Genomic DNA, 67,107 nt, shown 5'->3' with positions numbered 1-67,107 from the left:
CTTACTTACTGTTTTCAACAACCTAGTCCATAGATCATAATTCCTTACTAATCCCAATTTAACCATTACTTTCTATAACCTCCAGATGTCACAAATTGGTTTAACCGAATCCGTTCGCGGTGATACAAAACGTTTTGAAGTTTGGTTACAAGGACGTCAAGAAGTTCACACCCTCCAAGCACCCACAATCGAAATCAAAACAAATGGGTGGCGGAAATCAAACGAGTCCTTCTCAATCAACTGGAAGAATTAAAAGGTGAAAAATCAAACAGTACGGTTTAAATCACAGGGGTCTACGACAAACCACCTCCTGGGATACGCCCAATATAATAACAGCACAACGTACCATAAGTTGTGATGCCTCATCCGAATCCTCCAATCGCAATTCTAATTGTAGTAGTAGTGATGATAATTGCATAACAACGGTCCTGCCTATAAGTAGTAATATGTCGATGACTTCGGCCGCAAGCACTACAGATAAAGAGCACAATGAGGCCTGTGGCTGGAGTTCGGATTATTCGAATAGTGAAGATGAAATGTCAATGATTGAAGATAATAGCACACCGGTAAGTTAGTTTAAAAGCATTGTTTTTTAAGTAGAAAATTAAGAATTTTATTATTACAAAATTTTAAAAAGTTTCCCTACAAATTGGTATTGGTTGCTTTTAGTTTTTTTTGTCTAAATTTGTTTAGTTTATTATTTTTAATTATTTTTTTATTTTGTTTGTTTTTATTTTATTTATTATTACCATTTATTTTTAAATGTTTTAATTCATTTGTCTTATTTGTTCCATATTTTTTGGGTTTCTCTTTTATTTCCATGCACCAAATCAATAAAATTAAATAATAAAAAAACACTTCATACCAAAATAATTCAAACAAAATCCTTTATTGAATAAATCTATTAAAAAAATAATGCAAAACAAACCAACTGTCCTCTATTTTTAAATGTCGTAATTGTCTAAACAAAATCACCAAAAATAATTTAAAAAAAATTCAAAAAAAAAAAAACTTTAAAACGGTGTCGTGTGTGTGTATAATGACTACTGGGTATTTTGTGTGAAATGTCAAAAAAATTATTAGCGTTTCATAAACTTCCTAGCACCATGGTCTACCACCATTACTACTACTACAACTAGCAGTCATCATCATAATCATCAACATCACGACAGTGGTTCATATCCACGCAACAGCAAATCTAATTCCAAATTTTATGTTTCGGTTGAGCACTAAATTAATCCAAAAATAAAAAAAACCAAACAAATAATTAAAAAAAAAAAAACGAACAACTAAAACTCAAGTCTTGTTAAAATGAATTAAACCAAAACTCTCCAATCCCCCCAAGTGCAATAATTTATATTAAAATATAATTAAAATTTAAGAAGAAAAAAAATCAAACGAAAACTTAAAAAAATCAAGTACAATTTTCAACTGAAAACTTTGTAAGAAAAATGCTAAAATTATGCAAAAACACGGAAAAGTAGTTAAAATTATTGTTAAATTTCTTTTAGCAGTATTTATTGTTTAAACATATTTTAGAAAATGAAGCTGAAATTAGTCAAGTCCCGCAAAATAAATAATGCTCATATTTGTATATATTATTGTGTTTAGATTAAATTAAATGCTAAAATAAATAAGTTTAAGATTTAAAGAAAAAAATCGTTTAAAAACAAAACAAAACCAAAGTGAATACTTTTATTGCTTTCAATGATGATTAGTAGTAACATTTTTAGAGCTTTCTTCACACTGAGATAAAATGTTGAAAAGAAATGTCAGAAAAACTCGTATTTACCTTGAAATTATTCTAGTTTGGCATTGAAGCCAATGTTCGTTCACCCGAAACCAGTATTTTATCAGAAATTGTCGTCCTCGAAATAATGCCTATTAAGAAAACTTAAGAGAAAAAATACATGTTCAAAATGGCGTATAAAACCATTTCCTTTTGCAGAGAACACTATATTTTATATCTTTCAATAATTGACTGGAATATAGACTATACTATAGACCAAACTAATAATTATACTATAGACTAGATTATAGAATATACTACACACTATACTATGCTATGGACAATACTGTGGACTAAATCATAGACTAAACTATGGACTACACTTAAAGCTAGACTATCGACTAGACTTTAGACTAGACTATAGGCCATACTACAGATCTTACTATAGACCATACTATAGATAATACACTACGCTATAAACTAGAATATAGGTATACTATAGACTAGACTGCCGACTAGATTATAGACTAGACTGTAGACTATACTATAGACTAGACTATAGACTAGACTATAGACTAGACTATATACTAGAGTATAGACTAGACTATAGACTAGACTATAGACTAGACTATAGACTAGACTATAGACTAGACTATAGACTAGACTATAGACTAGACTATAGACTAGACTATAGACTAGACTATAGACTAGACTATAGACTAGACTATAGACTTGACTATAGACTAGACTATAGACTAGACTATGGACTAGACTATAGACTAGACTATGGACTAGACTATAGACTAGACTATAGACTAGACTATAGACTAGACTATAGACTAGACTATAGACTAGACTATGGACTAGACTATAGACTAGACTATAGACTAGACTATAGACTAGACTATAGACTAGACTATAGACTATACTATAGACTAGACTATAGATTAGACTATAGACTAAACTATAGACTAAACTATAGACTAAACTATAGACTAGACTATAGACTAGACTATAGACTAAACTATAGACTAGACTATAGACTAAACTAGACTACTATAGACTAGACTATAGACTATACTATAGACTAGACTATAGACTAGACTATAGACTATACTATAGACTAGACTATAGACTAGACTATAGACTATACTATAGACTAGACTATAGACTAGACTATAGACTAGACTATAGACTAGACTATAGACTAGACTATAGACTAGACTATAGACTAGACTATAGACTAGACTATAGACTAGACTATAGACTAGATTATATACTAGACTATAGACTAGACTATAGACTAGACTATAGACTAGACTATAGACTAGACTATAGACTAGACTATAGACTAGACTATAAACTAAGCTATAGACTAGGCTATAGACTAGACTATAGACTAGACTATGCACTATAATATAGACTAGACTAGGCTATAGACTAGAATATAGTCTAGACTAAAAACTAGACTATAAACTAGACTATAAACTATACTATAGACTAGACTATAGACTAGACTATAGACTAGACTATTGACTAGACAATAGACTGGACTATAGACTGGACTATAGACTAGACTATTGACTAGACTATTGACTAGACAATAGACTAGACTATTGACTAGACTATAGACTAGACTGTAGACTGGACTATAGACTAGACTACAAACTAGACTATAGACTAGACTGTAGACTGGACTATAGACTAGACTATAAACTAGACTATAGACTGGACTATAGACTAGACTATAGACTAGACTATAGACTAGACTATAGACTAGACTATAGACTAGACTATAGACTAGACTATAGACTAGACTATAGACTAGACTATAGACTAGACTATAGACTAGACTATAGACTAGACTATAGACTAGACTATAGACTAGACTATAGACTAGACTATGGACTAGACTATAGACTAGACTACAGACTAGACTATTGACTAGACTATAGAATAGACTATAGACTAGACTAAAGACTTGACTATAGAATAGACTATAGACTAGACTATAGACTTGACTATAGACTAGACTATAGACTAGACTACTAGACTAGACTATAGACTAGACTATAGACTAGACTATAGACTAGACTATAGACTAGAGTATAGACTAGACTATAGACTACACTATAGACTAGACTATAGACTAGACTATACACTAGACTATACACTAGACTATAGACTAGACTATAGACTAGACTATCGACTAGACTTTAGACTGGACTATCGACTGGACTTTAGACTAGACTTTAGACTAGACCATCGACTGGACTTTAGACTATACTATCGACTAGACTTTAGACTAGACTACAGATTAGAACATCGACTAGAAAAATTTAAGATTTTAACGTTATTTGGTAAACGAATTCTTAACAAAATTTTGTCTCAGTGTGAATTCATAGATTGTATGAAGAAACTTTACATTAGCCATAAATACTTCAGAAATGTAAAGGAATTTCTTGTTTTGCAAATTTATTAGCCACAAAATCTAAAGCACCTTTTTCTGTCATTTAAGTATTTCCCGATTAACTTTGTTGTACCCAGCATTTAGATAAAAACCAATCAAATTACTTAAATGTTTTGTCTTATTTGTTACCAAATTGCTGCTGTTTAACAAAATTTCATAAATTTTTTCCAAAATTCAACCGCTTGTTTACTTAATTACATTTATTATTAATTTTTATCAAATGGTTTAAAGAAAACTAAAAAAATCACAGCTTTTTTTCTCTATTAAAACTAAATATAAAATTTTCTATTTATTATCACAACTACTACTACTTCTTCTTCTACTTGTAATAATTCATCACTTAAATCATCAAAACTATTATCACCTTTGCATTTAATTAAACTTGCAAAAACAAATCAATTAAAAGACTTAATTAAGCTAATAAAAGAAAGTAATAATAATCATAACTTTAAACAAAAAGAAATTGTCATCGTAAATATTGTATATCTGTCGTATTTTGTGTTGAATTTATGGAATCTTCCAGTCAATTTAATCATTTATCTTCTACGTAAGTTTTAGTTTTTAGCCAAAAAAAAATAAATAAATTAGTTTAATGTTAAATGTTGACTGTTGTTTTAATAACAATAAATTTAGTTGTTTCTGTTTATTCTGACACTAATTAATAAATTAATTAATCCAGCAAACAACCAAACCAACTAAAAACAATTAATCAATCAATCTTTCTATCAATCACTAATCTTTTGCTCACTCTCACTTCCACTTTCTACCAAAATGTTTATATTTATTTGTTTCTTTAGAATTTAAAATAATAATAGCAATAATTAATGTTATATGTAAATTAAACAAAATAAAACAGTTATAAAGTTAAGTTTAACAAATCATAACAAAATTTAAGCCACAAATTAAAAATGAGATAAAACTAATGACACACAAAAATTTATTAAGGTGTATATTTTTTTATCGAGGCTAATCAGCGTTGTTAATGCGAAATATTTGAATAATTTTCTAAAATTTAGAAAATATTTTTAAAATTTTTTTCATTAGAATTTATGTCGAATTGTAGTAAAAATATTATTTTCCCAATTCCGTACTAGACCACTATAAAATAAAGTTAATATTTGTTTTTCGGGTGTTATCAGGACTGTTATGCTCTATCTTTTGCGGAAAATCTTGATTAGACTATAGACACTATACTAGACTGAAATACAGACTTTAGACTAAAGATTACATTATAAACTAGAATAAAGACTAGATAGATAGTAGTCCTACGCACCGTTTTATTTTTCAGTCCTCCAAAGAGTATAGTCCAGACTATCGACCAGACTATAGACTAGACTCTAAACTAGACTAGACTATAGAATATATTATAGACTCTGTAGACCAAAGACTTGTCTACAGAGAAGACCTTAGAAAATACTATAGACCAGATTATAGAATAGACTATAGACTAGACTTTAGACTAGACTAGACTATAGACTAGACTATAGACTAGACCAGACTATAGACTAGACTATATACTAGCTAGACTAGACTATAGACTAGACTATAGACTAGACTAGACTATAGACTAGACTATAGACTAGACTATAGACTAGACTATAGACTAGACTATAGCCTAGACTATAGACTAGACTATAGACTAGACTATAGACTAGACTATAGACTAGACTATAGACTAGACTATAGACTAGACTATAGACTAGACTATAGACTAGACTATAGACTAGACTATAGACTAGACTATAGACTAGACTATAGACTAGACTATAGACTAGACTATAGTCTAGACTATAGACTAGACTATAGACTAGACTATAGACTAGACTATAGACTATAGACTAGACTAGACTATAGACTAGACTAGACTATAGACTAGACTAGACTAGACTATAGACTAGACTATAGACTAGGCTATAGACTAGACTATAGACTAGACTATAGACTAGACTATAGACTGGACTATAGACTAGACTATAGACTAGACTATAGACTAGACTATAGACTAGACTATAGACTAGACTATAGACTAGACTATAGACTAGACTATAGACTATACTATAGTCTAGACTATAGTCTAGACTATAGACTAGACTATAGACTAGACTAGACTATAGACTAGACTAGACTATAGACTAGACTAGACTATAGACTAGACTAGACTATAGACTAGACTAGACTAGACTAGACTAGACTAGACTAGACTATAGACTAGACTATAGACTAGACTATAGACTAGGCTATAGACTAGACTATAGACTAGACTATAGACTAGACTATAGACTGGACTATAGACAAGACTATAGACTAGACTGTAGACTAGACTATAGACTAGACTATAGACTAGACTATAGACTAGACTATAGACTAGACTATAGACTAGACTATAGACTAGACTATAGACTAGACTATAGACTAGACTATAGACCAGACTATAGACTAGACTATAGACTAGACTATAGACTAGACTATAGACTAGACTATAGACTAGACTATAGACTAGACTATAGACTTGACTATACACTAGACTATAGACTAGACTATAGACTTGACTATAGACTAGACTATAGACTAGACTATAGACTATACACTAGACTATACACTAGACTATACACTAGACTATAGACTAGACTATAGACTGTAGACGAGACTATAGACTAGACTATAGACTGTAGACGAGACTATAGACTAGACTATAGACTGTAGACGAGACTATAGACTAGACTATAGACTGTAGACGAGACTATAGACTAGACTATAGACTAGACTATAGACTAGACTATAGACTAGACTATAGACTAGACTATAGACTAGACTATAGACTAGACTATAGACTAGACTATAGACTAGACTATAGACTAGACTATAGACTAGACTATAGACTAAATTATAGACTAGACTATAGACTAGACTATAGACTAGACTGTAGACTAGACTGTAGACTAGACTATAGACTAGACTATAGACTAGACTATAGACTAGACTATAGACTAGACTACAGACTAGACTATAGACTAGACTACAGACTAGACTACAGACTAGACTATAGACTAGACTACAGACTGGACTATAGACTAGACTATAGACTAGACTATAGACTAGACTATAAACTAGACTATAAACTAGACTATAAACTAGACTATAAACTAGACTATAGACTAAACTATAGACTAGACTATAGACTAAACTATAGACTAGACTAGATTATAGACTAGACTATAGACTGGACTAAAGACTACACTACATAACGGATTATAGACTATAATATACACTAGATTATAGACTATATTATAGGCTAGACTATGGATTAGACTATAGACTAGACTATAGAGTAGATTGTAGACTAGACTATAAATTAGACTATAGACTAGACTTTTGACTATATATAGAGATTTCTTAACCTAAAGTTAAAAATAAGTTCTGAGTCTTTGGGTTTATTGGCCCTTGTTATTAAACAAAATATACTCTTAACAAAATATCGATTAAAACTATGTACAAAAATTCAATATCCCTACTGCCTGGCAACATGGTTTTGTAAACACTTTAAAGAAAACTTTTTTCACCATAAAGCACTTTTACTAAAAATAACTTAACCTTCCACACCACCACCACCAGCTGATAAAACACAAAAAGATCACCAAAAACCCTAGTCCACCCTACCTACGTGTTATAAAGCATTAAAACATATATCAACCATTAATTTATTAGTTTCATTATTCTAAAGGCTTGTTTTTCAATTATTATATTGTTAATTTTGCTTGAGTTTTAAAAAAAGTTAAAATAATTATTATTATAATTTATTTATAAGTTAATAATCATAAAGTATTTAACAAAAAAAAACAGAATAAAAATATATTAACATTTATTATTAAGAAAAATGCATAAGCTTGCAAACTATAACTAATAGCTTGTTAATGATATATACATATATATGAACCCATAATGCTTAAAGCTTTTTACTAATAAACGCCATTATTCTTATTATTACTTTTCTCTCTACATTTTTATTAAAAAAAAAACATGTAAAAAAACATCATCATGCCTACTCTCACTTGTAACTACATACAAACTGCATACATACATATGAAACTATATATATAGGGTAGTAAATTTGTAGCCCTAGCCGATTATGTGGCTGTGGGACATTCAGAGGTCTCAATGCGAGAAGGAGACAATGTCGAATTGCTTAAGGTGGGCTGTGCGGGCTGGTGGTATGTGCGTATATTAGGTAAATTTTTACAATAAGAAACAAGACTTTGAATTAAAATATATATTTTATTTTCATTCGGTACAAATATTAATTGTTTATTTAATTTTTTTTCCATATAGATACCAGTTCAGAAGGTTGGACCCCTGCAGCATATTTGGAATCGATCAATCGAAAATCTTCTCGATCATCAAGCCGTAATCAAGAACGCTTAAATAAGTTAAATGATTAATTTTTTTTTACTCTAAATTATTATTTAAACCGTTATTTATAAACATATAGACATATTTAGTATGTGTATGTTAAGATTACCTACAAATAATTGAAATCTTTATAAATTAATTACCTAAAAGAATCTATTGAAATCTTGCAAATAAATTAAATGTTTAGATTTGTATATTGCACGCTTTAATGTTGATCCCTCCTATCTAAACTTTAATACTTTACATGGACACAAGAGGATCATACAATATTTATGAAATTAACACACACACACTCATGTTTGCCTTTCTTGAAAATCTATTAAAGAAGCTTAAAGTTTTTAATATAAATTTGAAAAAAAAAACCGAATTAAAATAATCGTATAAAAAACACACGACCATGGCCTTTAAAGTGAGGTTAGGGAAAAGTAATTATAATGTTGAAAAGAATGTTGTTAAAAACCAAAGATCGATTTAAGAAACCGCTATTATTTTCCTAGAGGATCAATAACTATGTTATAGACTAGACAATAGTCTGGACTATATTCTAGTTTATAGTCTCTTCTATAGTCTAATCTATAGTCTAGTCTATAGTCTAGTCTATTGCCTAGTCTATTGTCTGGACTATAGTCCAGACTATTGTCTAGATAATAGTCAGGACTATAGTCTAGACAATAGTCTGGACTATAGTCCAGACAATAGACTAGGCAATAGACTAGACTATAGACTAGACTATAGATTAGACTATAGATTAGACTATAAACTAGACTATAGACTAGACTATAGACTAGACTATAGACTAGACTATAGACTAGACTATCGACTAGACTATAGATTAGACTATCAACTAGACTATAGACTATACTATAGACTAGACAATAGACTAGACAATAGACTAGACTATTGACTAGACTATAGACTAGACTATAGACTAGACTATAGACTAGACTATAGACTAGACTATAGACTAGACTATAGACTAGACTATAGATTAGACTATAAACTAGACTATAGACTAGACTATAGACTAGACTATAGACTAGACTATAGACTAGACTATCGACTAGACTATAGATTAGACTATAAACTAGACTATAGACTATACTATAGACTAGACAATAGACTAGACTATAGACTATACTATAGACTATACTATAGACTATACTATAGACTAGACTATAGACTAGACTATAGACTAGACTATAGACTAGACTATAGACTAGACTATAGACTAGACTATAGACTAGACTATAGACTATACTATAGACTATACTATAGACTAGACTATAGACTAGACTATAGACTAGACTATAGACTAGACTATAGACTAGACTATAGACTAGACTATAGACTAGACTATAGACTAGACTATAGACTAGACTATAGACTAGACTATAGACTAGACTATAGACTAGACTATAGACTAGACTATAGACTAGACTATAGACTAGACTATAGACTAGACTATAGACTAGACTATAGACTAGACTATAGACTAGACTATAGACTAGACTATAGACTAGACTATAGACTAGACTATAGACTAGACTATAGACTAGACTATAGACTAGACTATAGACTAGACTATAGACTAGACTATAGACTAGACTATAGACTAGACTATAGACTAGACTATAGACTAGACTATAGACTAGACTATAGACTAGACTATAGACCAGACTATAGACTAGACTATAGACTAGAATATAGACTAGACTATAGACTAGACTATAGACTAGACTATAGACTAGACTATAGACTAGACTATAGATTAGACTATAGACAAGACTATTGACTAGACTATAGACTAGACTATAGACTAGACTATAGACTAAACTATAGACTAGACTATAGACTAAACTATAGACTAGACTATAGACTAGACTATAGACTAGACTGTAGACTAGACTATAGACTAGACTGTAGACTAGACTATAGACTAGACTATAGACTAGACTATAGACTAGACTATAGACTAGACTATAGACTAGACTATAGACTAGACTATAGACTAGACTATAGACTAGACTATAGACTAGACTATAGACTAGACTATAGACTAGACTGTAGACTAGACTATAGACTAGACTATAGACTAGACTATAGACTAGACTATAGACTAGACTGTGACTACTATACTAGACTATAGACTAGACTATAGACTAGACTAGACTAGACTAGACTAGACTATAGACTAGACTATAGACTAGACTATAGACTAGACTATAGACTAGACTATAGACTAGACTATAGACTAGACTATAGACTAGACTATAGACTAGACTATAGACTAGACTATAGACTAGACTATAGACTAGACTATAGACTAGACTATAGACTAGACTATAGACTAGACTACACTATAGACTAGACTAGACTATAGACTAGAATATAGACTAGATTATAGACTAGACTATAGACTAAACTATAGACTAGACTATAGTCTAGACTATAGACTAAAAAAAATCATAACTCATTTGTGATCACGCATGTTGTCCTTCAAAAATCGACCTTTTGTTCGAAAACCAAGAACGCAGATAGATAAATGAAAAGGAAGCTTTTTTGTGATCACTCATGTTGTCCCTCAAAATTTGACCTTTTCGATCGAAAGCTTCAAGAAAACTAAAGTCTCTTGAAACTTTGTTAAAACACATTAAAATCGAATTAAGATCTTTATTATGCGATCACCTATAGTTTGTTTCAAAAATCTTTCGACTTTTATTGATGGAAAACTTTGTTAAAACCAGTTTGAGGCGAAATTGTACAATCACTTATATTTTCTCCAAAAACTAGAGTTCACTTAACTTTTAACATCGTTAAAACATGTGTGAATTAATAAAGGATCTTATATTTTGCTCGGTCATAGGTTCCTTCTAAAATGGAGCCTTTTGGTCGAAAACCAAAGAATACTAAAAACAATTAAAACCTTATTAAAACACACTCAAATTGTAAAAGAAACATATTTTATAATCATCGATATTATCATTATAAAACTTTCATTTTCCTAATCTATTTAAAGGCCTCCCCCCTCTAATTAATCACTTCTAATCACTACAAATATTATATTCAAAAGATACTAATTTCTTACTCGAAATTTTTCTAATCGCTTAAAGAAAAGCCTAAAAATTAATAAAAAACGAAACAAATAAAAAAACTCTTAATCAAAATTAAAGCATTTCATAAATTAAATATTTAAGTTAATTGAACACACAAATTATGTAATTTATATATTGTCTAGTCTGTAAATTATATTCTAAACTAATTTATATATATTAAAAACAAATACAAGAAAAAAAAGAAATAAAAACAAAATTTCAATACGTAATAATTTGAATTAAAAGAATTCACAAAAATAAAACTAGTTTTCATAATAATAACCTAAAATAATTAAATTTTTATTATTGCGTATAAGAAATGGAAATATAAAATTTGTTATATTTTTTGTAGTTTGTAATAGTTGCAAATTTTGTTTAATTATTTTAATTTTTTTTATAATCACTAAACTGGCTGACAAATTAGCTTTCAAATATAAAGTACGTACTTAGTTTGGTTTTTTTCCCAAAATAAATTAATTATTATTTTCCATTGTGTAGGGCTTTTTTTCTTTAAATTTCCTTATAAGTTATTGTAGTTGTTATTGTATTTATAAGAACGTTTAATTAAAGCTTTTTTAAAAGGCTTTAATATCTTGAGTTTTTTGTAATTTTAAGAACTAATCATTTAAATCATTTACCTGTATTATGTAATTTATTATTAAACATATATTTTGCAATAATAATAATTTATATAGATGTATGTAGATGTATATGTATACAAATCATTTATTTATATTAATTTTAAAAAGGTATAAATGAAACAGCACAGCAGCAGCAATATCATCATTAAAGTATTTATGAAATCATCATTGAACATACAATAATAATTTAAAAGAAATAATTATAAATAAATAAATGAATTAATTGATTTAAATAATAAGTAATTAAAGTGGTTTAATTAAAAATAATAAGAATAAGTAAGTAGTTTATTATTTTATTGGCGAAAACCCTCGAAAAACTAAAATTGTTTGTTAACATGCATATAGGCTAGACTATATTCTGTAATATAGTCTATAGTCTGTACTATAAACTAGACTATAGTCTGTACTATAGAACAGAGTATATTTTGTAGTACAGACTAGACTATAGTCTGTACAATAGACTAGACTATAGTTTGTGCTATAGACTAGACTATAGTTTGTGCTACAGACTAGACTATAGTCCGGATTATAGACTACAGACTAGCCTATAGTTTGGACTATAAACTAGAGTATAATCTGTACTATAAAATAGTCTATAGTGTGGACTATAGACTAGAATATAGTTTGTATAGTCTGTACTATGGACTAGAATATAGCCTGGACTCTAGACTGGACTATAATCCTTACTATGGACTAGACTATAGTCTGTTCTATGAACTAGACTATATAGTCTGAAATATAGACTAGACAACAGTCTGGACTATAGACTAGACTAAAGTCTGGACTATAGACTAGACTAAAGTCTGGACTATAGACTAGACTATAGTTTGTACTTTAGACAAGACTATAGTCTGGACTATAGGTCTAGAGTCTATTCTGTACTATAAACTAGACTATAATCTGTACTATAGACTAGACTATAGTCCGCGCTAGAGACTAGTCTATAAACTATGCTATAAACTAGACTGTAAACTGTATTATAGTCTGGATTAGTCTAGTCTATAGCCTGGTTTATACTAGACTATAGTCCAGACTACAGTCTGTACTATAGACTGTGTAGACTATAGTCCAGACTACAGTCTGTACTATAGAGTAGACTATAGTCTAGTCTATAGTCTGGTCTACAGACTAGACTATAGCCTGGACTACAGACTAAAATATAGTCTAGACTACAGTCAAACTTTATACAGACTAGACTATAGTCTGGGCTATAGACTTTAGTCTGAACTATAGACTATAGTCTAGACCATAGACTAGACCATAGACTAGACTATAGACTAGACTATAGACTAGACTATAGACTAGACCATAGACTAGACTATAGATTACAGACTAGACTGTAGACTAGATTATGGACTAGATTTTAGACTAGACTTTAGGCTAGACTTTAGACTAGACTTTAGACTAGACTTTAGACAAGACTAGACTATAGACTATTGAAAATACTATAGACTAGACTGGGACTACAGTCTGTACAAAAGACTGTATATACTTTAGTCCAGACTACAGTCTGTACTATAGAGTAAACTATAGCCTAGTCTATAGTCTGGACTACAGACTAGACTATAGCCTGGACTACAGACTAAAATATAGTCTAGACTACAGTCAAACTTTATACAGACTAGACTATAGTCTGGGCTATAGACTTTAGTCTGGACTATAGACTATAGTCTGCACTATAGAATAGAATACAGTGTAGACTATAGCCTGGACTAAATACTAGACTATAGACTAGACTATCGACTAGACTATAGACTAGACTAAATACTAGACTATAGACTAGACTATAGACTAGACTATAGACTAGACTATAGACTAGACTATGGACTAGACTTTTGACTACACTAGACTATAGTCTGGACTATAGACTAGACTATAGTCTGGACTATAGACTAGACTATAGACTAGACTATAGACTAGACTATAGACTAGACTATAGACTAGACTATAGACTAGACTAGACTATAGACTAGACTATTGACTAGACTATAGACTAGACTATAGACTAGACTATAGACTAGACTATAGACTAGACTATAGACTAGACTATAGACTAGACTATAGACTAGACTATAGACTAGACTATAGACTAGACTATAGACTAGACTATAGACTAGACTATAGACTAGACTATAGACTAGACTATAGACTAGACTATAGACTAGACTATAGACTAGACTATAGACTAGACTATAGACTAGACTATAGACTAGACTATAGACTAGACTATAGACTAGACTATAGACTAGACTATAGACTAGACTATAGACTAGACTATAGACTAGACTATAGACTAGACTATAGACTAGACTATAGACTAGACTATAGACTAGACTATAGACTAGACTATAGACTAGACTATAGACTAGACTATAGACTAGACTATAGACTAGACTATAGACTAGACTATAGACTAGACTATAGACTAGACTATAGACTAGACTATAGACTAGACTATAGACTAGACTATAGACTAGACTATAGACTAGAGTATAGACTAGACTATAGACTAGACTATAGACTAGACTAGACTATAGACTAGACTATAGACTAGACTATAGACTAGACTATAGACTAGACTATAGACTAGACTATAGACTAGACTATAGACTAGACTATAGACTAGACTATAGACTAGACTATAGACTAGACTATAGACTAGACTATAGACTAGAATATAGACTAGACTATAGACTAGACTATAGACTAGACTGTATACTAGACTATAGACTAGACTATAGACTAGACTATAGACTAGACTATAGACTAGACTATAGACTAGACTATAGACTATACTATAGACTAGACTATAGACTAGACTATAGACTAGACTATAGACTAGACCATAGATTAGACTATGGACTAGACTTTTGACTACACTTTAGACAAGACTAGACTATAGATTATTGAAAATACTATAGAATAGACTGGGAGGAAGCTTTCTTTCTCTATTTTTAATTAAAAATAATAATTTTTTGTTGTTGTTGTTATTTGTTTGTATGTATATATAATATATATAGTTTTTATTAAAGTTATTTCATGTTATTGAATATACACCAGTAATTATACAATTAAATTTTTTACTATTTAACGCTTAAAATAATATACATAAACATTTATCTTTCTGCAAAAAAAAGGGATGAAAACGACGTTTTGTTCTTAACAGTTGGGAAAAAATTAAACAAATAAATACAAAATTTAACAAAAAGTCTTTAAAATTTAAGGCAAAATGGTATTGTAAAATTTTTGTAAAACACACACACACAAGTACAAATACATATTCGAAAACAAGATAAATACACATTTGTTTTATTTTTTAAGAAAAAATTTTACAATAGCTTTTTGTTTTAAGAATTAATATTAAATTTTGAATTTATTAGTTTATTTTCAAATATTTTTATAATAACACTTGATTTTAAATAATTTTAAACAGAAAAGATGAGTTTTTGTATATTTTTTTAGGTCATTTTAAAGTTTTTTTAATGTTTTCTTTTTTAAACAACAATTACTAAAATTAATTAAACAAAAAAAAATGAAAAATTAAAACAAATTAACTTAAAGAGAAAAAAAATACTTTGAAAACTCTGACAATAATGATTATTAGGACGCTAAGCAATGACGATCTTAAGGAATGTAGAATTGGTTTTTATTCAATTTCTTGAATAGAATAGAAATAAAAAAAGAAAATCACATGCACAAAAAGAAAAACATTAAACAATTTTCAAAAACATGTTAACAATTTACCAAATTAAAGATGTTAATAAAAATACACATGTTTTTTATTGAATTTAAAGAAATTTAATAAGATGTTGTTGTTATTAAAACTAACTAATAATGATGATCGTCATTGTTTTCTTTTATTATCTTATGGTGGTTTCAAGATGTTGCTGCTTAGGTTTGTTGGAGAAGAGGTGATTGCAACTAAAAACGTCTACATGCTTTTTGAACTTTTTCCCAACCTGAGCAGAGTTTTTTTTTATTAAAAAAACGACGACTATAAATTAAAACTGTTCATGATGATGTTCGATTTGTGTAAATTGATTTTCCTTCAAACACTGCAGGTTGGCATGGTAGAAAAAGGATGTGCATTTGACGATTATTTTATTGTTTTGTATTTATGATATTTAGTTGGCAGTTACTCTACTGTTGACATAGAACTGTTGGGCAGAGAGCAACAGAGTCAAGACATAAATACAAGCAGCAATCCAACAATTGTAGGCATTCTGAAAGAAAAGAAATAAAGTTAATAAAATATTTCAAAACTTTTTGTTAAATGGAAATCGTGTTTTAATCGCCCTTAAAATACTTTACTAATATTACAGTTTATTGACTAGTAGATGAACTAGTTCGCGGACTTGTCTATTGACTAGTGTACGGACTAGTCTACTGACTAGCCCACTGATCTACTGACGAGTTTATTGACTAGTCTGTCATGATGTAGATTTACTAGAGTAGGATATGTCTACTGCTTCACTGTATCAAAAATATCTATTTCCTTTCAATAAATGACCCGATATTTTAACAAAAATTCACATGATTTACATTCCGTCACTGTAGGATTTAACAAAGAACTTCCTAAATAAGATAAAACTTAAGAATAGTTCAAAACACTAGCTGACTACAGATAAAGCCCAACCAACGATAACAAAACCATATAGAAACGCATTTCAAGGTCACTATATCAACATGTATGAGCTCTAAATATTCAAGGCAAATTTAATTTATTTAAAATTTCTTAATAAATTATGACTTCATCACTTCGTACATACCTGATTATAAGCAGCATTGGCATCTGTATAGAAAGCCTCCAAGCTGTGATATTCTTCCTCAATGGGCAAATCTTCAATCAAGGCTACGCTGTGAATGTAAAAGAACAAACCCATCAAAACCTAAAAATAGAAAAAATTAAATACCAATTCAAAATATTTCATAAAGTTTATGATTGTGAAAACACCATAAAATGCACTTTTTAGCTTAATTTAAGGGTCGTCTCCACCCCTTTTATCATTTTTATTATGCATAGAGAAATTCTCATATACGCCATTGTTTCGTATTTTACCAGTCACCAGTTTTTTTTTTCTGTTTCGTCGTTTTCTTTATTTTTGTATATCTTCTTTTCTTACCAATTGAATAATACCCCAAACGGAGATAATCAAGCCACAGAGGGATAGTTTGGGACCACAGATTTTCATTTTGATGTTGTTTTTTTAATTAGACCAACAAATTTCGTTTGAATTTCTATAATTTTCCAAAGGGAAAATCCTTATTATTTTTTTCGTCGTTTAACTTATTGAAGAAATTCGCGAAGAAAAATGTCAGTCAGGTGAAAATCATGTGACAGTTGTTCTCTTACTAAGAAATATGCCTGAAGTTGGTGGTGGATCGTATGTTGTGGAAAAAATAAAAAAAAAATTAAAAAGTAAATATTTTTATTAAAAAAAACAATTTTAGAATTATTAAGTTTTTAAAATTTTAGTGTAATATGTAAAATTATTTAAATAATATATAAAATTTAAAAAAATTAATAAAAATATTTAAAATATTTATGAGAAATATTAAATGCAACCCTGTTAATGTGTGGGTTCTCTTTATGTTTACACTTACCAACACTGTTTAAGTAATTTATTGTTCACAAATCTAATCTACATAAGGTGAAGATATTAGAACATCTGGTAAATATTTTATTTTTTATATATAAAGTTTGACAGTTTAAGTTTTTAAACACCTTTTTTTCTCTATGAAGTTTGACAGTTTGACAGAAAATTTGAACAATTAGTTGCGGAGTTGTAATCACAACATCTGTACGTTGTTAGTAGGGTTCTATAGTTGAAACGAAAAGTCGACTTTTCGACTTTTTGCATTTAGTTAAAAGTCGACTTTTCGACCTTTCGACTTTTTCCATTTTATGAAAAGTCGATTTTTCGACTTTTCGACCTTTTTCATTTATTTAAAAGTCGACTTTCAGACTTTTTGACTTTTAGTTTTTTATAAATTGTCGACTTTTCGACCTTTCGACTTTTTCCGACTTTTCGACTTTTTCCGACTTTTTTCGACTTTTTCCGACTTTTTCCGACTTTTTCCGACTTTTTTCGACTTTTCGACTTTTTCCGACTTTTTTCGACTTTTCGACTTTTTTCGACTTTTCGACTTTTTTCGACTTTTTCCGACTTTTTTCGACTTTTCGACTTTTTCCGACTTTTCGATTTTTTACGACTTTTTGACAATTTTCGACTTATTTCGACTTTTTTTCGACCTTTTTCGACTATTTTTTTTACTTTTTTCGAGTTTTTGCGACTATTTTAGAGTTTTTGACCTCTTTTCCACTTTTTTAAAATTTTCGACTATTTTCGACTTTTCGATTTTTTCGACTTTTTCCGACTTTTCGACTTTTTCCGACTTTTTCCGACTTTTCGACTTTTTTCGACTTTTCGACTTTTCGACTTTCCGACTTTTCGACTTTTATTTACAAAGTCGACTTTTCGACTTTTTTCATAGACGATAGTCGAGTTATCGACTTTTTTGGAACAAAATAGTCGACTTCGACTTTTCGACTTTATAGAACCCTAGTTGTTAGCAAAAGGGTATTTGAAACAGGAATGGAAATTTTGAAAAAAAAACTCTCAAAAATTATTCCAACCCAAAATTAAATAGTAATTCTTAAAATTTTAGAAAAGACTAACCGATATTGTGGAGTAGGTTATAGACTATACTATAGACCAGACTTGATTAGAATATAAAGAAAGTTATATACTAGACCGTAGGTTAGACTCTAGTGCAGCCTAGAGACTAAAATATTATCATGATTATAGTCCATGTTATAAACAAGCCTATACCATAGACTAAACAATAGAATAAACAATTGACTGTACTATGCACTAGACTTTATACTAGCCTATAGACTAATATGTATATATACTAGACTTTAAACTATGGAAGAATCTATATAATAGATTTTAGACTACACTATAGACCAGACTTGATTAGAATATAAACAAAGTAATTTACTATACTATAGGTTAGACTCTAGGCTGCACTATAGACTAAAATATAAACTAGATTATAGACTATGCTGTACACAAGCCTATGCCATAGACTGAACTATAGAATAAACTATTGATTATACCATAGACTATACTATGCACTAGACTATATACTAGCCTATAGACTAATATATATACTAGACTTTAGATGATAAAGTAGACTATAGACGCATCTTTTGAGTCTATTAAGGCCCAAATAGACTACACAAGCGGCTTATCAAACATACTTTTTTCATTCGCACACACATTACACAAACATTGCTCGTGCAAACACCGATTTTTCACGTTTTTGTGGACTTTCAAAGATACAGATGTCAATTTTTCTTAGAAATGTAAATTTTTTGAAAAATTTTTTATTATTGAATATAAACAATACAAATGGTTTGACAAAAATTCAATATGTTTGTGTAAAAATCAAAATTTTTTAATTTTTGTACAAACAAACAACAAGCATTTGTACAAACACGAAACATCCTCATATACTACACAACAGGCTTGCACAAACGTAAAATATTGGTATGTTTGTCAAGCCGCTTGTGTAGTCTATTTGGGCCTTTAGACAAAGTTTTTAAGTTAAAAAGAAATGAAAAAATGGTATTAGTATTTTTCGATAACAAAAAGTTCTACAGTGCTGAACTTTCCATCCCTGTGTGAAATACACAATTGTCAAATTAGATGTTTTGTTGATAAAAAAACAAGCGTAAAAAACAAGACAAGTATTAGCAAAACAATATTTTATAAATTAATATTAAAACATCTACGTTGGGATTTGTGTCCAAATTAATTTCTTTTCTTATAGGACACATAAAAAAGATTAAAAATGGCCTATGATCGCGAAGTTTTGCGTATGATTTGGGAAGGACAAATAGCACTATCATTTCAAGCTGATCCTGAGGAAATTGTTGGACTTCAGCCGGAAAATTTTTATTTAATGGTTTCTCGTTTAAGCTATTTACCACTTGTTACAGACAAAGTTAAGAAATATTTCAGTCGTTTTATAGCTGCCGACCAGCAGGATGGAGTTGTTTGGTTTGATTATAATGGAATACCTTTAAAACTTCATTATCCAATAGGAATTCTACATGATTTGCAAACTGATAACGATAGCCAACCATGGTGTTTAACCATACATTTTTCAAAATTTCCCGAAGATGTTTTGGTCAAATTTGATTCAAAAGATTTATTAGAGTCATACTTTATGTCATGTTTAAAGGAAGCAGATGTTCTTAAACATAGAGGTCAAGTGATATCATCGATGCAAAAGAAGGAACATAACCAGTTATGGATTGGCATTGTTAACGATAAGTTTGATCAATTTTGGGCAGTGAATAGAAGACTAATGGAACCCAGCGGGGATTTGGACACATTTAGACATGTTCCAGTGCGATTTTATAGCGAGGACACTAACTACATGCAGAAACTTATATCACCATTAATGGAAAGTGGAACAAAGAAAACAGTCAGAGATTTATTGAATGAATTATCTACATCTAACCGAAAAGCAATTGGCATTCGTACTCATGGCATTAACATTCACGAAGAAACTCATCTTCAATGGATGTCCGAACACTTAAGTTATCCAGACAATTTCTTACATTTGGTTGTTAATTATGAAAAAGTGTGAATCAAGATAATGCAGGAATGTTAATTTTTAAAATATGATTATATTTATTATATTATTTAAATTTGTACTTTAACTTTAATAATTTTACGAAACAAGTCCAGGAAAATTATTTAAAAAAATTGCCGAATTTTATATTAAGTATTTTTTCTGGACTATACACACACATATGTATATTATATTATAAGTTAATCGCATAATAGATGTAACCAAAGTGCTTCGCTCCCCCAATAAATATGAAGAAAAAATAAAAATAAATGTTTTTATTATGAGGCGTTATATGTATACCATGTATTCAGAGTTCTTATAAATAGCGTAATCGACATAGCCATGTCCGTATGAATGTTTAAATCAGTTTTAAGAAGATCCCAGATATCTGCAAGAGCCTAATTTTGAATAATTCTGTCAGACATGTTTGCCAAAACTTTTGATATATCGTATCCTTAAAATTGAAAAACACCTGCTTTAGCCATTTTTGAGACGTAATAGCGCGGAAATATCTTTATTTATATAATTTGATGTTTCATCCGAATCTCTTTAATATGTGAACTTTAAAATAAAGGTTTAATCTCCATTATATCACATTTTTCTTGTAGATATTTTAACCTTGGAACTTGGAAAGAACCATACATTTACCAGAAGTTATAAGTTAACTAATTTTAAAAACAAAGGTTTCTTCGCGATGTTACGACGTCTCAAACATTTCCAAAAAATCTGGAAATCATGATGTAAGAAGAAATTCTGATCTAACCTAACCATCTATCTAATATCAAGAGAAATTTTATAATAAAGCTTTCTAACTTGTCTTAAAGACCGATATGAATATAAAAATATAATTCACATTTTCAAAATATTTTCTTTCAAAATTAAAACGGATACCGTTTTCATTCAATATTGTTCAAAATTTAAAACACACAGTTGAAGACATAAATTTAAGTCGCCGTCGAAATTTATAGTGTCAACGGCTACAGCCGTTAATTTTTGACGACGTAGATCTCTGAAGTTGAGCGAAAAAATTTGATGCACTTTTTTACACTTGTTTTGTTGTTGTCAAAAAAAATATATTAAAAAAATAGAAATCGTATTGGACTAAAAATTGTTTTTATAGTTTGCTAAATTAATTAAGTTGTGTTAAAAGCCAAATAAGTTAAAAATAAAGGTATTTCGCAAAATGCCCTCCACAAATCCAAAAGTTTATCATGAGAGACAAACACGTCAGCTTTGCGCTCTGCATACATTAAACAATTTATTTCAATGTACGTGATTTTTATTGTATTTTAGTCATATAGTTTTGAAATTAAAGAATTTCATGTTTTTGTTTTTCACTTAGCTCGTCAGGCATTTACCAAAGAGCAATTGGACCAGATTTGCACGAATCTAAATCCTAATGTATGGTTAAATCCTCACCGTTCGATGCTGGGTCTGGGTAACTATGACATCAATGTTATAATGCAGGCGTTGCAACTACGCAACTGTGAGGCAGCCTGGTTTGACAAACGCAAGTAAGTACAAGGAGGTTGTACAGCTGGGAAGATCTATTTTCTAGTTTGTTGATTGACTAATATTTCGTATAGTCTATGAACTATTCTTTTCAGTATTACATGGACTAGACGATTGACTTGTTTATTGATTGGTCTATGACCCTATCCTATTGAGTATGGGCTAATCCATAGGTTACTACTCTTTTGACTATTCCTTGGATTAGTCTATGGTTAAGCCTTTTGATAAATCTATGAACTAATCTATTGATAAATCTATAGACTAGTCTGTTAACTAATCTATGGACCAGTTTATTGACTCATACATACCTACATGTTTGATACATTTTTAAAAATAACTTATATAATTGTTTCTTTAAGGGATCCCGAATGCATTGACTTGAGCGTTATTGTGGGTTTTATTTTAAATGTACCTTCGGATTACAAATTCGGCTTTATAACACTACCTTTGCACAAAAGACATTGGATAGCAGTGCGTGCCATAGAGGGAAAGTACTATAATTTAGATTCTAAGCTGCATGTGCCCGAATGTATAGGAACAGAACAACAATTATTTGTGTATTTGAGACAACAATTACAAGCCAATGATCGGGAATTATTCGTTATAATCGAATCTAGTGCCAATGAGACGGATGCGCCAAAGAAATGGTTAAAAGATATAAACAAATCCTCATCCTCTGACCTACCGTCCACTACAATGAATGGTCATGTGTCATGAGTTATATAAGTTTTGGGTGCTAAACATAAATTTTAAGATGTTTTTTAGGTTGTAATATCAAATTTTTCATTGTTATGAAAGAAACAAAGACTCTAGTCTGGATATTTATTAAAAACAAATACATACTAGCAAAACACATTAAAAGAAACTTTTTAAAGACTTGTAAAGTTACGTTTATTAAAACTTGGGCGTATGTGTTTAAATTGTTAGTAATTTAGTTTAAGTTTTTTATTATTATTATTGAGCACAAAAATGGATTTAGCATATATTTAAAATGTATAAATAGATTTAATAAAAAAATAATGTACAAAATATGTTTGAACGGAATTAAAACTTAATTATTGTTGAGGGTCAAAAAGATTAAACTATTTTTAAGAAAAACTAAACTAAAACTCTATGAATTAGAAGTTTCTTAAATAAAAAAACTAATATTTGAGATAATTTTTTTATAAATGTTATTAATAAAAAACAAACAAGATCTCTGTAAATGTTTTTCATAAAAATTTGTAAAAAATACTTTATTGATTCGTAAAATACATGACAATTTTAAACTTACATCAGCTAGTAAAAATTGGAATGTGGTTTAATTGTAGAGAAAAATATAGCATGCTATATAAAATATTGGACATGTTTTAGTAAAATATAAATGTATGTATATAAAAGGCAATACCAGTAAAATACAGTACTTTTTGTTTAAGGCCTCAAAAATATTCGGATAACAAAATTTCGAGTTAGACTATACAAATACTTAATAGCTATGACAAATAGTGGACAAAATTAAAAACAAGACTACAAATACAAGTCGCTCATTGACTACTAAAGGGTCATAAACCAAGTTTGATTTATAGTAATTTTCCAATCATTTTTAAGAACATTATAGAAAGAGATTCATAAGTTTTTTGATTTTAAGATTATTTGTTGGATAATTTAAAAATTATGGAAAAAATCTTTAGATTTTGAATTATGACCTTTTAGCAGCAAATGTGTGATGCGTTTTGGACGGATATGTTTCGACAAAAATACGTTTTACTTACGTACGCTGCATCTATATATCAGTTTGGATGCCACCGCCAATAATAGCCACCGTTGGAGGAGCTGTGGGTGTACGATGACCCGGTTGGGGACGTCTTGGTCTGCTAGTTTCAGGCGCTTGATAAGATTGGACAATCTGTGGTGGTGGTTGTTGCTGCTGTTGACGTTGCAGTTCTTGTTGAGCAGCATGCTGATAGTAGTCAACATCGCCACCGTATTCACTTATAGCCTCACGGTTACTGATCTCATTAAGACGCTTATAACGTTCACGTCTAGCTTCAATCATATATAAAACTCCACCGGGTAACAGGAAGACGGCACCAACTACAGCCAAAGCAAATGACCAGCCCATGTCATTATTTTGCCAATGAGGCATCCAATCACGCGAATCACCCTTGGCACCGAATATTACCACTGCTAAGAAACCAAACAAAGAAGCCAACACTTGACAAGAACCTATGGTCAACAGCAAGAATACATAACGATCATCATCACGGGACGTACGCAGGAAAGACAACGTTAATGGTAGGGCGATTAAACACATAACAAAACACAGGGTAGCAAACACTTGTACGGCTATATAAAAGCCAGGCAACAGAAAGTCATGTATAATATAGTATTCCTCTTCGAATACCCACATACAGCCCGTGAAGAGTGTATCGTAGAATCTGTGTATATCTTGGAAGCCATTAAAGCACACTTCCCATAAGCCCAAATTTGTGAAACGAGGATTTTGTAGACGTCCGTCTGTGACTAACCAATAGGGTGTTGCAAATGCTATTACAAATAGCAAAAATGCAAATCCTGATATTCCAACTGCTATTCGTGTATTACGATTACTGGCTCCCATAATGTTTGTGTTTATTTCCAATTGTTTTGTCTAGTTTTCGAATGAAATTTATTAAAATATTTTTAAGCAGCTCCACGCCCAAAAACAACAAATCACAATTTTTTTCTAATAAATGATAATAGATTCCACAAACACACAGTTGCATTTTTAGTGTAAGCAACAGGGTTGGAAAAGTTGATATGTTCAAATATTATTTTTATCGATTCTATTATCGATTAAATTAAAAATTAATTTTGAAAATAAAAAATACAATATTTGATAAACTGACTTTTTTCCCTATATGCCCCATAATTTGTAATTTCTTCTCATCAGTTTATAATGATATCGGGATAAAACTCTAGACGAATAGGGTCCACAATTCCCTTAACTCAAAAGTTCGAATACCATTTAATAGTAAATGAGTCATGAATTAATAATGATATCGGGATATGTACAAAACATTCAATGACATTTTTCTTGGGTCTGCCCCTAATTGGTCAAACTGTATATACACTCATTACAAGTTTTAAACATATGCGATTTATTTTGCGAAATTTTTTCCGGATCAGTATACCCAAATATAGCGTTCTAATTTGTTTTTATATTAACCCCCTCATTTTATAAAACGAAACTTTCGTTAACGTAAACAATTTGTATGAAGAATACTGGGAAATTTTTGAAAATTTGAATTTTTTCCATACAAATTTTTTTGAACGTTTGTCGTTTCGTTTTATAAAATGAGACCCTAAGTTGTATTAAATCAAGAATTTATGTATGCTACTTTTTAATATCCCGAAATTTAAAATATTTGTTTTCAAAATCCCACTTTCGGATTTCGTTTTTATTTAAAATAATTGAAAACTTAAAAACTTAGCTGAAAACCAAGCATACATTCGATTTTAAGCCGCCGACGACATTTTTAGTGTCCGCCTCCGCCGTTGTTAATATTTGTCGGCGCTGGACTTTAAGCGTAAAAGAGAATCGAGAAAAAAACTTGTTTGTCTGCAAAAAATGCAAATCAAACGTATATTTGTTGAAAAATCTCTATAAAAACTCATAAATATTTAAAAGAAAATCTATAAAGTATTAATAAAAACTTAAAAAGTAATGGAACAAATAAATATATAAGCATTTTTGATGTAACCGAAGAAATTCATTTAAGTTTTAAAGTGCTTTAAAATACATATACAACAAAGACTTGTTTTTTTCTACATTGAGCATTGTTGGCTTTAAGGGAAGCCTTAAAATTTTGTGGAAACATCAGCAGCCAACATGTCGGCTCCGGAAATTGAAGTTGTTAATATTAATAATTTCGAGAAAATACAAAATTTTCTAAATGATTCCGCCTACAAGGAAATATTGGAAAATAGTGAAAACTACAATACTCGTCTGTGTATAGAACGTCGTTTGCGTATGCCCTTTTTAGATCCGCAGACAGGCGTTGCACAGACCCACTGCGCCCTGTTTGTTAAGCAAAAACAGCGTATGCCTGGTTTTCGCGAGGGACAGATCTATACATATCCCTCGAATCGCTGGCGTAAACCGAAAAGACAATATTTACTCAATCACCATCACAGCTATCGCCACTATCAGTATCGGGAGTCTAATAACCATCATCATCATCACTACACAGCCTCGACGGGAGCTGGAACCTCAGGACGTGATCACAATGAAAATGCAGGTAAGAGTTTCTCGATTTCTGGCAAAAGTAAAATCGATACCAAAGAAGAAGCTTAATTTTTTGTTTCTACTTATTTGGTTCATTAACTACCCTGGATCTGGTTTTCTATATAATTTTCTTAAAGTTCATTTTTACCCTGGTTTGGGTGGACTGTTTTGCATTTGTTTTATATAATTTGTAAGAGCAACCCCTTGGTGGGTGGGTAAGATTGTGTGCGCTTATGTGCATGTGTGTAGTGTACTGTAGTGGATGGTTTGGTGGGTTGGTTGGTTAGTTGTCTTGTGCAATTTTATATTTTTACTTTTGTTGTTGTGATTTATATTCTTACTATTGTTTTTTCCTACATGATTTATAATTTTGTTGCTGCTGCTGTTGTTGTTATAATAAAAATTCTGTATCTTTTAATTTGCCATGTAACATTTCCCCACATACAAATGTATATTTTACAGATGTTTTTCTTTGTATGATAAGTTTGTTTTTACTTTTAGTATTTTCTTTCAATGTTTACTTAAGAAATGTAAACATTATAACAAGAACTTATAATAAGTTGTAGTAAGTACTTATTCAGGTCACTGCTCCTTTATTATCATTCTTATTTGATTGGTCTTTCAGGGACTTTTTTTAGAATAACATTCAAGGAGACCAGAAATTTACAATTGTATGTTTTTCTTGGTATTCGTATGGATATCTGGTTAAATTATTAACACATTTTAAAAGGATTTGAGATTCTGAGGTTTTGTTTGTTCAAACTTTTCCATAGTTTTTTCGTTTGACGCTTTATTAATGCATGTTTGTTGCGGATATTGAAATATTTTCAATATATTTTTTAAAAAAAGTAGTATAGAAGGTACTTAAGGAAATAAATTTTCAGCTATGGAAAATGTAAAACTAGTTAATTTTGTAATTTTGCCACTTTTTATAAAAAAGTATTAGAAATGGTACTTTCAAGAATAAAGTACTTTTATACATTTTAACTTATTTTGGGCTGCTGATATTGAAAAACTACTCGAAATATCATTTACAATATTTTTTAGGAAAAGTAGTAGAAAAGGTACTTTTATAAAAAATGTACTTTTTTGCATTTTTATTAATTTTCAGCTATAGACACTAAAAACTAGCTTATTTTGCAAAACTACTCGAAATATCATTTACAATATTTTTTAGGAAAAGTAGTAGAAAAGGTACTTTTATAAAAAATGTACTTTTTTGCATTTTTATTAATTTTCAGCTATAGACACTAAAAACTAGCTTATTTTGCAATTTTAAGACTTTTTATAAAAAAGTAGGGGAAATGGCACCTTTAGAAAAAAAGTACTTATATATTTCTACTTAGTTTGGGCCGATATTGAAAAACTACTTGAAATGTCGATTGCAATATTTTTTGGAAAAAGTAGTAAAAAAGGTACTTTTATCGAAAAGTCGTTTTTTGAATTTTTATTAATTTTCAGCTGAGTATAAAGAAAAACTAGTTTATTATGTATGTATTTTGAAACATTTTTAAAAATGGTAGTAGAAATAGTATTTTTAAGAAAATACTACTATTTATATAATTAAATGTAGTTTTAGTTCCTGATATTGGAAAATTTTTATAAATTTTCAGCTGTGGGTATGTCAAAACTTGTTTATTGTGCAATTTTGAGAATTTTATAAAAAAGTAGTAGAAATGGTACTTTCAAGAATTAAGTACTTTTGTAAATATTAACTTAGATTGGGCTGCTGATATTGAAAAAATGACTTAAAATGTCATTAGCAAAATTTTTGAAAAAAGTAGTAGAAAAGGTACTTTTATGAAAAAAGTCCTTTTTTGTATTTTTATTAAATTTTAGCTGTTGATAATGAAAAACCAGTTTATTATGTATTTTGAGAAATTTTTTTAAAATAGTAGTAGAAATGTTACCTTTAGAAAAAAGTATTTTTTGAAAAAGTAATAAAAAGTATGTAGTTTTTTTATTTAGGCAAAAATTCAAATTCCAATTTTTTTTACAACATATTCTTGTTTTCCCTGATAATAACATTTCTATAACTTTTTTAGCTTTAACTGCCGATGGCAATTCGATGAGTGCCTCTGGCGATAATGATAGCAAAGATTCTCATGCCAATGCCGAAAAGGATGGATGGTTTCATGAGGATATGGAAATGTCCTATCACCATCATGTAGACGACTTTGAAGATGATTTTGAGTCCGACAATGATTTCGATGAATCGTACAGTACAAGAGGAAAACGTAAACGTGGCGGCGGTGGTACACGTTGGCGTAAAGGCAACACATCTGTTGATGGTACTCCGAAAAGGGGACGTAAAGGTGGCGGTAAGTTATGAAACAAATAATTTATTATACAAATAAAATTATTTACACTTGCATTCTAGGCACTCGTCGTCGTGGTGGTTCTAATGCTGATGGTGATGGTACTGGTGAACCTACACGTCGTCGTCGCGGTGGAGGTGCTGGTTCTAGTTCAGCTGCAGGAAGTACAAGTGCTGCGGCGGTTGCAGCTGCCGCTGCTGTTGCTGCGGCTGCTAGTGCTGCTGCAACCAGCATAAACCATTCCAATTCGGCCTCACCTATAACAAATACCGATGATTCGTCTCAACCCGGTTTGACATTACCATCAAGCAACAATCCCCCCATTGCAACGGCCACAACATCCACTTCAATACCACCACAAATTGACAATTCTTCATCGAGTCATGCAACAGACGCCTCCATGGGCTTACCAACCGATAGTAATTCGTCTGGTGCCGTGGCCGCACCACCAGCGGCCGCAGCTGCTGCAGCAGCCGTTGTAGCAGCTGCTGCTGCCATAGCTACAACAACGGTTACTGCCAGCACTTCAGCGGCACCGCCGGCAGCAAGTACTGCTAGCCCCCAAAAGACTGGTGCCAAGACAAAAGTTCGTTCCAATGATCGTGAAGTTGCACAGCCATCACCCTATTGCGATTTCTGTTTGGGCGATCAGCGCGAGAATAAGAAAACCAATTTACCCGAAATATTGGTATCATGCTCTGACTGTGGCCGTTCTGGTCATCCTTCATGTTTGCAGTTTACTCCGAATATGATAATATCGGTTAAACGTTATCGTTGGCAGTGTATTGAATGCAAATATTGCTCCATTTGTGGTACTTCCGATAATGATGATCAATTGTTGTTCTGCGACGATTGTGATCGTGGTTATCACATGTATTGTTTATCGCCACCTTTGGTTACACCACCCGAGGGTTCTTGGAGTTGTAAGTTATGTTTGGAGGAATTTCACAAAGGCGATAATAATTAGTATATTAACACGAAACCAGCATAAAGTAAATTATGAAATGATATTCATTTTTAATTTAAAACATTATTTTTTTTTAATTTTTTAATTTTGGTCTTTTGTACACTTATTTTAAGTTAAAATACGTAAGTTTTAAGAACGCCTATGTGTTTGAGTGAGTTCTTTTTTTTTTATATACAAATTCCATGGCAGCTTTGTAAAAGTACACATTTACAATATTTTAAGTACAACTTGTATTTCCTTTATTTTTACATAAATTTCCTTTGTTCATAAAGCCAAGGATAGTATTTTTCCGTTAGTATTCTCATTTATAATATGTGTTTATTTATTACATTATTTTTTACATTGCAATCTCTATTTTATTTTCGTATGTATTTTTTTTTTTTTTTTGGTTAAGTTGTGAGCTTTTAAAACTTTTGTTTAGATTTTGTGTTCTTTTTTAATTTTTTTAATTAAGCAATATCATCCTCTTAAGGAAATACCCTTGTAATTTCTATTCAAACATAATAAACCACTAAAAATATCATTAAAATAACAAAAAATAAAAAAAAAACATAAATAAATTTGTTGTTTGTTTCTTTGGGGTTTGTCAACATCTTAGTAATTCCTTTGTTTCAAGCGTCTTTTGGCCTAGTTTGGTTAAAAAGAGTCAATGAGTTATTAAATAAAGAATTTATTGATTTGTTCTCACTTGATCTTCTTCGGATTTAAGGTGGCATTTTTGTATTTGCAACTTCCAAGAATCGTTAAATTTGAAAATTTCCACATTATTTTGAAACTTCACGCTTTTGCTTAAACTTAAACACATTGATTTGGAATTGAATTTGTCTATTTTACTTGTGCCGGTGCCATGGATCTGGTTACAAGAATTGTGCTTTTTATCCATGGGAAATGAGACAATTGAGGATTTTGTTTTAAATAATGAGAAAAGTACAAAAAAAACATACGTTTACCAAATGCTTAACCCTTACAAGGCGCTTATTATTTGTTATTTTAACCCCATGAACATCGATTCAAACCTGTAAACATTTTTGAAAATTTTCTGTTTTCACATACAAATGTGAAAATTTTTGCTGGGTACGTTCCCATTAGGCCCTTCATATCTGGTTAAGATTGTTTTTTTTTTGTTCATAATTTCATGCTAAGAAAGTTTAAGAACAGCCAATTTGAGTTCATAGCTAAAAAAAACTTGTGATATTTTTTAACAATATGTTAATTACTTAGCAATGACTTCCCAAGCTATTGTGGTAATTATTTCTTTTATTTTAACATTTGAAGTTACTTTTCAGTTAGTTGCAAACCTTTAACATGAAAACAACAATAGTTGCTGAAACAATAACAATAGTTTTCTTTTGTATTTTAAATTACAAAGTAATTTGCGCCTCAAAATTATTGAGAAATAAAAGATTTCTAATATTTCCTCGCCAGGCACCAACCAGACATCAGGTTTGTTATATTGGAAAATATTACTTTACAAACTGTTATTAATTCTAATCCTTTTAAGTTCATTGGTGGCATTGGTATACCAGTCGATTTAACCTATGAATCCCTTACCATTGGTTATGTTTTAAAGGCTGAATTTTGGTTGCCCTATAATGAGACCGTATTTCGTGAAAATCCTTATTTTCCCGAATATAAAAATGATAAACTTTATAATAATGTGAAGATAAATCAAGATCCGAATTTTGTTAATGCAAGATCCTTTAAAAGGGAAGTGAAAAAATCAAAATTACGTTGGGATATTTACGATATTATAATACATCGTTTAAATGGGTGAGTATTATGTTTGATAGCATGAACTATCTATCTATCTATCTATCTATCTATCTATCTATCTATCTATCTATCTATCTATCTATCTATCTATCGAGCGATCAGCGAGCGAGGAGCGAGCGAGCGAGCGAGCGAGCGAGCGAGCAGCGAGCGAGCGAGCGAGCGAGCGAGCGAGCGAGCGAGCGAGCGAGAGAGCGAGCGAGCGAGCGAGCGAGCGAGCGAGCGAGCGAGCGAGCGAGCGAGAGAGAGCGAGCGAGCAGCGAGCGAGCGAGCGAGCGAGCGAGCGAGCGAGCGAGAGCGAGCGAGCGAGCGAGCGAGCGAGCGAGCGAGCGAGCGAGCGAGCGAGCGAGCGGCGAGCGAGCGAGCGAGCGAGCGAGCGAGCGAGAGAGCGAGCGAGCGAGCGAGCGAGCGAGCGAGCGAGCGAGCGAGCGAGCGAGCGAGCGAGCGAGCGAGCGAGCGAGCGAGCGAGCGAGGAGCGAGCGAGCGAGCGAGCGAGCGAGCGAGCGAGAGCGAGCGAGCGAGCGAGCGAGCGAGCGAGCGAGCGAGCGAGCGAGCGAGCGAGCGAGCGAGCGAGCGAGCGAGCGAGCAGCGAGCGAGCGAGCGAGCGAGCGAGCGAGCGAGCGAGCGAGCGAGCGAGCGAGCGAGCGAGAGAGCGAGCGAGCGAGCGAGCGAGCGAGAGAGCGAGCGAGCGAGCGAGCGAGAGCGAGCGAGCGAGCGAGCGAGCGAGCGAGCGAGCGAGCGAGGAGCGAGCGAGCGAGCGAGCGAGCGAGCGAGGAGCGAGCGAGCGAGCGAGGAGCGAGCGAGCGAGCGAGCGAGCGAGAGCGAGCGAGCGAGCGAGCGAGCGAGCGCGAGCGAGCGAGAGAGAGCGAGCGAGCGAGCGAGCGAGCGAGCGAGCGAGCGAGCGAGCGAGCGAGCGAGCGAGCAGCGAGCGAGCGAGCGAGCGAGCGAGCGAGCGAGCGAGCGAGCGAGCGAGCGAGCGAGCGAGAGAGCGAGCGAGCGAGCGAGCGAGCGAGCGAGCGAGCGAGCGAGCGAGCGAGCGAGCGAGCGAGCGAGCGAGCGAGCGAGCGAGCGAGCGAGCGAGCGAGCGAGCGAGCGAGCGAGCGAGCGAGCGAGCGAGCGAGCGAGCGAGCGAGCGAGCGAGCGAGCGAGCGAGCGAGCGAGCGAGCGAGCGAGCGAGCGAGCGAGCGAGCGAGCGAGCGAGCGAGCGAGCGAGCGAGCGAGCGAGCGAGCGAGCGAGCGAGCGAGCGAGCGCGAGCGAGGAGCGAGCTAGCGAGCGAGCGAGCGAGCGAGCGAGCGAGCGAGCGAGCGAGCGAGCGAGCGAGCGAGCGAGCGAGCGAGCGAGCGAGCGAGCGAGCGAGCAGCGAGCGAGCGAGCGAGCGAGCGAGCGAGCGAGCGAGCGAGCGAGCGAGCGAGCGAGCGAGCGAGCGAGCGAGCGAGCGAGCGAGCGAGCGAGCGAGCGAGCGAGCGAGCGAGCGAGCGAGCGAGCGAGCGAGCGAGCGAGCGAGCGAGCGAGCGAGCGAGCGAGCGAGCTAGCGAGCGAGCGAGCGAGCGAGCGAGCGAGCGAGCGAGCGAGCGAGCGAGCGAGCGAGCGAGCGAGCGAGCGAGCGAGCGAGCGAGGAGCGAGCGAGCGAGCGAGCGAGCGAGCGAGCGAGCGAGCGAGCGAGCGAGCGAGCGAGCGAGCGAGCGAGCGAGCGAGCGAGCGAGCGAGCGAGCGAGCGAGCGAGCGAGCGAGCGAGCGAGCGAGCGAGCGAGCGAGCGAGCGAGCGAGCGAGCGAGCGAGCGAGCGAGCGAGCGAGCGAGCGAGCGAGCGAGCGAGCGAGCGAGCGAGAGCGAGCGAGCGAGCGAGCGAGCGAGCGAGCGAGCGAGCGAGCGAGCGAGCGAGCGAGCGAGCGAGCGAGCGAGCGAGCGAGCGAGCGAGCGAGCGAGCGAGCGAGCGAGCGAGCGAGCGAGGAGCGAGCGAGCGAGCGAGCGAGCGAGCGAGCGAGCGAGCGAGCGAGCGAGCGAGCGAGCGAGCGAGGAGCGAGCGAGCGAGCGAGCGAGCGAGCGAGCGAGCGAGCGAGCGAGCGAGCGAGCGAGCGAGCGAGCGAGCGAGCGAGCGAGCGAGCGAGAGCGAGCGAGCGAGCGAGCGAGCGAGCGAGCGAGGCGAGCGAGCGAGCGAGCGAGCGAGCGAGCGAGCGAGCGAGCGAGCGAGCGAGCGAGCGAGCGAGAGCGAGCGAGCGAGCGAGCGCGAGCGAGCGAGCGAGCGAGCGAGCGAGCGAGCGAGCGAGCGAGCGAGCGAGCGAGCGAGCGAGCGAGCGAGCGAGCGAGGGAGAGCGAGCGAGCGAGCGAGCGAGCGAGCGAGCGAGCGAGCGAGCGAGCGAGCGAGCGAGCGAGCGAGCGAGCGAGCGAGCGAGCGAGCGAGAGAGAGCGAGCGAGGCAGCGAGCGAGCGAGCGAGCGAGCGAGCGAGCTAGCGAGCGAGCGAGCGAGCGAGCGAGCGAGCGAGCGAGCGAGCGAGCGAGCGAGCGAGCGAGCGAGCGAGAGAGCGAGCGAGCGAGCGAGAGCGAGCGAGCGAGAGCGAGCGAGCGAGCGAGCGAGCGAGCGAGCGAAGAGCGAAGCGAGCGAGCGAGCGAGCGAGCGTAGCGAGCGAGCTAGTCGATCTAGCGAGCGAGCGAGCGAGCGATAGCTGAGCTAGCTATGATCTATCTGAGCGAGCTAGCGATCGATGCGAGGCGAGCGACTATCTATCTATCTATCTATCGAGCTAGCTATGTCTATCTATCTATCTATCTATCGATCTATCTATCTATCTATCTACTTCTATCTATCTATCTACCTATCTATCTACCTATCTATATAACATTTCTTTAATTTTATTTTATTTATCAGCTATGGCTACAAGGGTCAAGAATGTCTTTTGCGAGCTATTTGTGAGGCAAATGCTTTGCAATTTATGCGGCATTTTGACGTTTATGGTGAATTATTACATATCTTCTTCAGGTATTTTAATCAAAACATTTCCAATAATTTAGATCATAACTTCATTTAACAAAATCTTTAGTCCTTCTACTTCCAGCGATTCGAAATCAGCAGAAGCCCAAAATTTTTCATACAAGCGGAAAAATTGGGTCTATCTGGAGATTCCTGTTCCGCTTATGACTGTAATTATCAATTTTGGATATTTTTTCAAAAGTTTTAAAAGTAGGTTAGATGCAATACATAAAATTAATGTACATTTATTTACAAAGAATAACAACAATAACACAAATAAACAAAATTACAAACAAAAGTATTACATTTATTGCCGTTTAACTAATTTAACTTTAACCTCATCCTTGGTACGTATTATAATGCCAGTTTTGAATTCAAATTTATCCGGATCAACTAAAGGCAACAATCTGAATTTGTGGATAACATGAACCAATAGTGTTTTCATCTCTAGCATGGCGAATTTTTGACCTAAAATGAAAGTAGTTTTAAAAGTTTATTTTAGATTATTGATAGATAAATAAATTCCATACTACTTACCAATACAATTCCTTTGACCAGCACTAAATGGCGAAAATGCATAAGGATGTCTACCGGCCGATTTCTCTGGCGTAAATCTATCCGGATCAAATGTATTGGGATTTTCAAAATGCTTTGGATTACGATGAATATCGAAGATATGTATTGAAATAAAAGTATTTGCTGGTAATATTAGACCATTTGGCAATTGAGTTTCCTGTACAGCTTCACGCATTATAACCGGTACCGAGGGATATAAACGCATAGTTTCTTTCAAAAAACATTCCATATACTTAAGGTTATTCAATTTCGATATATCCAAATTATCGAAATCATCAATATTGTCCATGATTTCCTGATAACAACGTTCTTGCATTTCCGGATATAGCGATAGATTCATAAGACTAAAAGTTAAACCCATGGAAGTGGTATCGAAACCCTCAAACATAAATGTATCAACTTCTTCGCAAATACCGGCGTGATCGATAAGACCTTCTTTTTCGGCTCTCAAAAGTGTATCCAACATGGCGTAGCGTTTTTTCTTGAAACTTTAAATATATATGTACATTTAATTAAAAATTAACTTAGTAATTTATATAACTCTTACTCAAATTCATCATTTTCTGTGGACTGCTCTTTGGCTTGTTTATTTAACTCTTCTTGGAATAGTTGTCTTCTCTTCTTAATTATGTCACTGGAGAAGTCGTGGACGATTTTAATTGCTGGTGTATATTTATGTTCCTCGAGCAGTTTGTATATGAAATCAACTAACAAATGAGGGGTATTCACACGTTTATTGAAACATTCTTCGAAAACTTTGAAACTCTCTCGATACTCATCGCCATTTAAACAATGATCCAATTTAACACCCAGAGCAGTTTCTGAAAATTAGATATTGTTCAAAATTTGAGGTTAATTCATCTAGTCTTGATATAGTTTGGGCTATAGTGTTTGTTATATATTAGAGCATTAACCATAGTCGTATTACTTGGCTGGCCTATAGATCGATCTATACTCTGGACTGTAAATAAGGTTTTGGTTTAGTTTAGATAATATTACAGTTATATACTAGACTATGGTCTGAAATATTGATTGGGCAGTAGTATAGAATATAGATATAACTAAAGTCTGAGTTATAAACTAGCTAATTATCTGGACTATAGACTAGACTATAGTTTGGACTTTACATAGTCTGGCTTTCAGATTATTCCCTGTATTATATATTAGCCTATTGGCTGCTATAGTCTTGACTATAGATAAGACTATAGTCTTGAGTACAGATTAGTACTATAATCTTGACTGTAGATTAGACTTTAGTCTAATCTATAGTTATATACCAGACTGTAATTTGGGCTATAGATTTGCTTAGAGTATGAACTATATATTAAACTATAATTTGGACTATAGATAATACCATAATCTGGACTATATATTATACTGTAATCTAAACTTTGTAATAGACTAAAAAATGGACCATGGATTAGACTATAGTCTGCACTATAAATTCGACTATATTCTGTAACATAGATTAGATAGATCTGGATTATGGCCTATAGTATGGACTATAGTCTGGACAATAGATAAGACTACAGTCTGGATTAGATTGATAGATTAGACTTCAGTCTCCACCATAGATATCACTATAGTCTGGAATGTAGATTGAACTATAGTCTGGACTGTAGATTAAACTGTAAGCTCGAAATTAGAATAGAATATACTAAAGAATGGACCATATAGTAAACTATAATCTGGACTATCGATTAGTCTATATTCTATACTATAGATTAAGCTATAATATGTAACATAGATTAGACTATAGTTTGGATTATAGACCATAGATTAAACTATAGTCTGGACAATAGATGACAGTACAGTCTGGATTATATTAGACTATAGTCTAGACAATAGATGAGACTGCGGTCTGGATTAGATTGATTATTGACTATAGTCTGGACTATATATGAAATTATAGTCTAGACTTTATATTAGACAGTAATCTGGACTTTAGAGTAGACTATTGCCTAGATTTTAGAATAGACTATAGCCTGGGCTATGGATTATAATATTTTCATCACTTACCACATACAACATTTAACGTTAGTTTTGGTATAACTTCATCCAATAACACCACATCGGTATCTAAATTTTCCAATTCCTTTACAAACTTTTGACTTTCTTCTCTGCATTAAAAAAGTAATAATCAGCCAACAGGTTTAAAATAATTTAATTATACTTACTTGAATATTTCCTCAAATTGTCCCAAAATATTGAAATGAAATGCGGGAGTTAACATTTTACGTCTTGCATGCCACTTTTGATCTGTCGAAATAAGCAAACCCTCACCAAGAGCTGGTTCTAAAAAGTCATAGACAAAACCTTTTTTAATTAGTTTTGTATCGGTAGCAATAATTTCCCATAAATCGGCATCGATAACATTGAGAATAGTTTTGCCGAGAACATATTGAGTGAAATTTTTCTTCATTAATTCAGCATTTCGACGGGCATATTTAAAGGTAGCCACTATATATAAAAAAACGAACCGGTAAATTTAAAAGTTTTTCTTAGATTTTTTTGTTTTTTAAAACTTGCCATAATCATAACCAGCCACATCGAAAGTATTACCAAATATAGTTCTACCCGGCAGAGCGGGTGCAATATTTTCCACTGGACTACCATCTATGGTTTTTATTCTTGGTGCAAAAATGCCAAAATATTATAAGTTTTATTTAATTTAAACAACCATATTATTAATATAAAACCCACTGCCAAAGTCCAAAATACCATTTTTAATTGAATATTATTCCAATATTATTTAATAAATGAAATAAATGTATTAAATGTACTACACAAATTAAAAATAATTTGTTTATTTTAAACTACAATAATAAAATTTAACGTTTCAATGGCTAAGAGCACATTTTAACAACTGAATGAGTAGACTTGTTTAACAATTAGTTTGGGGGTATATTTATTTGATTAAAATTATTTATATTCATGTATCTGTAGAAAAACATACACCCAATAAAATTTCTACAGTAATTATTCTTATCTTAAATGTTTACAAATATAAACAAATTGAAAAGAATATAATCTGGACTGCAAAATAGACTATAGTCTGGACTATAGGATAGAGTACAGTCTGGACTATAGAATAGACTATAGAATAGACTATAGTAAGGACTACAGAATAGTCTGGACTGTAAAATAGACTATAGTCTGGAATAGACTATAGTCTGTTCTATAGAATAGACTATAGTCTGTTCTATAGTATATTCTGTAGTCTGGACTATAGAATATACTTAGACTATAGTTTGGACTATAGAGTAGACTATAGTCTGGACTATAGAGTAGACTATAGTCTAGACTATAGAGTAGACTATAGTCTGGACTATAAAGTAGACTATAGTCTGGACTATAGAGTAGACTATAGTCTGGACTATAGAGTAGACTATAGTCTGGACTATAGAGTAGTCTATAGTCTGGACTATAGAGTAGACTATAGTCTGGACTATAGAGTAGACTTTAGTCTGGACTATAGAATAGACTATACTTTTAACTATAGAATAGACTATATATAGTCTGGACTATAGAATATACTAGAGTCTGGAATGTAGAATATACTATAGTCTGGACTATAGAATAGACTATAGTCTGGACTATAGAATAGACAATAGTCTGAACTATAGAATAGACTACAATCTGGACTATAGAATAGACTATAGTCAGGACTATAGAATAGACTATAGTCTGGACTATAGAATAGACTATAGTCTGGACTATGGAATAGACTATAGTAGGGACTATAGAATAGACTATAGTCTGGACTATAGAATAGTCTGGACTATGGAATAGACTATAGTCTGGACTATGGAATAGACTATATTCTGGACTATAGAATATAAATATGAACTTGTCTATAGTCAGGAATATATAACGTAACTATATACATATATACTACACTATAGTCTAGGATAGAGTCTAGCCGCTAGACTTATGGCTAAGTGTAATCTAGACACTAGAGGCATCATTATAGTCTCAATTACAGACTAGACTTTAATCTGGATGATAGATTAATAAAATCTAAAAAATTTATTTATACAATAATAGTAACATTTACATTCAAAATTTTTCGAGTATATGTGACATACAAACTACATACTCAGACATTGCAATTTTTACTATCTGTTTCAGTACCCTAAAGTTTTGTATTTTACTTAAGATAAGATTTGACATTATATTATACATACATATGTATGTATTTGTATATGTTTATTTAATTATTATTTAATGATTAAAAAGAATTAATAAAGTTTTTAATTATGAAATACACAGAAGAGAATATTGAGAGCGTTAATTTTTAACAAAACTTTAGAATTGTTATTAAAACATTTTTACTGTATTAAATCTGCTATTGGAACTTAAATGGGTTGGAAGTAAAATGGAATAGAGATTAAGGAGACTGTTATAGACTGTTGTATCAGAAATCTATTAAAACATAATTATAGTTATGTTATGATACTTAAGTCGTGCTTTATTAAAGTCTAACTAAATGAAAATATATGTATGTACATGTGTACATTTAAAGATCGACAATTCAAGCTTAAATCGAATTAAATAAACGAAACAAAGATTCAAGTTAAAAATTATGGTTTAGTAGAACATAATTGGGTCTATAAAAAGAACTGCATTATAAATTTAAATGAGACTATATAAATGAGACTATATATCTGCTATATAAAATCAATTTTCTTAATAACACTTCATATTTCAGATTAGTACTGACTAATATAAATTTTTCTGTTTTTTATAACTTCTATTGTAAAGCATCTAAAATTCGTTATATATTAAAAGGAAGAAGATGACGATTACCTATTGAATTTTTAAAACAACATTAAAGAATGTATATTTTTCAATTAATTTTTATTTACAATGCAAATTAATAAACAAATTTTGTAAAATTAAAATACAGTATGAACTTGAAAGACACATCCATTAATTGTGCTGACACTCGATTTGTGCAATATGAAATTTTTAGATCTGCAGACTCAATATCGTGAATATATTAAATTCAATTGATTTAAACAATTTGTGAAAAAAGGTCAAAACAATATTCCAGTAGCATCATTTTAATTTGATTTTATATTCTTTTATTTTAAATAAAAAATTGTTAAGATCACTCCAGTGCTCTGTTAAAGGGTAAGGGTGACTTTTTTTGTGTGATTATTCATATCGGGGAAATCGAGTTTGTACTGTATTAGACAATTAGTATTATGAGGTACTAAAAGAAATTTTTAAAAAGCCCTTCGCTGCAAAGTGCTTAAAATTCAACAAATTTTTTTAACTTTGCACTAGTTATAGTTCGAGTTCCAGTTTGTTTTTCAATCATATTATCATAGTAATTACCCTTTAAAAATCTTCTCTTATTTGCATTACGAGTAATTAGAAAACAGCTGTACGAATTATTGCATTGTCATCAATAGTTTTGTATGTAATACAAAGGTCCCACAATAAATTTATAGTTAATTATGGTAATTAAATTACTAATTTTTAACTTTTTACCCATATCGTCAAGTTAGTTAGTTAGTTAGTTAGTTAGTTAGTTAGTTAGTTAGTTAGTTAGTTAGTTAGTTAGTTAGTTAGTTAGTTAGTTAGTTAGTTAGTTAGTTAGTTAGTTAGTTAGTTAGTTTAGTTAGTTAGTTAGTTAGTTAGTTAGTTAGTTAGTTAGTTAGTTAGTTAGTTAGTTAGTTAGTTAGTTAGTTAGTTAGTTAGTTAGTTAGTTAGTTAGTTAGTTAGTTAGTTAGTTAGTTAGTTAGTTAGTTAGTTAGTTAGTTAGTTAGTTAGTTAGTTAGTTAGTTAGTTAGTTAGTTAGTTAGTTAGTTAGTTAGTTAGTTAGTTAGTAGTTAGTTAGTTAGTTAGTTAGTTAGTTAGTTAGTTAGTTAGTTAGTTAGTTAGTTAGTTAGTTAGTTAGTTAGTTAGTTAGTTAGTTAGTTAGTTAGTTAGTTAGTTAGTTAGTTAGTTAGTTAGTTAGTTAGTTAGTTAGTTAGTTAGTTAGTTAGTTAGTAGTTAGTTAGTTAGTTAGTTAGTTAGTTAGTTAGTTAGTTAGTTAGTTAGTTAGTTAGTTAGTAGTTAGTTAGTTAGTTAGTTAGTTAGTTAGTTAGTTAGTTAGTTAGTTAGTTAGTTAGTAGTTAGTTAGTTAGTTAGTTAGTTAGTTAGTTAGTTAGTTAGTTAGTTAGTTAGTTAGTTAGTTAGTTAGTTAGTTAGTTAGTTAGTTAGTTAGTTAGTTAGTTAGTTAGTTAGTTAGTTAGTTAGTTAGTTAGTTAGTTAGTTAGTTAGTTAGTTAGTTAGTTAGTTAGTTAGTTAGTTAGTTAGTTAGTTAGTTAGTTAGTTAGTTAGTTAGTTAGTTAGTTAGTTAGTTAGTTAGTTAGTTAGTAGTTAGTTAGTTAGTTAGTTAGTTAGTTAGTTAGTTAGTTAGTTAGTTAGTTAGTTAGTTAGTTAGTTAGTTAGTTAGTTAGTTAGTTAGTTAGTTAGTTAGTTAGTTAGTTAGTTAGTTAGTTAGTTAGTTAGTTAGTTAGTTAGTTAGTTAGTTAGTTAGTTAGTTAGTTAGTTAGTTAGTTAGTTAGTTAGTTAGTTAGTTAGTTAGTTAGTTAGTTAGTTAGTTAGTTAGTTAGTTAGTTAGTTAGTTAGTTAGTTAGTTAGTTAGTTAGTTAGTTAGTTAGTTAGTTAGTTAGTTAGTTAGTTAGTTAGTTAGTTAGTTAGTTAGTTAGTTAGTTAGTTAGTTAGTTAGTTAGTTAGTTAGTAGTTAGTTAGTTAGTTAGTTAGTTAGTTAGTTAGTTAGTTAGTTAGTTAGTTAGTTAGTTAGTTAGTTAGTTAGTTAGTTAGTTAGTTAGTTAGTTAGTTAGTTAGTTAGTTAGTTAGTTAGTTAGTTAGTTAGTTAGTTAGTTAGTTAGTTAGTTAGTTAGTTAGTTAGTTAGTTAGTAGTTAGTTAGTTAGTTAGTTAGTTAGTTAGTTAGTTAGTTAGTTAGTTAGTTAGTTAGTTAGTTAGTTAGTAGTTAGTTAGTTAGTTAGTTAGTTAGTTAGTTAGTTAGTTAGTTAGTTAGTTAGTTAGTTAGTTAGTTAGTTAGTTAGTTAGTTAGTTAGTTAGTTAGTTAGTTAGTTAGTAGTTAGTTAGTTAGTTAGTTAGTTAGTTAGTTAGTTAGTTAGTTAGTTAGTTAGTTAGTTAGTTAGTTAGTTAGTTAGTTAGTTAGTTAGTTAGTTAGTTAGTTAGTTAGTTAGTTAGTTAGTTAGTTAGTTAGTTAGTTAGTTAGTTAGTTAGTTAGTTAGTTAGTTAGTTAGTTAGTTAGTTAGTTAGTAGTTAGTTAGTTAGTTAGTTAGTTAGTTAGTTAGTTAGTTAGTTAGTTAGTTAGTTAGTTAGTTAGTTAGTTAGTTTGAAAGGAGGATGTATATACATCAAATCCGAAGAAATACACCTAGGCCTCTATCGGGCCTGTTGTGCGCTCCTTAACCAGTGCCTCAGGTGGGAATCGAATCCACCACCTCCGGTCTACCAGACTAGAACACTAACCACTAACCTACCGAGGCCACTAGTTAGTTAGTTAGTCGAGTTTCCAGCTTCATTCATCAGTCTACTGAAATTATTATTCTGAAGCTCCTAAGTATATATCCCTTTTTAAATTTGGGTGATATAGACAAAATATCTCGAAAAGGAATGAAGACCGTTCGAGAGCTCTTAACCTATAGCCGGTGGCCTCGAAGTGGCCTCCGATAGGTTAGTGTTCCTGGTGGACCGGAGGTGGTGGGTTCTATTTCCACCTGAAGCACTCGTTAAAGAGCGCACAGCAGGCCCGATAGAGGCCTAGGTGTACTTCTTCGGATTTGATGTATATATGTACAAACCAACTAACCTATAGCTAAAACATCACAAAAACCTAAATTTGAAACTTCACTTTGTCTTCTGACAAACTTATATGCGTCAAATTGTCGTAATTTTATCTATAAAAATCGTTTGTGAATAGTTTAAAAGTCTCTTGTAATTGCGGATATATCGCCCGATGATTGGATTTCAATGTTAATTTTATCTATGAAATGTTTTTTTTTTTTCAAAATTTTATTTTTTATATTGAATATCTTTTACTTTAGAAATACCAGTGAGTGACTTTATTTAAAAACTAAATACAAATATACATTTCTTAAATTTTATTATTTAACACTAAAATTTGCATCAAAATCTATTGGCGCCTTTTTATTTTAATTTTGATATTAGTTCTAGTACGTATTAATATGCCAGCCGAAAATTGAAACGAGTTCGGGTGGGTAACAGCTTCTAATTTGAAATTCTTTAACACATGCACTAATAAGGTCTTCATTTCTAACATGGCAAACTTTTGACCTATAAATAAAAATTAAATTAATTAATAAAGAACAATAAAAGATAAACTAAATAATCTTACCAATACAATTTCTTTGACCTGCACTGAAAGGTATAAAGGCAAATGGATGACGTTTTTCCATCTCCGATGACATAAAACGTTCTGGTCTAAATTCCTCGGGTTTATCATAATACAAAGGATTTCTGTGTATATCGAAAATATGTATATTAACCTGAGTACCCTTGGGTAAAAGTAAATTATTTTTCAAAGACAAATCCGTGGTACATTCTCTTATTATTATCGGTACTGAGGGATATAAACGTTGGGTTTCCTTGATAAAGCATTCTAAATATTTAAGATTACTCAGTTCTGACATTGCCAAATCCTTAAGTTCATCTGCAGAAATCTGCTGTTGTATTTCTTCGAAACATTTTTGTTGCATTTCTGGATACAAAGCTAAATTCATTAAAGTGAATATTAAATTCATGGAAGTGGTATCGAAACCCTCAAACATAAAAGTATCAACTTCTTCACAAATGCCAGCATGATCTATGAGACCATCTTTTTCAGCTCTTAACATGGTATCCAACATGGCATAACGTTGCTTACGATACATGCTAAATAAAGGATTTAGTTTTGATGACATATTTTTAAATTTAAATATTTAAAAAGAATTGACCTACTTGTCATTATTTTCAGCTGTTTCCGAATTACTCTGTTCCTGTATTTCTTTTTCCATTTGAATACGTCGTTTTTCTATAATGTCCGATGAAAATTTATGCAATTTATCCATGGACTTTAAGTAGTTCTTGCCATCTCCGAATGTATAGTAAAGTAGATCATAAACCATTATAGGATTTTTTATACGTTCCATAAGACTTTCCTCAACTTCGGTAATGTTTTGGCGATAATCATCACCTCCTAAATGATCATCTAGACTAACGCCGAGAGCCGTTTCTGAATTATAAATAAAAATGTATTTCTTAGATCAAATTTAACTCAAAATAAAAACTTATATGAGAGCATGATCAAACAATGAAGAACTAACATTTCCTGAACCATAATAATAAGCGATATTAAAAGATATATGTATACTATTTACATGTATCGGATTTATGTTTACCGATTATGTGCTTGAGATGTTATAACAGAGCAAACTCACTTTTATTTATAAAATTTATGATGCCATCTGAAAATCCCCTTCAATGGCTTTCAGATTTATCCCCTTTTTTATCTTGTTACTTCTTTGAGTTATTTCAATCTGAAATTTAAAAGTATATATACATGATATAACAAAGGTTAAACCTATATTTTGAAGCCAAAATATAGGACCATCATATTACTTTATAAATAAAGGTAACTTCGCTCTATTATATTGTTAGATATCTCAAAAACCTGGAAGGGTATTATAAGTTATAATCTCAAATCAAATATTTGACTTTTAAAGCAAATGTTTTAACAAATGTAGGGTATTTCTATTAGGTGAACTAATCTCCAAATGTCTATTTTACTTACCACATATGTTATTGAGAGTAAATCGAGGTATTAGTTCGCTTAATGATATTTCAGCATCTGTACGGCCATCTGTTAATTTATCATTCAAATTATCAATAAATTTTAAAGATTCGCGTCTGCAATTTGAGAAATTGTGAAAAAAATATACACACTACATACACAAGTATTTAGATTAGGGTGCCCTTAAAAAGTAAGTTATTAAAGTTTCTTAAAAAATGGAACTGTCTACCACAAAATAATTCTAAAATGTTCCATAAGCCCTAAATTGGAAGAGCTAAAGTGTAAACACATATTATCAAACAAGTTTAACCGATAAAAAGAAATCGGATTAGGAAATATGCAAAATATATGCAAAAAGGATTGGCATTACAAAAACTGCTTATACAGGATGCGATTATAATTTTTTTTATATATTTATATATAACTAGCTAACCCCGATCCGCCCATCAACCATAATTAAAAAATCTTTGCTTTGTTAATATCTTAAGCTAATAAAGTAAATTATTTTACCTCAAACGGTTGGCATGTAAGGAAATGATTGAGAAACATTGTCTTAAAATGAAGTCAACTTTTATTGTGAATTAGATCTACATATAAAAGGATCAAATTTGGGCCGATTATAATAACATTTAATAGAGGAGCTTATTACATAATTTTTTCTACGGATTGCCTTTATCCGATTATTTTGAAATGAAGAATCGGTTAGTTTCTCTCAAAAAAAAAAAAAAATATATATATTTTTAAGAGCAGGTCTAATGTACATATCATTATTTTGTATAACGTACATGTATCAAATAAACTCTTTTCGCCCTCTACTTTATAATTAAAGTATTATCAGTTTATAAGCTCGTAAATAATTTAAGTATAAGATTAACTTGAGATAGGACTAAAATATATAAGATTAGGTCTAGACTATAGACTAGACTACAAGACTACACTTTGGACTTTAATACAGCCTAGACTATAGACTCGATTATAGACTAGACTATATACTAGACTATAGACTCAATTATAGACTAGACTATAGACTAGACTATAGACTAGACTATAGACTAGACTATAGACTAGACTATAGACTAGACTATAGACTAGACTATAGACTCGATTATAGACTAGACTATATACTAGACTATAGACTCAATTATAGACTAGACTATAGACTAGACTATAGACAAGACTATAGACTAGACTATAGACTAGACTATAGACTAGACTATAGGCTAGACTATAGACTAGACTATAGGCTAGACTATAGACTAGACTATAGACTAGACTATAGACTAGACTATAGACTAGACTAGACTAGACTATAGACTAGACTATAGACTAGACTATAGACTAGACTATAGACTAGACTATAGACTAGACTATAGACTAGACTATAGACTAGACTATAGACTAGACTATAGACTAGACTATAGACTAGGACTATATACTAGACTATAGACTAGACTATAGACTAGACTATATACTAGACTATAGACTAGACTATAGACTAGACTATAGACTAGACTATAGACTAGACTATAGACTAGACTATAGGCTAGACTATAGGCTAGACTATAGACTAGACTATAGACTAGACTATAGACTAGACTATAGGCTAGACTATAGACTAGACTATAGGCTAGACTATAGACTAGACTATAGGCTAGACTATAGGCTAGACTATAGACTAGACTATAGGCTAGACTATAGGCTAGACTATAGACTAGACTATAGGCTAGACTATAGACTAGACTATAGACTAGACTATAGACTGGACTATAGACTAGACTATAGACTTGATTATAGACTAGATTATAGACTAGACTATAGACTTGATTATAGACTAGATTATAGACTAGACTATAGACTAGACTATAGACTAGATTATAGACTAGATTATAGACTAGACTATAGACTAGATTATAGACTAGATTATAGACTAGACTATAGACTAGACTATAGACTAGACTATAGACTAGACTATAGACTAGACTATAGACTAGACTATAGACTAGACTATAGACTAGACTATAGACTAGACTATAGACTAGACTATAGACTAGACTATAGACTAGACTATAGACTAGACTATAGACTAGACAATAGACTAGACTATAGACTAGACTATATACTAGACTATAGACTAGACTATAGACTAGACTATAGACTAGACTATAGACTAGACTATAGACTAGACTATAGACTAGACTATAGACTAGACTATAGACTAGACTATAGACTAGACTATAGGCTAGACTATAGGCTAGACTATAGACTAGACTATAGGCTAGACTATAGACTAGACTATAGGCTAGACTATAGACTAGACTATAGGCTAGACTATAGACTAGACTATAGGCTAGACTATAGGCTAGACTATAGACTATAGACTAGATATAGCTAGACTATAGACTAGACTATAGACTAGACTATAGTCTAGACTATAGACTAGATTATAGACTAGACTATAGACTAGACTATAGACTAGATTATAGACTAGACTATAGGACTGACTATAGACTTAGACTATAGACTAGATTATAGACTAGATTATAGACTAGACTATAGACTAGAATTATAGACTAGATTATAGACTAGACTATAGACTAGACTATAGACTAGATTATAGACTAGACTATAGACTAGACTATAGACTAGACTATGACTAGACTATAGACTAGACTATAGACTAGACTATAGACTAGACTCTAGACTAGACTATAGACTAGACTATAGACTAGACTATAGACTAGACTATAGACTAGACTATAGACTAGACAATAGACTAGACTATAGACTAGACTATAGACTAGACTATAGACTAGACTATAAGACTAGACTATAGACTAGACTATAGACTAGACTATAGACTAGACTATAGACTAGACTATAGACTAGACTATAGACTAGACTATAGACTAGACTATAGACTAGACTATAGACTAGACTATAGACTAGACTATAGACTAGACTATAGACTAGACTATAGACTAGACTATAGACTAGACTATAGACTAGACTATAGACGACTATAGACTAGACTATAGACTAGACTATAGACTAGACTATAGACTAGACTATAGACTAGACTATAGACTAGACTATAGACTAGACTATAGACTAGACTATAGACTAGACTATAGACTAGACTATAGACTAGACTATAGACTAGACTATAGACTAGACTATTGACTAGACTATAGACTAGACTATAGACTAGACTATAGACTAGACTATAGACTAGACTAAAGACTAGACTATAGACTAGACTATAGACTAGACTATAGACTAGACTATAGACTAGACTATAGACTAGACTATAGACTAGACTATAGACTAGACTAGACTAGACTATTGACTAGACTATAGACTAGACTATAGTAGAGTACATAAAAAGTCGACTTTGCCAAATACAGTACAATTAGCTTTTGATTAAAAACAAAAAAATTAAAGAAACGATAACTCACTTAAATATTTCAATAAATTGAGTTAAAATATTGAAATGAAATGCAGGCGTTAATAAGCGACGTCGGCTATGCCATTTTTTATCTAAATAATAAAAACAATTTAATATTTTTCATTAGTCACGGAATTTTAAAATTTAATATTTCTACTTACCCGTGCTCGTCAGTAGTCCAGTCTTTAAAAAGGGATGTAAAAATGAATAAACTATACCTTTGGTCAATATACGATTATCGTTTAATATCAGCTCAGCATTTACCGGATCAATGATATTGTAAACGGGACAGGAAAAAAAGTATTGTATATAACTGCGCCCATATCTTTTAGCAAATGTACGAGAATAATCGAACATTTGTTCTAAAATTTAAATAAAATTTTACATTTGCTAATTAAATATTTTGTTGTTTATTACCCAAGTTCATGGAAATCAAATCATAGCTATTGCCCCAAAAACCACAGCCAATAGCTACAGAATTTTTTAAAGATGAACCATCAACGGTTTTGATTTTTCTCGTTAAAGAAGTTAATTCATAATCACGGTTTAAATGTTTCAGCCAAACTATTAAAATTATTAACAGACTTGTTGTTGCTAGTAAAAGTAGCATTATTTTTGACGTAATAGTATAATAGTGTAAATTTAAAGGGGAACAGATTAAAACTAATAAAACACTATAGTGTTTATTGGTTGATGGTTGTTCTAAAACTGAACTGATAAATAAAGAATTCTCTATTTGTCAAGTTCAATTGTAATTATGCACAAATGTGTATAAATGTGATATTAAAATAAAAGAGAATTTCTTGTACTGCCGGTTATAAAGAGAATTACTGTAGTATATAGTAATTTGAATAGGGAATTATCTTGGGAATACAGTGGCTGCTCTATGGTTTGAATCGTTTTGAATTAACTTTTCAAAAGTATGAATATAAAAATGATTTGCAACTTTTAATATTCGAATTAGGTTGCAATTTTTAGTACATACTGCAAGAATTTACTGTAAAACCGGTAAATCTGGTAAGTTTTGGAAAAAAGCAATACAAAATTTGAATATTTTAGAGAAACATACAGTATTGTTCAAAACCTAAACAAATTTTTGGATTTCAAGTTAAAAGTACACAAAATTAACTTTAAAGAGAACTTTAACTTCATATCTAAAATACCACGCATTTAGCTTAAAAACAATTTTATGTGCAGATTAAAAAAGATTAAAGATAATATGATAGTTAAAGCTTTATTCCAAAGCTTTCCAATAAAAGCTGAATTTGTGGTACTATAACGTGTAGAATATTTCGAAAACACAGAATTTTTTTAAATTTATGTTGAGATAACTCGAAAATTTGATGTGATGGAAAAACTCTGAAGTTAGTCCTTGGGTTTAGATTTGTTTCAAATTACAACCATGAATTGCTTGGAATTGCTTTGGAAGTGCACTATCAGGAAATGTTGCTTAGGTATCGAATAGTACTGTACATACAACTATTTTACAATTAACTTGCACGTATTTGTAATTTGCTCTAATTAATAAATTTGTTACTATTAGGAACAGTAAGTATGACTTTACAGATTAATAAAATCAACTATATATTTACATTTCTTTACAATGATCACGCGAATTCAAATTTTTATTTAATTCTTTATCTTTGTTACTCAGTATTTTTTCTAGTCTAGTCTATAGTATATTTTATAGTTCAGTCTATAGTCTAGCCTATAGTTTAGTCTGTAGTCCATTATATGATCTAGTCTACGGTCTGTCCTATAAGCAGTCTATGTTCTAGTATTTAGTGTTGTGTATAGTATAGTCTTGTCTATGGTACATTTTGTTATGGAAAATTATCGCGGTACTCCCACCAGTAGATCTGTTTGTAGTCTATTCTAGTCTATAGTATGGTATATAATCTAGTCCATAATTTATTATTTGGTTGAATCCAAAGTCGTTTCTATAGTCAATTATATAGTCCAGGTACCAAATCACGGCATACAATATCGATCGAAATCTCAATAGAATCTAAATGGAGATTTCGATCTATATGAATAGAAAAGATTACATCTTTCACATATATGTACATACATACCTCTTTCGCCGATGCTGGATACAAAAGAAAATAAATAATATTGCAGCGTTCTATTTCATGATGTCTGTATTTATTTGTATAATTTTTAAGACTTTTTTTTTGTATAATTTATGTAAAAGTATATTTCTTAATTTAAACGTATAATAAAGTAAAATTAAATCATAATAAGTCCTTTAAATTCCACAAAATCACTTAGTTGGAAAGTGTTTATTTCTTATTGTCGCATCTTTGCCATCAAATGTTATGGATTCATAGAAAAATTTACGATTTACTCGACACTGAACACCACACTTGTTCGAGCCGCAATTTTCGCAGTCATACCAGCAGCCAGGACACTCATCGTCCATGCAATCACAAACATCCATGCCATTGTGGCGTATATTACCATACTCATCATACAGACTGCGGTTGTTAGTTGGTGGTTTTCGCTTCAGCTTGCGCTTTTCACGATTCGATTTATCCGGCTCGAAATCATCAAGGAACTTTAATTCATCTCGTTCACGGAGTCGACGTTCAGCATGCAACTTTCGTGGCCGTTCACGTAGTGACATACGCATTCCAGTGCCTTCCGAGTGTTCGGAATCGTCCATTTTGCGGAATTTAATTAAATTAACTAAATAAACTTAATTTTTTTATTAAAAATTTGTTTTGTTTTTTATTTAGATGTCAAAGTGCTAAGCAAAACAATAACAAATTAACAGTGTTGGTCAAAATACAATATTGTTATATTATGTGTGTTGGTATCTTTGCGAGATTTTTGGTACTTTTCCTAAAATTATGACTTTTAAACAGAATTATTATTGTAAATATATTAATGTTATAATAATTATATTATAAATTAAAGTTAAATGCATTCTAATAAAAATATATTTATTAAAAATTTATATATTATTTATTTACATAGAGTAGTTTGGTACCAACTAGTACTTTTAATAAAATTACCATCCCTAATTACAATAATGATAGATTGTGGATGAAGTTGCCACACGAAGAAAATCATGTGATGCCAGAAGTTTTTAGGAATCCCACTTAATCTTTTCTGCACCAGTTAATAGTGTGATGTACAGTGGGATAATGGACAAATAAAGGGAAATAAGTCTGTAATTTCTAAACAGTTTGCCCCATATTAATAAAATTTCACATGTGGACTAGTCATAAGAATTGGCCCAACGAACTTTTGTCGCAAATATCGGAAAAGACTCCTGTATAGTTTTATAAGTTTTAAAGTTATAACTTTAAAATTTCGTCTTTAGAATATCCCTTTTATGGTCGGTAAAACATTATAATGGGTTATAATATATTATTACCCCAGGAATATTAGGCAAAATAATGAGCATTCTGGGGAATTTCAGATAGCTTAATGAAAATTGGCACATAGCTTCTCCTTAGCATAATCAGTAAGGGATTTAAAATCACCGAAAATATCGAGTTTGCTAAGCGACATATTGGATGTCAAAGGTTACAACATTCTGTTTTTAGCGAATATTGCGCTTATTATGCCTCGTACGTGTTTTGATGTTATCATAATTTCTATAGAGAATTGAATTTCCTAAATTGCATTATTTAGCTATTTAAAAATCAGCACCAAAATCCTTATTTTCCTGGGCTATTATTATAAAGAGAGAGAGAGAACATAAAAGCGATAAGAAGCAAAATGAAGAACAATGAATAAAGTAATAAAAGAAAATATACAAAGTTGTAAAAAATAGAAAAATAATATTAAAATAAGTTTGATTAAAATTAAAAAAAACACAGCTGTATATTTATCCGCCGCCGAATTTTTTAGTGTCAACCGACGCCGTCGTTAATTTTTGTAGGCGCAGGTCTTTCCTCCTCTCACACCAAAAAGTGTCAAAAAATTTTGTTTTCACGATTTTTCCATGTTGCAGTTAGAATTTTCTGATTTATTTTTAGAGCGAATAATATAAATAATTAATAAAAAATTAACTGAAAACGGTAAGTAAATGCAATATAAAAAGCGTAAAAAGCTGTGTTTGATTGAACAGTATAAACAAATTATTAAAAAAGTGCGGCAGACATTTAATACGAAATAATTTTTATGCTAAACATGTCGCTGCCGTGCTGATGTAACAGTGTGTGTATTTTGTGAAATTTATTAAATTAAAATAAAAGAATAAAAAATTGTATTAAAAACAGAATATTATCAAACGTTTTTGTTTTATAGAAACAAGAACTAAAGCAACGAAACTGAACGAAAGAAATTAAAACAAACTGAAATTGTAACAAAGAAAGCAACAGCAGCAGCAGGAAAATGTTAAAACGTTTGCAGTTCATAAAGCCGGTCATTGACCAGAACATACGGCAAAAGTTATGTTATTCGAAAATAGTTAACACTGGCCAGGATATGCGTCCGGCGGCTAAGGGTAAAATAAATCTCGAAACACCCACAGTGATCACACAATTGGATCGTAAATTTAAGGAGGGTGAAAAATATGAAGGTTTTGAATGTGTACGCACTGAACATGTACCCGAATTTGGTATTATGTCCTATACTTTCCGTCACTTGGTCACTGGCACCGAATTGTGGTATTTGGATCGTAACGATGCCAATAATGTATTTTCTGTTAATTTCCGCACAACTCCTTTCGATTCGACTGGTTTACCGCACATTTTGGAACATAGTGTACTGTGTGGTTCGAAAAAGTATCCTGTTAGAGATCCCTTCTTTAAAATGCTCAATCGTTCGGTGGCTACATTTATGAATGCTATGACTGGTCCGGACTATACTATGTATCCTTTCTCCTCGATGAACGAGACTGATTTTAGAAATTTACAAAAAATCTATTTGGATGCTGTGTTCAGGTGAGTGTATGAAGTTTTATTTTTTTGTTTCCTTTTTTTACTATTACTGCAATTGCCTTATTCTCAGGCGTTTGCACAAGGAATTGCTTTAATATTTGTATATTGAGGGATTATATTTAATGCTTTATCTTAGTAATTGTTTAGATCTTAAAGAAATTTTTTCGTTTTTCGAAATTTACCCATTATGATTTGTCATAAGAGTATAACTTATGCAATAACGTCTATTTAAATTAGCTATAACTTTATAAGGACTACTTCCGTTTGAAAATCAGGTTGTTGTTGTTGTAACAGCTAAATATATACCATAATCTAATAAGGGGTTCAGTACTTAAGGACTTAGTTTCCGAGATATAATAAACGCTCTTGTTCTGCAGATCTAACGAAATTAAGTCATAATTTTTAAATTTTTCTTTGATTAATGTATCATTATAAGTACTTAAAAATTCGTTTAATATTTCCTTTGATCTTTGACTTGATTATCACATAAAAATATTAAGAGTAAAACAAATGATATATTAAAAAATGTTGAATATTTGCCAAAACAAAATTAATAACCAGCTGTCTGTTCAAAGTTAAGAAAAACATCATGTTAATGTTAAAATCTTAAAAAGGTGCCTAATGAAAACACGTCTAATTAATTACTACTTAATTAAATGCATCTAAAACAAAAGAAAAAACGTTTTAAATAATTTCTTTTTATGTCATAATAATTAATATCTCTACAAAAATCGCTTTAATATTTAAAATTTTCATTAAAATTTATTTCTTCTTTTTTACTTTCAGACCCAATTTAGAATATTTAGATTTTCTACAGGAAGGCTGGCGTCTTGAGCATTCTAACCTAAAGGACAAAGAATCCGAATATGTCATCAAGGGTGTGGTATACAATGAAATGAAGGGAGCCTTTTCGGAAAATGCCTCTGTGTTTGGTCAAAATCTGCTCAATAATCTATTGCCCGATCATACCTATGGTTATGTTTCGGGTGGCAATCCCTTGGAAATACCCAAATTAACACATGCCAATCTGGTGGATTTTCATCGTAAATATTATCATCCCAGCAATGCTCGCATCTATACCTATGGCTCTTTTGATTTAATCAAAACTTTGGGTTATGTTGACAAGGAATATTTGAGTAAATATGAACATATTGATAACTCCTACAGTCGTATACCAAATCAGCCGAGATGGGATAAACCTCGTAATGTACATATCTCTAGTCGTTTTGATAATATGGGAGCTCCTTTCGAGAAACAAAATCAAATAGCTATTGCTTTACTAATGTCTGATGTTACGGATATACAAGAGACATTTGTTTTGTATGTTTTGTCGGAGCTATTGGTTAGAGGACCTAACTCTCCCTTCTATCGCAATTGGATAGAGCCTAATTTCTCGGGTGGTTATAATCAGACCACCGGTTTTGATCCTCAAATTAAGGATACCTTCTTCTGTGTGGGTTTGCAGGATTTGAGAGTAGAAGATTTTGGTCGAGCACAAGAATTATATGATGCTACCATCAAAGAGGTTATGGAAAAGGGTTTCGATAAGCAGCATATCGAAAGTGTTTTACATAATATAGAGTTGTCTTTGAAACACCAGTCGCCACAATTCGGTTTGGGTTTATTGTTCAATTCTACACCCTTGTGGAATCATGAGGGTGATGTGGTAGAGAATTTGAGAGTTTCCAACATGATTTCTCAATTCCGTGCACAATTGCAACAGGATCCTCATTATTTGCAAAAGAAAGTAGGCCAGTACTTTGCTAATAATACCCACAGATTAACTTTAACCATGTCACCGGATGATACCTATGAAGATAATTTCAAAACTGCTGAACTGGAATTGCTGAAGCAGAAAATCATGTCTTTGGATCATGAGAAAAGAACAAAAATCTATGAAAATGGTTTGAAACTGGAAGAAGCTCAAAAGGCCATACCCAATGTGGACATATTGCCTTGTCTTAAGTTAACAGATGTGCAGGAAGCTGCCAAATTGGAACCTCTAGAGGTGGTGAAAATAAAAGAGGTGCCCACACAGGTGTGCAATGTGCAAACCAATGAAATTTCCTATTTCAAATGTTACTTTGATGGCACCACTTTGAGCCAGGAGGAAATGCTTTTAATACCTCTTTTCTGTAATATAATCAACGATATGGGCACTAAGAATTATGACTACAGAGATTTCGATAAACTTGTGCTCTCCAAGACTGCTGGCATTAACTTCAAACTACATTTTGCTGAAAATATCTACGACAGCAAAACCTATAACTTGGGTATACTAATGACTACCCATGCTTTGGATAAAAATGTTCCCGCTATGTTCGATTTAAGCAAAGAACTTTTAATGAATTACAAAATGGACGATGAGGAACGTGTTAAAATGTTAATAGACAACTACATGTCCAGCATAGCGGTAGGCATAGCCAATTCAGGTCACTTATATGCCATGCAATCCTGTGCTGGTCTAGTTACTGACTCTGCCAGACTGAAGTCCTTGTTGGCCGGCGTTGAGCATATAGAACACATGAAACAATATGTTAAGAATCACAGCACACAACAAATTATGGATAATTTGAAGTTATTGGGTCAGAAATTATTCAATAAAAAGTCCATGCGCACGGCAGTCAATATATCGGATGAATTTTATCCCGAGTTTATAAAACACTACGAACAGTTCCTTAACGATTTGCCCGAACATGCTGTGGAAAAGGTGGAAAATAAGGTACAACTTTTAGAGCCCAGTTGCCAACATTTTGTTATGAACATACCAGTAAACTATTGTGCCAAGGCCATGTTTACCGTACCCTATACACACCGTGATCATCCCACACTCAGAGTTTTAGCAAAACTCATTTCAGCCAAATATCTATTGCCGGTAGTTAGAGAACAAAATGGTGCTTATGGTGCCGGTGCTAAATTGGGCTCTGATGGCATATTTAGCTTTTTCAGTTACCGCGATCCCAATTCAACGAAAACCCTCGAAGCCTTCGATAACACCTATCAATGGCTACAAGACAACAATTCTCAAATAACCGAACAAACTTTGTTTGAAGCCAAATTGGGTGTATTGCAGCAATTAGATGCTCCCATAGCACCCGGCAATATGGGTATAGACTTCTTTTTGTATGGCGTTTCACAGGAAATGTTCATGAAATATCGTTCTCGTATGCTGGCCGTTACCATGAACGAATTGCAACAAGTGGTGGAGAAGTACTTTAAAACAGCACCCGCCTACTATGGCAAATGTATATTGGGACCGGAAAATAAAGAATTGGAAACTGTTACCAAATTAAAATGGAAGACTATTCAATAAATTTAACTATAATCGATGTAATTTTTAACTTTAATTCCTTATGATTTTGTTTCACTGTAAATCCCTCAGTCGTAGTGGTCAATTTTATATAAAATTTAGCTTTGACTGTTGCTGTTCTTCTTTTTTTACTATTATAAATATTTGTTATTTAATGTATTTTTTTATGTGTAAAAATATTCACATTTTATACTTTATTTTAGTATATACTAATCTGCGTTTATATTCATTAAATATATTTAATTATTAATATTAAATGTTGCTTAATTTAAAGGAATATTTTTGCTTTAGTTGTTTTTGGTACTGATTTTTTTAAATTTTGTTTTCAGTTTTTATTTTTTTTTTTAAATTAAATTTTTGTAACTTGCACTTGTTGCATCTGCAAATTTAAACTTTATGATGAAATGATTTTCAAAATCTTAAATGTTCTTCAGCAAGTAACAGAAAATTGGTAATAAACAAAATTGTTTAATTGTTAAGTTATTTCTTATTGTAGTTTGCACTTGCAAACAGGAGAATAAAAAAATGTTAATTGAACATTTTTAAATGTTAAACTATACACTTAAATAAAAACATACATTAGAAATAGTAATAAACGAAACGTTAAATATTAAATAATTTTGCGTATTTTATTTACTTTGGTTTTCAAATAATCCGATATTTAAGGGAAAAGAGGAATATAGTTTTTGTGAAATGTATATTCCTTTTGTATACATTGCTCCCATACGATGATACAAGCGCTTTGCTTAAGTACTCGCAAATCTATCTAATCTCTGACCATTGCTGGTCCGTTACATAACTTCCATATGAACAGGTTTGAACAGAGCCGAGCCGGAACACATCTGGGCAAAGAAACGAATTCTTATGGTGTCAACCGAACAAGATACCATACTTCCACCACCATTCAAACCAGAACATTTTCATTTATCAAGAGAAAATATCCCACACATTCATACGAGCATATATACGAGGCTAGATCCATATACCGCTGATTTATTCCGCATCTCATACCAATCTCTTCTCAACTTTAGTCCCACAGTCACTACTCTGTGAGTCATCTGTTGCCTTATGGGATTCTCTCGAATATATTTTTAATTCGGTACTCTTTACGACGAACGGTTTTTCATTTGTCAGGTTAACCTCTTCAAGAAGAGTATTCGGTTATGGCTCTCTCACAATACGGTCATTGGACTTAGCAGGTGACCCTGCTAAGAACCTTCTGTCTACCCGAAAATATGTTAACCTCTGTTGGCGTGGTATTAAATCCAATTAATTTTATACATTCCATGATGCTACGGATTTCCGCCTAAAAGGTAATGTTGTGATTAGCCGGTATTATATTTCGGTTTTCCAATGTAGAACAGTTATGTCTCCAGTTAAGAGTCATTTGTGTAACCATAGATGACCGCATGGGTTTGTTCTTACTATATGCTTACCCGTGATCTCCTATCTGCTTGTCCATGATCACGTATCAAAAGTCAATTACGTCGTGGTTTCGTTTCACATCTAAGGCACTGGTAAAGGAGAGCACAGGAGACCCTATGGAGGCCTAGTTTTATTTTGTTAAGATGAACAGGGCAGGCAGCGATGGCAAACGGAAGGAACTAATGAACGAATCTTGGAACGAACGAACGAGAAGAACGAACGAACGAACGAACGAACGAACGAACGAACGAACGAACGAACGAACGAACGAACGAACGAACGAACGAAAACGAACGAAACGAACGAACGAACGAAGAACGAACGAACAACGAACGAAAACGAACGAACGAAAGACGAAACGAACGAACGAACGAACGAACGAACGAACGAAACGAACGAACGAACGAACGAACGAACGAACGAAAGAAACGAACAACGAACGAAAGAACGAAAACGAACGAACGAACGAACGAACGAACAACGAACGAACAACAAAAGAAGAACTAACGAACGAACGAACGAACGAACGAACGAACGAAGAACGAACGAACGAACGAACGAACGAACACAACGAAACGAACGAACGAACGAACGAACGACGAACGAACGAACGAACGAACGAACAACGAACGAACAACGAACAACGACGAACGAACAAGAACGAACGAACGAACGACGAACGAACGACGAACGAACGAAAACGAACGAACGAACGAACGAACGAACGAAAGAACGAACGAACGAACGAACGAACGAACGAACGAACGAAACGAACGAAGAAGAACGAAAAGAACGAACGAACGAACGAACGAACAAGAACGAACGAACGAACGAAACGAAACGAACGAACAACGAACGAACGAACGAACGAACGAACGAAACGAAAAACGAACGAACGAACGAAACGAACGAACGAAACGAACGAAAGAACGAACAACGAACAACGAACGAACGAACGAACGAACGAACGAAGACGAACGAACAAGAACGAAACGAACGAACGAAAGAACGAACGAACGAACGAAACGAACGAACGAACGAACGAACGAACGAACGAACGAACGAAGAACGAACGAACGAACGAAAGAACGAACGAACGAACGAACGAACGAACGAACGAACGAACGAACGAACGAACGAACGAACTAACGAACGAACGAACGAACGAACGAACGAACGAACGAAACGAACGAACGAACGAACGAACGAGAACGAACGAACGAACGAACGAACGAACGAACGAACGAACGAAACGAACGAACGAAGGAAACGAGACGAACTAACGAACGAACGAACTAACGAACGAACGAACGAACGAACGAACGAACAAAAAAACGAACGAACGAAGAAACGAACTAACGAACGAAACGAACGAACGAAACGAACTAACGAACGAACTAACGAACGAACGAACGAACGAACGAACGAACGAACGACGAACGAAAACGAACGAACGAACTAACGAACTAACTAACTAACTAAGAACAACTAACTAACTAAACGAACTAACGAACGAACTAACTAACGAACTACTAACTACTAACGAACTAACGAACTAACGAACTAAAACTAACTAACTACTAACTAACTAACTACTAACTAACTAACTAACTAACTAACTAACTAACTAACTAACTAACTAACTAACTAACTAACTAACTAACTAACTAACTAACAACTAACTAACTAACTAACTAACTAACTAAACTAACTAACTAACTAACTAACTAACTAAACTAACTAACTAACTGACTAACTAACTAACTAACTAACTAACTAACTAATTAACTAACTAAACTAACTACATTACGATCGTACACTTCTTCTTAAACCCATAGGCCAATGTTAACTTTTGGTTTGAGGAGCGCTAAATCCAAATCTGGCCCCATAGTCGTACATAATGTTTGGAAAAAAACAGTTTTTGGCCAGATTTGAGACGCTATAACAGCTCGAAATATAATCTGAAAGTCCAAACTGTTGACTTTAAAATAAAGGTTTAACCACTGTGATATCTTCTTCTTTCTTCGATATAATATAATAATATTAAAATATTATTTTACTTTAAAAACTTAATTGTTTAATTGTTTTTTTAATGTATAATTAAGTAATAATACTTTTTATTTCAGATATGTCTCTTCCTAAAGGTTTCACCAATTCCAGTGAATATTTTCACGAAGTTAACGAATTTCTTAAGAAATATTCATGGATTTATAGAGAAGCAAATACTGGATTTCTAAAAGCCGGCATTTTAAAACAAATGCCACAAGGGTATCAAAATTACTTCAAAGAAATAACAAATGAAGAACTAAATAGGTTTCCCTATATACATGAACAACTAGACCTTTTAAATGAAGAAAGTATAAAGAACTTTCGTGACCAATTAAACGAATTAATACCCCCGGAGGCCTTCAAAGAGCCTAGAGATATGGAAAAAACAATTAAAATGGAAAATCTTAAAAAGATGAATGTTAAAAAACAACATGAAATACAAAGATTGGCTGCAGTGGTAAAGGAAAATTTAAAATTAAATGAAAATGGAAATGAGCAGCAAGATAAATATGTGCTAATAGACTTTGGTTCTGGTTTAGGCTATTTAAGTGAGTTGTTGTATAAACTAAATAGTAATATCATGGTATTGGGTTTAGAAGCCGACACCTATCGCGTAGAAGCGGCAGAGAAACGTGTAAAGACATACATGCCTACTGCCAACAACTCTATACAATATCGACAACAATTTATAACAGAAAAATCACAAGAATTCATTGTTCAAACTGTAGAGGAAGTTTTCAAATTGAATTATCAGCAAGTGCCACCACAAACAACAACCACTAAGATGGCAATAATTGGTTTACATGCATGTGCTGATTTAACTATAACATCCTTAAAACTCTTTCTACAAATGCCGCAAGTACAGCATCTAATCATTATGCCATGTTGTTACCACAAGTTGCAGGTGTGTGATGAGAATGCGGTCACCACGACTGCTTTAAGGTTTAGAAATTTCCCCTTAAGTGAAAGTCTTAAAAAAGTGCTGCTAAACAATGCTGACAAGTCCAATTATGCTGAAACTAATGAAACTTTTGCAACATATTTAAATCGTCCCTTTCTACGTTTAGCCTGTCAGCAGACTTTAAAACGTTGGAGCAAATGTTCATCATGTGAACATCTTAAACATGGTAATGAAATGTTTTTAAGAGCTGTAGCAGAATTGCTAAAAACGGAGGGAGAGCAGGAGGAGGAGCAGGAATTAATAGTGGTAAAACGTAAAGAAGAAACTATTAATCTGAGTTCTTTGTCGGCTGAGGATTTGAAAAGTTTTGAAACATTTAGTCGTTTTTATGGTTTAAAAAGTAAGAGCACAAATGATTTTATAGCTTGGTCGGAACGACATCGCTTGAGATATTTTGAAACTGTAGAAAAATATCCAAATGGTGGCAAACTGGCAGAAGGTTTGACATGTCTACAAACATCTATGCAGGTAAGTGTTTCATTTTAAATTGAAAGTCTGAATTATATTTAATTTTAATAAAATCATAAACGGGAAACATTTTATTAGGTCTAGAAAGTAGTTCTAGAGTGCAATATTATAAAACTGTACCTTTTCTAGTTTGGCGTTGTGTTTAATTATATTTTTTCGAAATTTTCACCTTCGCGACTATACTTTTTTACTTATTTCGGACTCGTACATTTTAAAGGTCAGGTATTTCAGACTGTTACAACATAGATATTGTCACAGATACATTTGGATTAAAAAAGGTCCCTTTGTGCTTGCCTGTAAGAGAATGGAGAGGAGATAAGGGGGAGATATGTACCAAAAGTAATAAAATGGAAGTAATAACCGATACCTGAGGACCTAACAGAGACTTTTGAAGACCTGAAGATAGAATGATCTAAACATATTCAGCTTAATGTACTTACCCAATGTTCGTTCACGATCCTTTACTAGAACTGGACAATCGCATAGAAGTTGTGCTATCATCTCCTCCTTATCTTCATTACGATAACTCCTATAAAGATCATTAATAACCGATACCAGTGTACCTATTGAACTTTTGAAGACCAGAAGATAGGATGGTCTGAACATATTCATTTTAGGCAATAAATACCTAGTGATAGCGCAAGAATACTCTTTGTGACCAGCAGCCATAAGGTGCCATAAAATATATTTTTTGAATAAGAGTTTTGATGGAGAATATCACAAAACTTGACTCAATTTGAGTTGGGTTACTTTTGAATTAGCTGTGCGATATGTAAGAAATGAGGAATCAGAAGCTTTTGATGTTTTGGGCATGAGAATATGTGTTCGCTGGACTTAACACATGATACAATTGTCAAATGAAGTATTCAAGGGTATCGGTTCTTAAAAATTGGTGTAAGAAATACTTCACTCGATCTGATCTTCTTACTATTTACACTACTATATCCGTGGAAAATTGAAATCCAAGGATGTAACTCGATTTTTAAATACATTCTATTTCTATATACGGATTTAAATTGAACTATCCGACCTAGTTGTTTCGGATCTAGGATGTTTTTTAACAATATTTGTATAACCAATGAATAATTATAATCAAACAACTGGTTTCTTGAGAACTTTTTAGAAGTAATTTAGTAGAGGAATCTCTAAAAGGGAAAATTTTTCTTTAATTTCCAAAGGGTTGACTCAATTTTATTAAAATTGTCTAGAGATGAAGTATTCCTGAGTCTATGTTTTGAATTTGGTTCTTTTAAACGCATGAGGACAGTCAAATTTATATCCTACAGCATTAAAGTTGTGAAGGGTGCTGATGTTTGTAACGCAACATGATCCATGGTGCTATACCCAAGTTAGTGTATGCAAATCGGCAAATCGATTAAACCATCTCCGTCTGTCCGTCTATATTTCCATATATACCTTGAGCGCAAGGTGCAGGTCGAAAGTTTTAATATTATTAAATTAATTTTGGCGCATACGATTTTTGTAGTTCAAAAGTTATTGAAAATAGGCCATAATATGTTATAATATCTATCGTTTCAACTAATTTTTAGATAAACCTATTTTCATAATATTAGGGGCTCATTAAGCTTCTTTCAGAAAATTTGTCTTACATCTATAAAAAACAGCACTTTTTCTATTTTCTCTCATTTTGCTTTAGAAACTTTGTGAAAATCTGGTGCTCTACGATCGTCTATGCTATATGGAGGAGACAGCATTAAAATTTAACTTAAAAATCAATGTACGCTATGAAAAAATTATGGATGAGGAATTATCTCCTCGTTGTTATGTCTTAATAGCTGAAAAACTATAATTCAGGTCTTTGTATACATATCTCTTTTTTAAACTTTAAAAATAAAATTTTAAATAGTAATAAAAATTAAGTTAAAAACACAGGATAACATTATTTTTATTAATTCCCATAACATGACTGACAGCAAATGCAGTACAAACCCATGTTCGTTTATCTTTATATCTTTATACAAGTTGCATTTCGTATTATCTGCGGCATTATTAAATTTAATCATGTGTTAAATTAATTTAGATTAAGACAATTATTTAAAAGTGCACTTGTGAAGGTTTAATACTTACTGTACACATATTATTTAAGAATTCAGCGTGGGTTAAGGTCAATTTAAATATGTGGTGAGGAGAAGGTATATAATCAGGTAACAAAAATCATATAATAGTTTACTCTCAATAAGTTAGTATTTGACAAACATAGGTAGTAGAAATAAGGATTATACAATATATTCACTTACAAATCACACCTGAAGACTCTGAAAATGATCATTGATGTCTGTTCTCGTACGGCGAACTCTGTACATAAATAAATGGCGAAGGGTCATATTGGCTCAGACGATAATTTTATTATTGCTTTGGAACGACGCAAATTATAATCGGCCAAAAAATGTCCAGCGAAAGTAGTATCAAGCAAGGTCAGTAGAATAAGTCGACACTTTTGCTCAAAACCCTGTTAATTGAGGCTCGAGATGGACAGAATGAAATACCAATATCTATCTGAATGCTCTTGCCATTGCCCGGGTCATTACATTGCGTAATTCTATTTTAATCCTATGTACCGATTGTAACAACTAATGTAATCCGAAAAGATGATCTTATTTACGAAAGAGAGAATGTAATTGCTGTAATGAAAATGAAGCGGTAGTTAGGACCACTGAAATCCCTATAGAATTTTATGACTCCGATTTGGTAGGACTCTAAACTTTCTCGGAATGAATAAGTCCGAACTTAGTTTGATGGTACGCAATCTTAGTGGACACATACATAGGCTTACGAGCACAACTAAACAAAATTTGTCCAACGGATTCAGATAAATGTGGAGCATGCGGAGAGGACATTGAAACCTTGAAAGACTTTCGTCGAAATTAGATCCAAAAAGATGTTACAGCCCTCAGGAATAATGACTAGAAAAATTCTACTCCCAGAATACTGAGTTTTTGAAAAATTTCTCCCACAGATCGCTATAAAAGTTTTTTAATAACCACCATAAGGAAAATAGGGTTATATGGATTTTGTGATTCCGTTTATAACACATCGAAATATAGGTCTAAGACTATTATATACTTTAAAGACTCTAAGACGATCGAGACATATTCGTCTGTGATACTAAAATCCCGATAGTGTCCGAAATAGCTAGAGAGCTGAAATGTTATTAGTTGAAAGTGTTTGTTTGATATTGAAAATGGGCAATATTGGTCCTGGCTTAAAAATCTTAATATAGCAATGAAACAAGTTTTATAAGATGATCCAATGTTAGATCTTATTAAGATCTAACTCGATGCAATAATCTAGAAACATGTAGAGGTTCCAAGTTATTGTGTCCTTTTTTCAATTGAGAAACACACAAGACAAGTTTTATCCGAAATAGACGGGATATATCGATGTTGATAGCAGTAATTACTAGATACTAGGTGCTAGGCTGACATGCAAGTCGTCTTGGGCACTCCTTCAATGAATATTGTAGCAGTTGCAAAGACAGGGAAAAGGCAGAGACAGCCTTCAATATTTTATGCCCGATATCTATGAGATATTGGGTTAAAACTCCTAATTCCTAAGAATCTTCCAATCAGTGTTAGTCGGGAATGTTATTTCCGGAATAACATCACTTCCAAGATACTTGGATCTAACTTCGACGAATGCCTGGCAGTGGCAAAGAAAGTGCTCCAGAGTTTCACTGTCCTCTCCACATGCTCTACATTCGTCTGAATCCGCACGTCCAATTTTGCATAGATGTGCTCTTAATCCTGTGTGTTCACTCAGAATACGTACCATCATACTAACTTCAGACTTGCTCATTTTAAGGAGATTTTTCGCCTCGCTCTCATCAGGGTCACCCCATAGGATCTTCGTGGTTCTACCCACTGTTTTATTCCAAGAGGCCTTATGGGATTCTCTCACCCATATTTTTAGTTGAGCTTTTGTTGCGTCGAATGGTTTCGCGTTTGTCAGGTTTACTGCTTCGAGCTCCCTACCTTTTAAAGCTGTTACATTCGCCCTTTCGTTACCAACTACTCCCGAGTGGGCTGGTACCCATATGATGTGAACCTTACCTCTGGGAGAGTATTCAGTTAAAGCTTTCTTACAATCCAATACGATCTTAGATTTAGTTCTAAGCGCTGTGGGCGCCATATTTATTCTACTCCAATTTACGCATTCCGTTATTGCTCGTACTTCTGCCTGGAAGCTTGTGTTATGATTTGGTAAACGGTGGTATATTTCTTTTTCTGGGTCTTCAATATAGAACCCCAGCCCCACTTTGTCCCCCAATTTAGAGCCATCCGTGTAACAACGGATTCCTACTGGTATTTGCTCTAATGTTCCGCTTGACCAAGACATTCTATCTGGGATCAGCGTTTCAAAGTTTCCGACATATTCTGTGTCTGGTATACGATCAGGCACGTCCGATGATTGTGTATAACCTTCCAATGTGTCCAGTATACATTGATGACGTGTCCTAGAACCGCTTTTGGCCAGTTCGCCTAAAGTAAAGAGCCGTTCGGCTGTAAGCGCCGCCTCATATCTTAAATATGTTTCAATGGGTGCAAAGTTTCCAGAGCCTTGGTTGAAGTAGTACACATAGCACCACTTATACCCAAGCAGCATGTACGCTGAACTCCCTGTAGTAGTTTGATATTGCACTTTTTGTCTAAAGCAGTCCACCAGATTATTGAAGCCTAAAGCCAATTTGTCATAGTAGGACTAAGACCCCATTTCATGCCTATAGTTCTCCTACATATCGCCTAGCACCGATGTGCCTTGTTGATCCTATTCTCTATGTAGTGTCTCCATTTTAATTTCCGGTCGAGGATTACAACTAAGTACCTAAGTAGTTTTGGGTAGCGAAGTACGCAGGGTTTGTTAGTATATTAAATAAGAAGTAACGGTTGGTACTCAAGGTAATCAAAGTATTATGGAGGGAAACTCTGGAACCAAGAAATCTAACCTAAAAACTAATTCAAAATAAAACACTTTTAGTTGTTCTTTTATTTTGCTTTATTTTAGCATTTGTGCCGTTTTTTTATTATTTTATTCACTTAATAATTTTTCATAAATATTTTTAATTTATTTTTGTTGTTGTTGTATTATAATACATAATCGTTTATCGCTAATTAATAATTAATTTTTTTATTAAATTTTTAACAATATACATAAAAAGAATGTGTTGTTTTTATAATGAATTTGTTCGGCAAATATGTTTAACAAAGACACTAAATAATAATAATAATAAAAGTCTGTTTAAATGTCATGTCATTTTTGCCAGGAATTTATTTATTTTTCTTTTGTCTGTTCTATTTCTATTCATTAAACAATTTTCGTATCGTATATGTGTATAGTTTAGTATATTTAATTAATTTATTTTTATGTTTG

General features: G+C 32.8%; 12 protein-coding genes across 12 annotated transcripts in view; 7 read left to right on the top strand and 5 right to left on the bottom strand.

The window, feature by feature from the left end:
• LOC119604528 overlaps positions 1-1,675 on the top strand; it is a 33,437-nt gene extending 31,762 nt beyond the window's left edge. The window contains 4 exon segments of the mRNA XM_037957208.1: positions 86-194; positions 197-262; positions 265-566; positions 1,084-1,675. Coding sequence (XP_037813136.1) covers positions 86-194; positions 197-262; positions 265-566; positions 1,084-1,233 — 627 coding nt within the window. The 3' untranslated portion in view covers positions 1,234-1,675.
• A 13,670-nt stretch (positions 1,676-15,345) lies between these two features.
• On the bottom strand, positions 15,346-17,734 carry LOC119604533 (ribonuclease kappa). The gene is made up of 3 exons (XM_037957211.1): positions 17,463-17,734; positions 17,109-17,228; positions 15,346-16,562 (listed from the first exon to the last, which is right to left on the bottom strand). Exons 1-3 carry the CDS (start codon positions 17,529-17,531, stop codon positions 16,464-16,466), a joined length of 288 nt encoding a protein of 95 aa, XP_037813139.1. The 5' UTR covers positions 17,532-17,734; the 3' UTR covers positions 15,346-16,463.
• A 2,326-nt stretch (positions 17,735-20,060) lies between these two features.
• Positions 20,061-21,254, top strand: LOC119604536 (autophagy protein 5). Its single transcript, XM_037957214.1, has 2 exons — positions 20,061-20,096; positions 20,180-21,254. The coding sequence occupies exon 2, from the start codon at positions 20,200-20,202 to the stop codon at positions 21,001-21,003; it is 804 nt and encodes a 267-aa protein (XP_037813142.1). The 5' UTR covers positions 20,061-20,096; positions 20,180-20,199; the 3' UTR covers positions 21,004-21,254.
• A 727-nt stretch (positions 21,255-21,981) lies between these two features.
• LOC119604526 (josephin-like protein) lies at positions 21,982-23,531 on the top strand. Its single transcript, XM_037957204.1, has 3 exons — positions 21,982-22,256; positions 22,331-22,502; positions 22,860-23,531. The coding sequence occupies exons 1-3, from the start codon at positions 22,172-22,174 to the stop codon at positions 23,215-23,217; spliced, it is 615 nt and encodes a 204-aa protein (XP_037813132.1). The 5' UTR covers positions 21,982-22,171; the 3' UTR covers positions 23,218-23,531.
• Positions 23,532-23,705: 174 nt separating this feature from the next.
• Positions 23,706-25,203, bottom strand: LOC119604525. The gene has a single exon (XM_037957202.1). The coding sequence runs from the start codon at positions 25,097-25,099 to the stop codon at positions 24,263-24,265; it is 837 nt and encodes a 278-aa protein (XP_037813130.1). The 5' UTR covers positions 25,100-25,203; the 3' UTR covers positions 23,706-24,262.
• An 818-nt stretch (positions 25,204-26,021) lies between these two features.
• On the top strand, positions 26,022-30,574 carry LOC119604534 (zinc finger protein DPF3). The gene is made up of 3 exons (XM_037957212.1): positions 26,022-26,759; positions 28,792-29,067; positions 29,127-30,574. Exons 1-3 carry the CDS (start codon positions 26,351-26,353, stop codon positions 30,029-30,031), a joined length of 1,590 nt encoding a protein of 529 aa, XP_037813140.1. The 5' UTR covers positions 26,022-26,350; the 3' UTR covers positions 30,032-30,574.
• Positions 30,575-31,334: 760 nt separating this feature from the next.
• LOC119604515 lies at positions 31,335-34,988 on the top strand. The gene is given in 6 exon segments (XM_037957195.1): positions 31,335-31,474; positions 31,533-31,801; positions 34,668-34,778; positions 34,840-34,888; positions 34,891-34,942; positions 34,945-34,988. Coding segments are annotated over 6 exon segments (663 nt in total). The 5' UTR covers positions 31,335-31,336.
• LOC119604520 (cytochrome P450 4p1-like) lies at positions 34,980-38,203 on the bottom strand. The gene is given in 7 exon segments (XM_037957198.1): positions 34,980-35,237; positions 35,307-35,833; positions 35,893-36,166; positions 37,365-37,465; positions 37,523-37,805; positions 37,875-37,988; positions 37,991-38,203. Coding segments are annotated over 7 exon segments (1,539 nt in total). The 5' UTR covers positions 38,070-38,203; the 3' UTR covers positions 34,980-35,076.
• A 5,198-nt stretch (positions 38,204-43,401) lies between these two features.
• LOC119604519 (probable cytochrome P450 4p3) lies at positions 43,402-49,315 on the bottom strand. Its single transcript, XM_037957197.1, has 7 exons — positions 49,029-49,315; positions 48,773-48,973; positions 48,622-48,703; positions 45,167-45,282; positions 44,335-44,608; positions 43,733-44,268; positions 43,402-43,671 (listed from the first exon to the last, which is right to left on the bottom strand). The coding sequence occupies exons 1-7, from the start codon at positions 49,219-49,221 to the stop codon at positions 43,511-43,513; spliced, it is 1,563 nt and encodes a 520-aa protein (XP_037813125.1). The 5' UTR covers positions 49,222-49,315; the 3' UTR covers positions 43,402-43,510.
• A 1,409-nt stretch (positions 49,316-50,724) lies between these two features.
• LOC119604521 (ARL14 effector protein) lies at positions 50,725-51,387 on the bottom strand. The gene has a single exon (XM_037957199.1). It carries the CDS (start codon positions 51,274-51,276, stop codon positions 50,875-50,877), a length of 402 nt encoding a protein of 133 aa, XP_037813127.1. The 5' UTR covers positions 51,277-51,387; the 3' UTR covers positions 50,725-50,874.
• Positions 51,388-52,370: 983 nt separating this feature from the next.
• On the top strand, positions 52,371-57,425 carry LOC119604518 (presequence protease, mitochondrial). The gene is made up of 3 exons (XM_037957196.1): positions 52,371-52,642; positions 52,872-53,509; positions 54,293-57,425. The coding sequence occupies exons 2-3, from the start codon at positions 52,959-52,961 to the stop codon at positions 56,817-56,819; spliced, it is 3,078 nt and encodes a 1,025-aa protein (XP_037813124.1). The 5' UTR covers positions 52,371-52,642; positions 52,872-52,958; the 3' UTR covers positions 56,820-57,425.
• A 3,277-nt stretch (positions 57,426-60,702) lies between these two features.
• Positions 60,703-63,529, top strand: LOC119604535. Its single transcript, XM_037957213.1, has 2 exons — positions 60,703-61,719; positions 63,377-63,529. The coding sequence occupies exons 1-2, from the start codon at positions 60,703-60,705 to the stop codon at positions 63,527-63,529; spliced, it is 1,170 nt and encodes a 389-aa protein (XP_037813141.1).
• Positions 63,530-67,107: the final 3,578 nt, after the last annotated feature.

Source organism: Lucilia sericata, unplaced genomic scaffold, assembly GCF_015586225.1.
Source record: "Lucilia sericata isolate MDLA Ls3-8-SP2 unplaced genomic scaffold, ASM1558622v1 Contig000401F_arrow, whole genome shotgun sequence".
NCBI classification, from domain to species: Eukaryota; Metazoa; Arthropoda; class Insecta; order Diptera; family Calliphoridae; genus Lucilia; species Lucilia sericata.
Note: the sequence above shows the minus strand (reverse complement) of the source record. Positions and strands in the feature narration are given on the sequence as shown.

Bases quoted from the DNA above. Each gene is read 5' to 3' on its own strand.
- LOC119604521 (XM_037957199.1), bottom strand. From the start codon at position 51,276: ATGGACGATTCCGAACACTCGGAAGGCACTGGAATGCGTATGTCACTA.
- LOC119604526 (XM_037957204.1), top strand. From the start codon at position 22,172: ATGCCCTCCACAAATCCAAAAGTTTATCATGAGAGACAAACACGTCAG. The intron at 22,257-22,330 runs GTACGTGATTTT...TTTTTCACTTAG, and splicing joins ATTAAACAATTTATTTCAAT to CTCGTCAGGCATTTACCAAA. The intron at 22,503-22,859 runs GTAAGTACAAGG...TGTTTCTTTAAG, and splicing joins GCCTGGTTTGACAAACGCAA to GGATCCCGAATGCATTGACT.
- LOC119604534 (XM_037957212.1), top strand. From the start codon at position 26,351: ATGTCGGCTCCGGAAATTGAAGTTGTTAATATTAATAATTTCGAGAAA. The intron at 26,760-28,791 runs GTAAGAGTTTCT...TAACTTTTTTAG, and splicing joins TGATCACAATGAAAATGCAG to CTTTAACTGCCGATGGCAAT. The intron at 29,068-29,126 runs GTAAGTTATGAA...CTTGCATTCTAG, and splicing joins AAGGGGACGTAAAGGTGGCG to GCACTCGTCGTCGTGGTGGT.
- LOC119604536 (XM_037957214.1), top strand. From the start codon at position 20,200: ATGGCCTATGATCGCGAAGTTTTGCGTATGATTTGGGAAGGACAAATA.
- LOC119604519 (XM_037957197.1), bottom strand. From the start codon at position 49,221: ATGCTACTTTTACTAGCAACAACAAGTCTGTTAATAATTTTAATAGTT. The intron at 48,704-48,772 runs GTAAGTAGAAAT...TTTATTATTTAG, and splicing joins TGGACTACTGACGAGCACGG to ATAAAAAATGGCATAGCCGA. The intron at 43,672-43,732 runs GTAAGATTATTT...TTTTATTTATAG, and splicing joins AGGTCAAAGAAATTGTATTG to GTCAAAAGTTTGCCATGTTA.
- LOC119604535 (XM_037957213.1), top strand. From the start codon at position 60,703: ATGAATGTTAAAAAACAACATGAAATACAAAGATTGGCTGCAGTGGTA. The intron at 61,720-63,376 runs GTAAGTGTTTCA...ATTTTGCTTTAG, and splicing joins GTCTACAAACATCTATGCAG to AAACTTTGTGAAAATCTGGT.
- LOC119604525 (XM_037957202.1), bottom strand. From the start codon at position 25,099: ATGGGAGCCAGTAATCGTAATACACGAATAGCAGTTGGAATATCAGGA.
- LOC119604533 (XM_037957211.1), bottom strand. From the start codon at position 17,531: ATGAAAATCTGTGGTCCCAAACTATCCCTCTGTGGCTTGATTATCTCC. The intron at 17,229-17,462 runs GTAAGAAAAGAA...TTCTATTTTTAG, and splicing joins TTTGGGGTATTATTCAATTG to GTTTTGATGGGTTTGTTCTT. The intron at 16,563-17,108 runs GTATGTACGAAG...CTTTTCTTTCAG, and splicing joins CCAATGCTGCTTATAATCAG to AATGCCTACAATTGTTGGAT.
- LOC119604518 (XM_037957196.1), top strand. From the start codon at position 52,959: ATGTTAAAACGTTTGCAGTTCATAAAGCCGGTCATTGACCAGAACATA. The intron at 53,510-54,292 runs GTGAGTGTATGA...TTTTACTTTCAG, and splicing joins TATTTGGATGCTGTGTTCAG to ACCCAATTTAGAATATTTAG.